The sequence below is a fragment of the Garra rufa genome, chromosome 15 (assembly GCF_049309525.1).
Source record: "Garra rufa chromosome 15, GarRuf1.0, whole genome shotgun sequence".
In the NCBI taxonomy this organism is placed as follows: Eukaryota; Metazoa; Chordata; class Actinopteri; order Cypriniformes; family Cyprinidae; genus Garra; species Garra rufa.
In genome coordinates, this window is record NC_133375.1 from 1,367,965 (window position 1) to 1,440,053 (window position 72,089).

Genomic DNA, 72,089 nt, shown 5'->3' on the forward strand with positions numbered 1-72,089 from the left:
AATAAAATTGACTTATTCCTTGGGGTGTCAAAAATACTGTCATGAGTCTCCAAAATGAGATGCAGAAGCTGACGTGAAAAACCTGTGAAAACCTGGCAACCCTGCTTATCAAGGATGTTTTGTTTAAGAGAAGTAACTGTAATAAAATAGACTTATTCCTTAGGGTGTAAAAAATACTGTCATTTCTTTTTTTTTTTTCTTTTTTTTTTTTGAATTTGCAATTTAAGTTACTTTTTTTAAATGAGTCTCCGAAAATGAGACGCAGAAGCTGACGTGAAAACCTGGCAACCCTGCTTATCAAGGATGTTTTTGTTAAGAGAAGTAACCGTAATAAAATAGACTATTCCTTAGGGTGTAAAAAATACTGTCATTTCTTTTTTTAAATTTGCAATTTAACGGTTACTTTTCTTAAATGAGTCTCTGAAAATGAGACGCAGAAGCTGACGTGAAAACCTGGCAACCCTGCGTATCAAGGATGTTTTGTTTAAGAGAAGTAACTGTAATAAAATTGACTTACTCCTTGGGGTGTAAAAAATAGTGTTTTTTTTTTTTTTTTTTTTTTTTTGCAATTTAACGGTTACTTTCCTTAAATGAGTTTCCAAAATGAGATGCAGAAGCTGATGTGAAAAACCTGTGAAAACCTGGCAACCCTGCTTATCAAGGATGTCTTGTTTAAGAGAAGTAACTGAAATGAAATTTATTTATTTCTTGGGGTTCTTGCAATTTAAAGGTTCCTTTTCTCAAATGAGTCTCCGAAAATGAGACGCAGAAGCTGACGTGAAAACCTGGCAACACTGCTTATCAAGGATGTCTTATTTAAGAGAAGGAACGGTAATAAAATTGACTTATTCCTTGGGGTTCTTGCAATTTAACGGTTACTTTTCTTAAATGTTCAACAAATGAGCATGATATTTTTGTTTACACCAAGCAAATGTGGGCAGCCAAGCCACCGTTTTGAAGTCTCCGCTTTGGTCCGTTTACACTGAAACTAAAACAGGGTCTGAAGGGTCTCCATTTTCGAGTAATGTAAACAAAAGGCGTGACCCTAGCAAAAGTTTTACATTTTAAAACGAAAACACACTAAGGTAAACCCAGCCTTAGTTCATCGTCAGTATATTATGGTTTAAATAAGGAAAGCAACTTCTGCTTGTAAAAACATGCGACATGGAACTCTTGTGAACGCACGTCGAAAGCTGACACGAAAGAGAAGAAATTGTTGAATTAAGTTATTTTTGTTTGCTTCATAACATTATGTTTGAACCACTGATGTCACATGGACTATTTTAAAGATGTCCTTACTACCTTTCTGGGCCTTGAACGTGTCAGTTGCATTGCTGTCTATGGGTCAGACAGCTCTCAGATTTCATCAGAAATATCTTCATTTGTGTTTCGAAGATAAACGAAGGTCTTATTGGTTTGGAACGACATGAGGGTGAGTAATTAATGACAACATTTCCTTTATTGGGTGAACTATCCCTTTAATGTTTAAATGCGTTTATGAGCAGCATTAAATAGTCTGTGTGAAGATGCCTAAATGCCAGTTCAGATCTACTAAATTAATAGTAAAAATAGGCTTTAATTGACATAGCTGAATCCTGTCATTTAGGAAAAAGATTGCAAGCTGTTTAGTGGAATGAAAATGTAAGATGGGTGTTAAACTACCTACTAAAGACTGCTTTTCAGCATAGACAGTTGGGTTTTCTAGTACTTGAACACTAGTACTAAAACATATTTTATTTGTGAAGTGAATGGTCCATCTTCAAAAAGATCAGGGGCTTCTGGAAAAACATCAGGGCCTCCAAAAGCCGCCCCACCCACCCTTCGCAATGCACTGGCACGAGAATTGTGTATAAGTAGCTTTAGTAATCATTTCAACGATTCAACAGTTGGCACAGTACAAAGTGAAATTAAAACGAGAATACAAAGAGATTAGACAAAATAATTCTCTAGAACATAAAATGACAAAGTTATTATGCGGCCTACAACAACATTAATGCAGAAACACAACAAAGTACAATGAGACACAGACCACTTCAAAGGCTAAATGTATAATAAATGCAAAGACAATGTCAAATAATAAATCCTAATCATACAATAAATCGTACAATAAATATTGCGTGATAATAATAATAAAGCCTATTATTTTACGAGAACTATATTCATCCTAGTTCGACAGACTTTGCCCTTTTACTCTAGAAATTTGCCAGTTGGCATTTTGCATCTTTTAGCTGCTTGTTAATCAGACAACGCTTCTATGTTCGTTCTTGGTGACAACTGTGAATTAAATAAAACCGATGCGAGTTTAACTACAAGCGCTGCGTTCAACTGAGTGTGACGCGCGTGCACGCGAAGGGGAGTGCGACTTGTCAGGGAGTCAGATTTCGGTACAACAACTGGTAACTCGTGCAGTGCTGATAGATTTTTTTAGAAACACCAAACGAAGACAAGACTCATCAAACTTATTCGTTGAAATACCCAACAGAGGGCGCTCGACTCAAACGTTTACAGATTTAAAAAGGTGCAGGAAAAGAAAAACAGCGTTTGCGTTTCAATATAAAGCTATTTTTCGCTTTTTACACGCTTTAGAAGCAAAAAAAAATACATAAACACAACTTTATTTAGGACAACCTCGTTATCCATACTTCAAAAATACTTTTAACATAACGTTACGCGTCATGTTTCTCGCTATTTATTTGATCCAGAACACGCTCCGTTTATGTTTCTCTCTGGTTAACCAGTCCTTTAGCTCCTCGGATCAGGGTGGCACACTCCCTGTCCACGAGGGCTGTCGGGTTGCGAGCGGCAGTACAGGTTCTTCTCGCAGTCGCAGCGGTCCAGTCTTCGGCGGAATTTGGCGCGTCCCCGCAACAGACAAACCTCGCCCAGCGCGGGCACGCGCTGACATCTCCTTCCAGTCAAGTAGAGCGCGCAGCACAGACCCTCTTCACAGTCGCGGGAGCGCACGCACGGGGACATCTCGGGCACTAAAGACGAAGAATTGTCATGATGAGGGTCAGTAAGTAAATAATGGATCACTGCAGTCAAACCTAGAAGAGTTTTTCTTAAAGTTACAGCACTGAGGCAGATACCCCTGCTGAAAAAAAAAACACCAATTGAAACCATTTCAGAAATTGTAATGGTTTCCACTATGAATGCCATTACAAACCATCAACTTTCAACCATTAAAAAGTGTTTTTCTGTAGTGTGTTTTGGGACATATTCCATTAGGATTTAGTTGTTTTAAGCCACCAATAGAAGGCGACTTATTACCAGTAGACACCCATAAGGTCCATTAGAATTTCCATTAAAACCAACACAAGTCTCATTATAACCAGTAAAACCATTACACATTTTGTGATGGTGTCTATTACTTTTTTCAGCAGGGACGTCACATACATTTCTGCTATCCCTGCTGAAGAATAGAAAAAAATAGAAACCATCACAAAATTTGTAATGGTTTTACTGGTTATAATGTAAACTGTATTGGTTTTATTGGAAACTGTAATGGACCCTATTGGTCTCTACTGGTAATTGTTAAATCCTAATGGAACATGTCCCAAAACACACTACAGAAGACTTTTTAATGGTTCAATGGTTAAAAGTTGTTAGTTTGTAATGTTTGTAATGGTATTTGTAGTGGAAAAGTTTTGTTTGTTTGTTTTTCAGCAGGGATAGGCTATGTTGGTTCTGGAGTTTAGCTCCAACTCTATTCAAACACACCTGAACAAGCTAGTTATGGTCTTCAGGATTACAAGAAATGTGAGTTTGATCAAGGTTGGAGCTAAACTCTGCCGGAAAGTGGACCTTAAGGGCCAGAGTTGAGAAACCCTGGCTTAGATAAATAATACTTGTCACAGCCCATGACTTTGTAAACAGCATAAATGATTCTGTCCTAGTCTGGCTACTGTGTAGCAGCCAGAAATTGCATCTTTTTTTTTAGGCTTTTAAACATTCTGTTAAGCAAATAATGTTTAACTGTAAACAAATTGAATTTTCCCTTCCAGCAAAGCTACTAACATTTTTAAAAGTCCTCAGAAAAGTAATAGTGTTGACAGTTTTACAGGTAAATTTAACATTAAAAGCCTTGCGCTTGGGTTTAAAGCTCACATTTTCACTTTTCAATTATATGTGGTTTTCTAAAAAAAAACATGGTAGAGGAAACTAAGATATAGGCATTGTCATTTAAGAGTTAACTTTACATAAAGATTGTTGATGTCATTTTAACCATGTTTTTTTTTATTTTTTTTTTATGGAGTAGTTAGTTTATTTAAAAGTGAAACCCTGTAACATATTTTAATTAAAAAAAAATTCTCATGAATTATAACTTTTTTCTTAAAATTACATCACACTCACTATTTAAATTGATTAACAGCCACAACATTGTTTGAATTTTTTTTTAGATGACTTTTAAAGAATTAGTTCACTTCCAGAATAAATATTTCCTGATACACTCTTAAAAATAAAGGTGTTTTAAAAGGTTCTTCACAGCGATGCCATAGAAGAACCATTTTTGGTTCCACAAAGAAGCGTTTAGTCAAAGGTTCTTTAAAGAACCATCTCTTTCTTACCTTTTTATAATCGGAAGATCTTTTGCCACAAAGAACCTTTTTTGAAACAGAGTTCTTCAGATGTTAAAGGTTCTTTATGGAACCATTTAGACTAAAAAGGTTCTTCTATGGCATCGTGAAGCACCTTTATTTTTAAGAGTGTAGTTGACTCAACCCCATGTTATCCAAGATGTTCATGACTTTCTTTCTTCAGTCGAAAAGAAATTAAGATTTTTGAGGAAAACATTCCAGGATTTTTCTCCACTTAGTGGACTTCAGTGGAGATCAGCGGGTTGAAGGTCCAAATTGCAGTTTCAGTGCAGCTTCAAAGGTCTCTATACAATCCCAGCCAAGGAATAAGTGTCTTATCTAATGAAACGATCATCCATTTTCTAAAAAAAAAAATATTTATATACTTTTTGACCACAAATGCTAATCGTGCGCGTTTGACCCATGTGCTTACAAAGCAAATGTGCAAAGAAAGTCAAACATCCTTTACAAAAAAAAGGTAAAACAATGATAATTTTGAAGTTGGAGTTTTTCTCCCTACCCTAAATTTTTGATCCGGAATCCACAGATAAAGAACTAAACATGTGTGACCTTTCCAACATAATTATGTAATGCTTGAAGACACACATGCACATCGCAGATTAAGTGCAAAATCAGCATTTGTGGTTTAAAAGTATATACATTTTAAATTTTTTTAGAAAATGACCTATTGTTTCGCTAGATAAGACCCTTATTCCTTGGCTGGGATTGTGTAGAGCCCTTTGAAACTGCAATTTGAAATCCACTATATGGAGAAAAATCCTGGAATGTTTTCTTCAAAAACCTTCATTTCTTTTCAACTGAAGAAAGAAAGACATGAACATCTTGGATGACATAAGGGGTGGAGGTTGTAAATTAGCAGGAAATTTTTAATCTGAAAGTTAACTTATCCTTTCAGAACTGTTAAATTTGAATTAACAGTTTGCAAATGTTTTTTTTAACCTTTGTTGTCCTTATAATATTCTATTTTTGACAAAGCAAAATTCACCTCTGCAGTTTTTACAGCTGATGCAGACAGAGAATGCACTTTGTAATGTTTTTAATATGCCTATCCTTGAAAGAACAAGGAAAATTACTAATAGTCAAAAATATATGACCAGAGATATGACCCAAAAAACCTCATTTTAAACACTTAAAGTACATAAAACTCTATCCTTACCTTTCTGACTTCCTCGCACATCCAACTGAATCTTTGTCTTGGCAGCATTACGCTGTTTCTTCTTTGATTCAGCTTTGCATTCAGTTGCCTTGTAAAAAGACAGAATGAGAATAAAGAATGATTAAATATTCTGAAAAATTGGTATTGCAAGTTTGATATTATCAATATTGAGATCCATAATAGATGTAATAGTGCTGAACCAAACAAATCTTACTGTGCAGTCTTGCGCAGGAGGTGAAGCTTCTCTGATTCCCTGCTCAACTGAGCTTCTTCTAACAGAATTATGGAAATTTGCAACTGGGTCACTCTGTAGATGCGATACTGACTGGGAGAGATTGACAAACAGACTTTACATTTTGTTTTAAAGTTTGTTTAAAAGTCTGTTTTTAAAGATTAAAACACATGCTGACAGTCATAAATACAAAAAATATATGTAATAAATGTTATAATACTATATAGTACATAAATATGAATGCAAAAACTTCTTAAGCTTTAAGAATAAATATTCTTACCTCTTGAGAGCTTGTCATTTCTCTGGAAGAGCGGATAATGTTGGAATCCAGGCACCGTACAGCCGAAACAACAGACAGCCAAAACATAACACAAACTGTCTGCATGGTTGTATCCAAACTATCCTGACCGCAATGAGGATGTGTGCAAGAGCGAGACGTGGAGCTCTAGTGTGGAAGAGCAACCTGCTCCGTGTTTTAATGGACCTACGGCAATTACCCAAATTAAACTTTGAAAAAAAAGAAGAAAAAGAAAGAATGGGTCTTTCATTAGTGGTTACTTTCTGAGTGTTTCAGTGTTTATAGTCTCAGCTCATGTAGGAAGTGTGTAGTGCATTGCGGTGGTAATTAAGGCAAATTATGGCCCATACGCATAACAAACATGAAAGCTTGGCTGTACCTTTCATGGCACGTAAATCCACATAGACCCTTTACACATGTAGCACCTTTGAATCTTGTTATGATGAAAAATATGACATCCTTTAAATGACAGCCATCAGTTAACCGCATCAGTAGACTCGGATGTAAGTTGCTTCCTGGAGCGGAACAGGTGATTATCTGCACCTTGAACGCTGGCTTAGGGGGGGGAACTCAAAATCCACGTTTCTCACCGGGCTGGGAGGCAGATAATAACAGTGACACTACTTTGTTTGACCAATTGGAATATGTTTAGCCGCTAAATAAAATGTCTTGTTCAGCCTAAACATTCTTGTCGTGTCAGCTACAGATTTAGTGTTTAGCAAATTATCAATTAGCAGCGAGTTGTTTTAATTTGTCATGGCCTAATTCTTAAATACAGCTTTGCATGAACTTGTGATCTTCGAAATCTTGTAGAATGTGGAAAGGCAATGTAATGCAACAGGATCATTGATGCACAGGGCACTCAAATACACTGACAACCACAACAAAAACAGCACACACACAGTAAGCACACAGTAAAACAATAAACCTCATGCATGTTCATCTATCTATCATTTAAGAAAGATTTTAATATACTCAACTAATGGAAAAATTTGTTGCGTTGACATTTTAAAGTATGTATGTGTATAAACAACATAAGTTCATTATTATTGATTGTTTAGTCAAGTTTTTATATTGGCAGAGCTTTCCACCTAAAAAACAAGTTTAATGTTTTGTGTATCAGTTCAAATCCAAAAGCTAAGAACTTTGTGCACCAAAGTGAATACATAGTATTTACATGTTTTGCTTTATTAAACTGAACACTAGTCACCCGAACGGTGACTTGACAAAAATACAAAGTGTCTGACCTCAGGATGAACACGTACCTGTGAGAACTTTTTCAAAAGACACAAAATACCAATAAGTACATATCACTGCAGTTTCCAACAGAAATGAACACTAGAAGCACTTAGAATCATTTTAATACACAGTTATGATTACAGCTCTATATGTTTCGCTTTCCAAACGTAACAAGCTTGCTTGGTAGCTCAGCTGGCACGGAATTGGACTTATTATGTGGAATCCTTGGGTACGAATCCTGTCAAAAACATGACTTACAATGAAAGCTGAAAGATGAGAGATTGAAAAACAAGCTAAAATGGCATGCATGTGACTGCGTTTTTACAATACATTATTTTAAAACGTCACGGAGCTTTAGAGTTATAAAAATGTAAAAAATGTATCATATTTACGTACAGTTATCTCGTCTTTGCAAAAGATTATTTTATTCGCTTACGCCAGAAACTCAGAATCTCTTTAAAAACTGGCTGTTGTTCTCACTACATTGCATTGTTATAATTCATAAAAGTTTTACCCACCAACTGGTGACTGATACTGTTACATATACTCGCCAACACCATCAGTTCCCACAGGTACGCTTTTTCGCCATGAGATCAGGTTGGAAACAAAATATAATTTTTTTTTAACAAAGTGTATTCTAAACATCATTCATTCAGAATAACAAATATGTGACCCTGGACCACAAAACCAGTCTTAAGTAGCATTGGTATATTTGTAGCAATAGCCAAAAATACATTGTATGGGTTAAAATTATCAATTTTTCTTTAATGCCAAAAATCATTAGGATATTAAGTAAAGATTATATGAAGATATTTCGTAAATTTCCTACTGTAAATATTTTCAGCTTTCAGTTGATGTATAAATCTCGATTTCAAAAAAACTAACCCTTATGACTGGTTTTGTGGTCCAGGGTCACAAATATCCTCATAATGCTTTACCAAAAACACACATTATTCAAGGGCAAGGGATTATGGGTAGTCAGTTTATTTGAGTGTCTTGAAGTTTTGTTGTTTAGTATTATAAAACATTGTTCACACTTAGTTCCCTAAAAGGTTGGTTTTATGTAATGTCAACTGTTTTCTAGATAGTTCAACCTTTAAAAAAGAATTTGTCTGACTAAACAAATATTGGATTGTTTTACATCCCAGGTGAAAAACAAGTACACTTCCATAATGAACTTAAAAGTGCTCTATTTTCACACATTAATTTTGTACTTAGTATACTAAAAATTATTCTTTAGTACTTCTGAAGATAATCTTAAGAACATCTAAGTGTACTCAAATGTGCTATTTTGGGACACTTATCAATCAGCAAGATTGCTGGGTCCCAGGTGTCTTTTATACAGGTAACAAGCTGAGATTAGGAGCACTCTCTTAAAGGGAGTGCTCCTAATCTCAGTTTGTTACCTGTATAAAGACACCTGTCCACAGAAACAATCAATCAGATTCTAAACTCTCCACCATGGCCAAGACCAAAGAGCTGTCCAAGGATGTCAGGGACAAGATTGTAGACCTACACAAGACTGGAACTTGCTACAAGACCATCGCCAAGCATCTTGGTAAAAAGGTGACAACAGTTGGTGCAATTATTTGCAAATGGAAGAAACACAAAATAATGGTCAATCTCCCTCGATCTGGGGCTCCACGCAAGATCTCACCTCGTGGAGTTTAAATGATCATGAGAACGGAGAGGAATCAGCCCAGAAGTACTCAGGGTGATCTTGTCAATGGTCTCAAGGCAGCTACGCCATGAAGGACTGAAACCCTGCAGCACCCGCAAGGTCCCCCTGTTAAAAAAACACACAAAAAAAACACATGTTCAGACCTGTCTGAAGTTTGCCAATGAACATCTGAATGATTCAGAGGAGAACTGGGTCAAAGTGTTGTGGTCAGATGAGACCAAAATCTAACTCTTTGGCATCAACTTAACTCGCCGTGTTTGGAGGGGCAGAAATGCTGCCTGTGACCCCGAGAACACCATCCCCACCGTCAGACATGGAGGTGGAAACATTATGCTTTGTGGGTTTTTTTCTGCTAAGGGGACAGGACAACTGCACCGCATCAAAGGGACGATGGACGAGGCCATGTATCGTCAAATTTTGGGTAAAAACCTCCTTCCCTCAGCCAGGTCATTAAAAAACGGTCGTAGATTGGTATTCCAGCACGACAATGACTCAAAACACACAACCAAGGCAACAAAGAAGTGGCTCAAGAAGAAGCACATTAAGGTCCTGGAGTGGCCTATATCCAGTCTCCAAACCTTAATCCCATAGCAAATCTGTGGAGGGAGCTGAAGGTTTCAGTTGGCAAACGTTAGCCTCAAAACCTTAATGACTTGAGGATGTGCAAAGAGGAGTGAGACAAAATCCCTCCTGAGATGTGTGCAAACCAGGTGGCCAACCACAAGAAACGTCTGACCTCTGTGATTAGTACTTGGTTTTGCCACCAAATCATGTTTTTTTTAATCCAAATCAATTTATAACTTTTTTGAAATGCGTTTTTCTAGATTTTTTTGTTGTTATTCTGTCTCTCACTGTTCAAATAGACCTACCATTAAAATTATAGACTGATCATTTCTTTGTCAGTGGGCAAACATACAAAATCAGCAGGGGATCAAATATATTTTTTCTCTCACTGTACAAAATTATTATGTAAAAAGAGAGCACTTTAAGTACATTATGGAAGTTGTTGTTTTTTTGCCTGGGATGGTATCTATCTTTTTATTTTTTCTATAACTTTTTCAGAGATGTCACCTATATTCCTACAGTATTGTTGCTATCTATACGAAGGAAGGGTTCCATTTTAAACCAATAATACAATTTCCTCTAATTAAATGAAATGATTCCTGTCAGAACTGGTTGTGTGTGTTTGTTTCTGCCTGAATGCGTGTGTGTTTGTGCTGAACAGAGAGGGCAGGTGATGGAAGATCACCTACCAGTCTTCAAACCCTCAGGCTGATTTACAAAAGCCAGTCGTGTTCTCCAAACCTTATCATGTTCATATCAGTGTTTTTTGTTTTTTTTTAGAATGTACTATTATATTACTATAATATTTTAAATTAGATTTGCATTTTAATATTAGCAATTTTGTTGTTTTGCCATTTTTATTACACTGTAAAAAGTTTTTACCAGTTTCAACTTCAGCTGCCTTAAAAAGTTAAGTTAAATCAACTTTTCTCTTTTACTATTCATTTCACGACATCTCACAACAATAAAATTAGTTAAAATGAATTGTACTTTTAAGTTGGTTTAACTTAAAAAATTTAATGCAGCTGCTAAACTTAAGTTTTTAAGTTGAAACTGGTGAAAACCTTTTACGGTGTAGTTTTTAAATGTCCATATAGTTTTAGGTTATTTACTTATATTTGTATACTTTATTTTATTTCATTTAATATGCGTTTCATATTTCATCGTATTTAGTGTTTTACCTGAAAGCCTGAGCAATTGGATGAGGTTAGTGTGCGTGTGTGCCGGGATATCTGATTTACCAGAGATGGCAGAGGCCAAAGGTGAAATCTGTTGAGTCATTTAACATTTTCCATAGATGTTCAGTGGCTGAATGGATTAACATTAGACAGGAAATGAAACTGACACAGGCTGAAAAAAGACCCATAGGATCCCACAGGTTATAATGCATCTATAACAGAAATGCATTGTCACTCTAATACTCTCATAGACAGATTTTGATATTATTGTGAAGACACATAATGCATAATCACCACTGGCTTCACAGTGCAGCGATTAGGTCGCTGACTGAGCAGTATTCACAAGTGAAAAGTAGCAGCGGCTCCTGATTGTGTGTGTTGAGTCTGGATGAGAGATCACAGATAAAGGCTCATTGTGATGAAAAGACGCCTGCAGGTCATTCACCTACCCAATAAAGAGCAGCAGATGCACACAATTACTCTTGCTATGACGCAGTGGTTGTGTGTGTGGTTGTGTGTGTGTGTGTGTGTGTGTGCATGTCTGTATATTTTCTTCCAAAGACCCCTCAACAGACCACATGCAGGCGGCAGTGGACACAGACACCTCCCTCCCTCCCTCCAGCAACGCTCACAATCAAACTAGTGACCCCTGCATCACACACCTGCACTGGACATACACTCCTGCACTGAGGAAGAGAATGAATCCTAAGGTAAGATTTTACTTAAAGTATATATATATATATATGCAATAGTTTAATTCATTTACCATAAGTGTTGGGAAGGTTATTTTGAAAATGTAATAGGTTACAGATTACAAGGTACCCTATATAATATGTAATAAGTAGTTACTTTCAGTTACTGTATTAAAGTAATATAACTGATTACATTTGATTACTTTTCTAAATTGACATTTTATCTAAAGTGACTCACAAATAAAGACAAAAGAAGCAATCAAACCAACTTTCAAAACCCTTCATCTCTTGAAATAAGGTATGAAAATTTATTTTTAACGCACAGCTGCCACAAAATCAGACTTTAGCATCTCTTTTTTACTTTGAGATCGTTCTCAGGTTAAATACACATTTAAAATCAGTAATAGTAAATGTTAATACCAGAAGATTTCAAATGTAATTGCGAACGTTTTTGAACATTAATTACCCCCCCCCCCCTTTTTTTTACAGTAAATGTAACAGATTAAACTACCAGTCAAAGGTTTTTGAACAGTAAGATTTTTAATGGTTTTTTTTAAAGAAGGCTCTTCTGCTCACCAAGCCTGCATTTATTTGATCCAAAATACAGCGAAAGCAGTAGAATTTTGAAATATTTGTATTATTTAAAATAGCTGCTTTCTATTTGAATATACTGATTTGAAAAAGAAAATGTAATTTATTCCTGTGATCAAAGCTAAATTTTCAGCATCATTACTCCAGTCTTCAGTGTCTCATATTCCTTCAGAAATTGCTGTACAAGAAACATTTTATTATTATTATCAATATTTAAAACATTTGAGTAATTGTTTCTTTGATGAATAGAAAGATCAAAAAGATCACAATTTATCTAAAATAAAAAGCTTTTGTAACATTATACACTATGCCATTCAAACATTAATTTTTATTTATTTATTTATAGTAAGAAATTATGGAAATTAATACTTTTATTTAGCAAGGATGCTTTAAGTCGATCAAAAGTGAGGATAAAGACATTTATAATGTTACAAGAGATTTCTATTTACTTTTTTTCTATTCATCAAACAAACCTGAAAAAAAAACGACTTGTTGTTTTCAACATAACAATAATAATAAATGTTCTTTGAGCAGCAAATTAGAATATTAAAATGATTTCTGAAGAATCATGTGACTGGAGTAATGATGCTAAAAAATCAGCTTTGAAATCAAAGGAATAAATTACATTTTTAAATATATTCCAATAGAAAGCAGAAATGTTACTGTCTTTGCTGTAGTATGGATCAAATAAATGCAGCCTTGGAAAGCAAAAGAGACTTCTTTAAAAAAAAAAGCATTACAAATCTTACTTCAAAACTTCTGACTGGTTACTAGTTACCAGTTTAGTCCTCAACACTGTTTACCACGTTCATACAATGCCTTAATCAAGAGACTGATTAAGGACTACACTCTTAAAAATAAAGGTGCTTCACGATGACATAGAAGAACCTTTTTTGTCTAAATGGTTCCAAAAAGAACCTTAAACATCTGAAGAACCTTTCTGTTTCACAAAAGGTTCTTTGTGGCGAACAAAGGTTCTTCAGATTATAAAAAGGTAGAGATGGTCCTTAAAGAACCTTTGACTGAATGGTTCTTTTTGGAACCAAAAATGGTTCTTCTATGGCATCGCTGTGAAGAACCTTTTGAAGCACCTTTATTTTTAAGAGTCTACATATTGTTTAATGATGTCAGACAACTGTGTTTTATGATACATTTTCTCATCTCATTGCGAAGCTGTGTTTTAAGCATGATTGGTAGTTTCCAAAATATTAACATTTAAAGGTTAAAAACCACACTGAAAACTCTTTCTTTAAGAAGTGAGAATAAGAGAATAGGGAGTTAACTAATGTTGCCAGCATGTCGCACACATGCAAGTATTGACACGGATGTTGACTTGTGGATCAGTTCTTATTGTATGCGCTTATGACATGATGGGACAGGAACAGAGTGGAAATATAGGCTACTGACACAATTTACATCAGATTGTTGAGGAACTGAAAAGCAGAACACCATTTAACAACTTGAATTCACTCTATCATCAATATTCAGAATCAAAATTGCATTTACTTGATCAAAAATACAGCAAAAGCAGTAATATTTTGAAATATTATTACAGTTTTAAACAACTGTTTTCTGTTTTAATTAAACATGTAATTTATTCCTGTGATGCAAAGCTGAATTTTCAGCATCACTCCAGTCTTCAGTGTCACAAGATTTTAACATTGACATAAGCATACCGCATTATTTTTGTGGTTTAAACACAAGACAGAAATCCGCAACCATTCAAAAACACAAAATGCTGTCTTTTATCACGAAACTAAATTGATAAGACATTGACAGTCAAAGATAAAAGGAGCGTTCTGAAACACTGATATGGTTCCTCACATGCCCCACAGCTGCTGTAATCATATTGTTGAAACTCAATCATGCTGCACGTAATTCCTGCTCTGGAACAAAGAGTTCATCTTTAACAAACCTGTCCTCAAGCACTTTTGCACATCCCAGAGGACTATATAGAGACCTGAGTACTGGTACAATGACTACATTTTGGGCTCTAGGTGGGTATTAGGATGCCAGTTAGATCAATAAGTTCTCAAACTTTATAGGCCACCTCTAAACAAATGTGAACATCCAAATAATTCACCATAATGTAATTTTCAAATGTGTGGATGGACCCTATTTAATATATATATATATATATATATATATATATATATATATATATATATATATATATATATATATTAGGGCTGTCAATCGATTAAATTTTTTTAATCGCAATTAATCGCATGGTTGTCATGAGTTAACTCGCGATTAATCGCACATTTTTATCTGTTCTAAATGTACCTTAAATTAATACTTTTTAAAGTTTTTAATACTCTAATCAACATTGGCATGGACAAACATAGATGCTTTAAGCAAATATGTGTTTATTATCAGTGAAACCATACTCGACATGAAGACTAACTTGTTTCAAATGTCATAGATGTTTTTCAAATAACTTGTTCATGTCTATTAGACACATGAAAAAAAGAACATAGAAACACCAGGTTCCCATTACTTCTCTTTCTTTGCACTGAGCAATTTACTTCCACAAGCTTGTTTATATTATTTGCCGGACAGGGCAGCTCACTTCTTCTGAACAAGCAAAATCTACATTTATTATTACATTTCTTTGCCTCTCGGTGCCCACATACTGTAATCTGATGCAGCCAAGTTCTCAACAAAACTGTTTCCATTGTTTTGATTAAGTATTTTTGTTATCAGACAACCAAAGTAATATGAAATAATAACTGAAAAAAAAATCCTGCATTATGATCATGATTCAGTCACTGAAAAGAATCATTTACCAGCATCTGGACATAAGTCACTCCCTGCATTATTATCGTTGCTTTTAACTTCCTGTCTGAATTCCTTCAGGATCCTTTGACTTTTTAGGAGTTTACCCATTTAAAGTTATGTGATCGCAAAAACCTGCTTCTTTTTTTTAATGTATTGTTTTGGTTATAATGTACTGATTGGAGAGCCTGGTCTCATGAAAATGCGCACTAGTACGACTTTCTGTTTCTATTTGGCGTGCTATTAATAAGCTGAAATTAACTTTGGCGTGCATATGATATGCATGTGTTTGACGTGCATATAATACGCCGTTTTCGCGTGCATACTCGTATGTGGCTTTACGCATCTACTCCACAGCACCAATCCTAACGTACACCGACTCTGCTTGCATTCATTAAATATGCCAGAAGTGCCGGTACGCATGAAAAAGTGCAAGTACGCAAAAGGATAAAATACAGAAGTGCCTGCGTACTGGCCCACTTCAAGCACTGGAATGAACATAACATCTGTTTTAACTGAAAGCGCTGCTCCTCTGCCGCTCACTGAACAGAGCAGACGCAGATATAAAGAGAGGGAGGTGCGCGCGCATTGGGAGACCTCGCGCTCGTTCAGTAAAACCGGAGAGACTATATTAGGTTTGTCCAATTATGTGTTTATGTATTGTTGCTAGACACTTTTCGCTAGGTTGGCAACACTGTGCATCCATTTCTTTAACTATGGGCTACGTAGTGGGTCAAACAGAAAATGCGCGCTGCGTTAATCGCGCGTTAATAAAATTAGTGCCGTTAAAATGAATTTGCGTTAACGCGCTATTAACGCGTTAATTTTGACAGCCCTAATATATATATATATATATATATATATATATATATATATATATATATATATATATATATACAGTCAAGCCCAAAATTCTGACTTAAAGTTACTTTTATTCAACCAGCAAGTTTTTTTTTTTTTTTTTTTGACCGGAAATGACACAGGCTTCTCCCAAAAGATAATAAGACGATGTACAAGAGGCATCATTGTGGAAAAAAATATTTCTCAGATTTTATTTACATTTGAACAAAAAGTGGCATGTCCAAAATTATTCATACCCTTTGCAAACTGTCACAGTCTATGGGAAAATCCAAAGTTCTATACCATTCCAAATAGTCCAAGCTGTTCTAAAGCATCCTAATTACCCTGATTCATTAGGAACAGCTGTTTTAATCAACTCAACAGGTGAAAAACAGAAGCTCTCTGCTGTTGGTTTGTGGACAGTCATAGCTAAGACAAAGGAGCTCACTGAGAACATGCGGCTGCGCATTGTGGCTGCTAACAAGTCAGAAAAGGGCTATAAGACCATATCTAAATGTTTTGAAGTTCCAGTGGCTACAGTGCAAAGTATTATTAAAAAATACAAGACGTTCCGCACTGTGAAAAATCTCAGAGGACGTGGTCAGAAGCCAAAAGCGACCCCTGTGCTAAAGATCAGGGTGATGGCAAGGAGACCCTCCAACCTGAAAGAGTTGGAGCTCATCGCTAAAGATGAATGGACAAAAATACCAGTGGAGACATGCAAAAAGCTGGTCAGCAATTATAGGAATGTTTGATTGCTGTAATAGTCAACAGGCTTTTCTATTGATTATTGAGAAGGGTATGAATAATTTTGGACACGAGCAGAATGTTTCCACCTCCATGTTTGACGGTGGGTAAAATAGTTTTTAAAAATTATTATTCTAAATGTATACAAATCAAATCTTTACATATTTGTGCATTTTCTAAGATTCAGGACCTCAGTCATACTCCATAAGATTCAGAGGAGTTAAAGACCTCCAGTGTTAAAACATCCAGCATTCAAATTCAAAAATCAGAATGATATGTAAAGATGAGAATTGGTCACAGATTTTTCTCCTTTCCTGTCATCTGCTGGAGCTTCTTTCCACTCGCTTTTAGCTTGCTTAGCTGGGGTTTAAAAGACACTTAATATTCAGTGACATTAATTTGACTGCTCTAACACTATTAGATGGGAACAAAACGTTAAATGACTTGCGCTGAATAATCACATTACTGTCTTGTTAGAGCTATTATAGAGAATTTGGAGAAGCATTGCTTCGGTTATTTTCCTGTTAAATACTGTGAAGCTGCTTTAAAACACTGTATTGTATCAAGTGCTATATAAATAAAGGTGACTTTACATGACTTAAATTATTATACAATATATGAGATATGTAACACAGTTTCCGCAAAATATATTAAGCAGCCAAACTGTTTTCAACACTGAAAATAATTAAAAACGTTTCTTAAGCAGTTTCTGAAGGATTGTGTGACACTGGGGTCTTTAGACATGTTGTACCTGTTGTATTCTACAAATATTCCAGTCTCTCAATTAATATGAGATAATCAAAACCAAATGCACTGTGGTAATGTGACCCATGACAGTGTGTCCAGTGACAGAGGTGGATCATGGCTATGCTGAACCCTATGGACTGGATCAGAGAGAGCAGGGGCTCTCCTCGTCTGGTGCTTGTCGTTGTGTGTGTGGCCCTGCTGCTGGATAACATGCTGCTAACAGTTGTGGGTAAGTAAGCCATCCGAAATGCAAGGATTTGCTGCCATTTAGACACAGTAAATGTAGCCTGTATACACTCACTGGCCACTTTATTAGGTACACCTTGCCAGTACCTTTGCCTTCAGAATTTCTTTAATTCTTTGTGAGATGGATTCATCAAGGTGCTTGCAACATTCCTCAGAAATGTTGGTCCATCTAGCATAATGCAGTTGCTGCAGAATTGTGGGCTTGATGTGAATCTCCAGTTTCACCACATCCTGAAGTTGCTTTATTGGATTAAGATCGCAGCTGTGGAGGACATTTTAAGTTTAGTGAAATCATTGTAATGTACAAGAAATCAGTTTGAGATGATTTGAGCGGAGCTGAGTGACGTGGTGCGTTATCCTGCTGGAAGTAGCCATCACAAGGTGTGCGCACTGTGTTGGAAACAATTCTTAGGTAGGCTTTGGCAGTTAAACAATGCTCAGTTGGTACTAAGGGGCCCAAAATGTGCCAAGAAAATATCCCAAACCTTTACAAAACCACCATGAGCAGCCTGAACCGTTAATACAGTGCTGGATGGATCTATGCTTTCATGTCATTTACACCAAACTCTGACCCTACCATCCCAATGTGACAGGAGAAATCAAGACTCATAAGACCAGGCAACCTTTTTTCAGTTTTCTATTTGACTGAGCCTGTGTAAAAGCCTCATTTTCCTGTTCTCAGCTGACAGGAGTGGCACACAGTGTGTCTGTTAAGTGTTAAAAGATGTTCTTCTGCAAACCCCGGTGGTAACAAGTGGTTATTTGAGTTACCAGCTGGGTTTCCATCCAAAGTTGCAAATTTAACTTATGCGCAAACTTGGAATATTGCATAAAACATTTGCGAGTAAGCTCCTTTTCCATCCAACAAGTCAAAGAGAACAAAAAACTGACACTATATATCACTAATAAAGTAGGAGAAGCCACTAAATATTACTTGAAACACAATAAATGCGATCGTTGCTTTCGGAGGTGGATGCCTGCTGTTTGGGAACACAGTCATGTAAGAGCAATTCTACATTTTATGCTCAGGCATTTTAGTATGACCATAACATTTCAGATGCTGTGGAACGAGATCGATCTGCTGCACTCTTAAAAATAAAGGTACTTTAAAAGGTTCTTCACAGTGATGCCACAGAACAACCATTTTTGGTTCCACAAAGAAATCTCTTTCTTACCTTTTTATAATCTGAAGAACCTTCATTTGCAACAAAGAACCTTTTGTGAAACAGAAAGGTTCTTCAGATGTTAAAGCAGAGGTCTCAAACTCAATTCCTGGAGGGCCGCAACTGATTTTAGGTCATCGTTTAGCCCCAGTGTTCACATATTTTTGGCCATGTGCATCATTGGTTTCCTGTTTAGTCCATTCTGTACAGCCAAAACCATAAGAAAATCAAAACATAAGAGGGAAGGTAAGGCAACTCTGCTCTAATCCTGCCCATGACATTTAGCTGCTTGCGTCTGCCCTGACCTCTGTCGCATACAGACCGAAGCAGGCAGACGGGAAGGGTTATTTGCAAACACACACAGAGGTACCGACTCTTCCTCTTCTCATCCTCACGTCATCTCTCATTCTCTGCAGTTCCCATCATCCCAACCTTCCTGTATGCCATAGAGCACCAGACACAAGAGCTCCCGTCCACTGCCCCCTCTGAGGCTCAGCTCGCCTCTGTCTTCTCTCTGTACGACAACACCACCTTCACCATCAGCGCTGCCAATCTCACCATCTCCTCTGGAGCTAATGGAAGTTCAGGGCTCAACGGCAGTTCTGCTGAGCAGCACAGGTGTAAAGAGGACAGTAAGTTTTTGGAAGAGGAGAATGTGAGGGTTGGTCTGCTGTTTGCCTCCAAAGCCTTGGTGCAGCTCATGGTCAACCCGTTTGTGGGCCCGCTGACAAACAGGTACATATACACTTTGAGCAAATAATCTAAAACAGACAACTTCGGTCCTGGAGGGCCAGTTTAGTTTAGTTCCAATCCTAATCAAACACACCTGCCTGTAGCTTTCTATTTATCTTGAAGACATTGATTAGTTCAGGTGTGTATGATTAGGATTGAAGCTAAACTTTGCAGGACAGTGGCCCTCCAGGACAGAAGATGCCCATCCCTGATCTAAAATGACTGTTATTTAGCTGAATTTAGTACGTAAAGAAAATACAGAGCTGAATGATCTAATTCAGCTGACACATGTCTTTTTTATAGGATTGGATATCACATACCGATGTTTGCTGGGTTTGCCATCATGTTTGTCTCCACAATAAGTAAGTCATGTTATATGATGTACAGGATGTCACAAAAGTGAATACACCCCTCACATTTCAGCAACCATTTTAGTATATCTTCTCAAGGCACAATACTATAGAAATTAAACTTGGATATATTTTAGAGTAGTCAATGTGCAGCTTCTATAGCAGTATAGATTTATTTTCTCCTGAAAATTACTCAACATACAGCCATTATTGTCAGAATAGCTGGCAACAAAAGTAAACTTGTCCAAAGTGTCAATATTTTCTGTTAGCACCATTGGTATCTGGCACTGCCTTAATCATCCTGGGCATGCTGTACAGCTGTACAGGTTGTTGCTGGGATCCTCTTCCACTCCTCTATAATGACCTTACGGAGCTGCTGGACATTAGACACATGATGCTTCTCCACCTTACGCTTGAGGATGCCCCACAGGTGCTTAATAGGGTTCAGGTCTGGAGACATACTTGGTTACCCCATCACCTGAAAGTGAAAGTCGTGACGTATTGTCAAGTATGGTGTCCCAACTCGAAAATTACTCGAAATTGGCCCTCTGCATTTAACCCATCCAAGTGCACACACACAGCAGTGAGAAGTGAACAAACACACACACACACACACACACACACACACACACACACACACACACATGTTGGGTTTACATGTTTTATGGGGACATTCCATAGGCGTAATGGTTTTCATACTGTACAAACCTTATTTTCTATCGCCCTACACCTAAACCTAGCCCTTACAGGAGATTGTGCACACTTTTACTTCCTCAAAAAAACTCATTGTTTATGATTTATAAGCCTGTTTCCTCATGGGGACCTAAGAAATGTCCCCACAAGGTCAAAATCTACTGGTATTACTATCCTTGTGGGGACATTTGGTCCCCACAATGTGATGAATACCAGGTACACACACACACACACACACACACACACACTGTGAACACACACACACACACACTGTGAACACACACTGGAGCAGTGGGCAGCCATTGCTCCAGCGCCCGGGAAGCAACTGGGGGCACTTCGGTATTGAAGGTGGAAAGAGCGCTGTTCATTCACAATCCCCACCTTCAATTCCTGCCGCTGTGGGAATCGAACCGGCAACCTTTGGGTTACAAGCCCAACCTCACCATTAGGCCACGGCTGCCCCTTCACCTTCACCAGCTTCCTCAGCAAGGCAGTTGTAATCTTGGTGGTGTGTTTAGGATCGTTATCATGTTGGAAAACTGTCGTTCGGCCTAGTTTCTGGAGGGAAGGCATCATGTTCTGCTTCAGAATGTACAGTACATAATGGAATCCATGTTTCCCTCAGTGAACTGCAGCTCCCCAGTACCTTGACTGTTGGCAAGACATAATTTTCTTGGTACTCCTCACCAGGGCATCGCCACACATGCTGGACACCATCTGAGCCAAACAAGTTTATCTTATAGTCTCATCAGACCACAGGACATGGTTCCAGTAATTTATGCTCTTGGACAGGTTGTCTTCAGCAAACTGTTTGTTGGCTTTCCTGTGAGCCAGTTTCAGATGAGGCTTCCTTCTGGAATGATGCCTATGAAAACTGACTTGTTGCAGTGTGCGGCGTATGGTCTGAGCACTGACAAGCTCACCTTCTACTTCTGCAACCTTTAAAGTAATGCTGGCAGCACTCATGCATCTGTTTTCCGAAGCCAGGTCCTGCACCTGACGCACAGAACGACTTTGTTCCGACATTAAATCTATACTGCTATACAAGCTGCACATTGACTACTCTAAAACATTTCCAAGTTTAATTTATATAGTATTGTTCCTTGAGAAGATACACTAAAATGGTTGCTGAATTGTGAGGGGTGTACTCACTTTTGTGAGATACTGTAAGTCATAGGCAGTGGTTCTCAGGGCCTAGCAAATGAACGGTTTAATTTGCTCTTTGAATCTAGCCAGTGTGGTTCCACTTGCTAAAATAAGAACTCTTTTTCTTTTTTTACTCATTTTCTAAATGCATGTTATTGATTTTATTGTGATCAGGGGCTATAATGGGCTAGTTCAACCAAAAATGAAAGTTCTGTCATCATTTATTCACCCTGAAGTTACTGCAAACCTGTAAATTTCACTCTGCTTCTAACATAAAATAAGATATTTTGAAGGATACCCAAACAGTTTCTGGTCCTCAATGACTTTTTTCCCCATACTGTGAAAGTCAAAGGGGAACAACAACTGTTTGGTGGTTACTAACATTTTTCAAAATATCATCTTCTGTGCTCAACAGAAGAAAGAAAAATGTAAAGGTTTGGAACATTTTGAGGGTATTTTTTGGTGAACTATCCCTTTAATCATGATAATGTATATTAAACTACATATTATATATGTGACCTTAAGTAGGTCTTAAGTAGAATGGATATATTTGTAGCAATAGCTAAAATACATTGAATGGGTCAAAATGAATGATTTTTCTTTTATGCCAAAAATCATTAGGATTTAAAGAAAAGATCATGTTCCATGAATACATTTTGGAAATTTTCTACCGTAAATATATCAAAACTTAATTTTTGATTGGTAATATGTATTGCTAGGAACATCATTTTGACAACTTTAAAGGCGATTTTCTCAATATTTAGATTTTTTTCCACCCTCAGATTCCAGATTTTCAAATACTTGTATCTCGGCCAAATATTGTCCCATCCTAACAAACCATATATCAATGTATTTATTTCACAAAATTGACACTTATGACTGGTTTGTGGTTCAAGGTCACATATTATATTACCAAAGATAAAAATTGTCAAATTTGTTTTCAGCTACTCTTTGATTAGTGTCCTAGTGCTAGCTGGTTAAAATATGATGATCATGTATATGAATATACTGTTTTTTTGGAAGAAATTGTGAAGGACATGATTCCGAATAAGGACAGAATAGCGGTTCTCAGCAGTTTTTGCTTGAGGGCCCAGATTTTATGTTAAAAAATCAAGTGGTGACTCAGTATTTATCATGCTAAATGTAAAAAAAAAACATAATCCCTAGTGAAAAAAATACTGAAATGTATTTGAAATACATTTATTTTGTGATAAGTATACTACAAATACACTTACATATTTATATGCTTAATAAAAATTGCAACTGTACTTTTGGTACACTAAAATGTTATACTTAAAATCTGCTAAATTGGAACAACTAATTTTGTAATTAATGCACTTTAATTGTGCAGAAGTAGTATTGAAGGCCAACTAAAAATACACTTAAGTATATTTGATTTTGCTAAAGTGGAACGATTGCAAGTATACTTCAGGTACACTTTAAATATCTTGCATTTAAAGATATAGATCATACAATCCTTATTAATAGTGATATTGATATTTAATCACATAGTATTAAGAAATGTGCATTGTGCAATAGAGAAATAATTCAAATAGTAAGTTAAATAGTAAATTTTATATCAATAAGTCTTAAGTGATATGTCAGTAAACATGTTAATGGATTTGAAGTATAAAATAAATGTATTTGGTAAATATGGTATAGTTTTTTTTTACTAGGGAACAAACATTGACTTTTGAATATGAACATTATTGTGTAGGAATAACTATAATGATTGCTCGTAAAGTTGTTTGAGGACACTACTGTGAGCACTGAGTGAGATTTTCAATATATTTTTGTTTGTTGATGTGTTCTGCATGGTTTCACTTTATATTGGTAGTGCAAACTACAAATGAAATGAGGTGGACTCTGACTTTGAATGCTTTCTCTGCAGTGTTTGCCTTCTCAGGGACATATGCGCTGCTGTTTTTTGCCCGATCATTGCAGGGAATTGGATCATCCTTTTCCTCTGTGGCAGGTATGTGTGATTTAGCAAATATTGGATGTGTAAGTTTATAATTATGTGTATACAGTTGAGGTTTACATGCACCTTGCAGAATCTGCAAAATGGTAATTATTTTACCAAAATAAGAGGGATCATACAAATGCATGTTGTTTTTAGTTTTTATAAAAAACATTTATGTATAGTCCACTATACATAATAGTTGAATTTATAAAACTTAGCCTGTTCAAAAGTTTACATACACTTAAGTCTTAATACTGTCTTCATACCTGAATGATCTGAATCATTTTTTTATTTTTTTGTTTGTTTAGTGATGTTTAGTCCCTTGTTCATCCTGAACAGTTAAACTGCCCCCTGTTCTTCAGAAAAATCCTTCAGGTCCCACAAATTCTTTGGTTTTTCAACATTTTTGTGTGTTTGAACCCTTTCCAACAATGACTGTATGATTTTGAGATCCAACTTTTCACACTGAGGACAACTGAGGGACTCATATGCAACTATTACAGAAGGTTCAAACGCTCACTGATGCTCCAGAAGGAAAAATGATGCATTAAGAGCCAGGGGTTAAAACTTTTGAACAGAATGAAGATGTATACATTTTTCTTATTTTGCCTAAATAGCATTTTTTTTGTTTAGAACTTCAAAATTTTCAGAAAATATTTACATGTTTCCAAGAAGACAAAATACGTTTTTTTTTTTTTTACCCTGATCTTAAAATTCAGTTTGAAAAAGTTTTTACCCACTAGCATCGTGTTTCCTTCTGGAGCATCAGTGAGCCTTCTGTAATAGTTGCATATGAGTCCCTCAGTTGTCCTCAGTGTGAAAAGATGGATCTCAAAATCATACAGTCATTGTTGGAAAGGGTTCAAATACAAAAATGCTGAAAAACCAAAGAATTTGTTGGACCTCAAAGATTTTTTCTGAGAACAGCAGGCAGTTTAACTGTTCAGGACAAACAATGGACTCATGAACAACTATCGCTGAAAAAAATAATTCAGGTAACAACACAGTATTAAGTATTTGAACAGGGTCATTTTTATCAATTTAACTATTTTCTCTTGAGGACTATATGTAAACTTCTTTTATGTGAAATCTTATTCAGGTCAGTACTACAGTAAATAAAAAATAACATGCATTTTGTATGATCCCTTTTATTTGGCTAAAACAATTAACATTTAGCATATTCTGCAAGGTGCATATAAACTTTTGACCTCAACTGAATATACACTATACCTTTGGAATCAGTAAGATTTTTATTACGCTTTTGAAGGAAGTCTCTTACTTGATCAAACAGGTAAAAACAGAATTAATGTGAAACATTATTGCAATTTAAACTGTTTTCAGTGATTTTCAGCACCATTACTCCAATTTTCAGTGTCAAATGATTCTTCAGAAATCATTCTAATATTCTGATTTGCTGCTCAGGAAACATTTCTGATTATTATTCAGAATTCTTTGACCAATAAAAGTACAGCAAATAATACTATAAAAAGTCACTTTTAGTCAATTTAATGCATCCTTTATAAATAAAAGCATTCATTTCTCTCAAGAAGAAAATCTTACTGACTCCAAACTTTTGAACAGCAGGGTGTAAAACTAACTGTATAATTCTGTAGGTCTGGGAATGTTAGCAAGTGTGTACACAGATGACAATGAGCGAGGAATTGCCATGGGAATCGCACTTGGAGGACTTGCCATGGGAGTGCTCAGTAAGTTAAAATAGCACTATAATTTGACCTCTAACCTCCGAACCCTAACCCTAACAATGTAAAATAACATCAACGACTAAAAATGGCCAGCAATACCTAAATGAAATTAACCAAATGTGTCACAAATAACATTTTTAACACTGCAAATTGTACTCTTTTCAGTTGGAGCGCCATTCGGCAGCGTCATGTATGAATTTGTTGGTAAAAGTTCTCCCTTCCTCATTCTGGCATTCTTGGCTGTGTTTGATGGAGGTAAGAAATTAGTAATATTGATAAATTTGGTCTTTTAACCCTTGTGCATTCAAAAAAAGTTACACATAGGTGCAATATGGACAAAAACTGTCCATATGATTTATTAATATTTTTTCTACTTTCACTGATGCCAATTTTTTAACCTGCATCTGTTCTATCCATAGATACCAAACAATCATTAATTTTCAGAATTGTAACCCTTTAAATGCTGGTTTGTTTGCATAATGCCACAGGTGTTTTTTTATGAAAAAATGAAAAATAGTAGTAATTTCCATATACTAAATGCTGAGCAGATTTTTTCTTTGCTTATTAGATCATTGGGTGTGTCAGTGAAGAACAACATCAATTTTGAGGCATTTATATTTTTATGTAGTGTCAGATTTATTTTTAATGTATAGCCTATGCCAAATTTGAAAAAATGGCACAATTTAGTAAAAAATGGTAAAGATGTAAAATCTGAAGCCTTGCTGATTGAATGAATGTCTATTAGCAAATATTGCATCATTTTAAAGTCAAATGGCCCTGGGTTAAAAAAAAATGTTGTAATGGTTTTCAAAGTTTTTTTTGTACGGAGGGTAAAATAGATTTTTTGATGGAAATGATGGTGAAATATTAAAATGTAATAAAAAATAAACACCTGAGCCAAAATTTATGCAGTTGGGATTAACACAGGCCCACTTATAACAAAAAACAAAACTGAAATGGACAAAAATGTCCATAAGGTCGCACAAGGGTTAAATTCATTTAATTACAATGATTTATCAAATTGTTTTCAATATCCGATTTCAACATCAGCTCTCCAGCTCTGCATCCTGCAGCCCTCAAAAATATCTCCTGGGGTGAGTAGTGTTTATTTAATAAAACTCAAGTTATTAAAGTTGATAAAAGATTAGAAATGTTTGCGTTAGTGTTACTAGCAGCCGGAGTGATTGTTATGTGTCTTCTGTTCAGAGCGTGGAAGGAGCACCATTACTCACCCTGATGAAGGATCCCTACATACTCATTAGTGCAGGTGTGTGTGTAAATAAAACAAAAACAAATACATCCTCAAATACTGCCCACCAGTTTAAGAAGTTGTCGTGGAGGTGTAGTAGCTGTTTCTGTAATTACACGTGAGCCTCCATATAATCACGGCCGAACGTTTTGATGTGAACAGCTAAAACGATTTGTAAATGAAGCGGATGAGGAGCAGTGCTGAGTGAGTGATGAGTAAGATTATGGTTCCTGTATATAATTACAGGGTCGCTGTGCTTTGCAAACATGGGGGTGGCTATTTTAGAGCCCACTCTTCCCATCTGGATGATGCAAACAATGTGCTCGCCAAAATGGCAGCTTGGTAAGAAACTCTATTATTCCAAGTCATTAAAATGTTATTGAAACAAATTCGCTTCCTGCTTATTTAGGTAATTTCATTTAATTCCTATGTGTGTTTCCTCTCTCTCACACACATGTAATGTTAAAGTAGTTCACTTAAAAGAATTCAGAACCATTTTGTCATTAGATACCTCCTCAGGGAGGACTATGTGAAACATGTGCCTTCTTGAGAAGATCTGTGGTTTTCCTGTACAGTTCAATTAACTGATATGAGTTGGAAGAAGCCAGCTAAGAGGTTCCTGATGGTTCTGATGACCTTGTTTATTTGCTTATCTTTTCTGTGGTTCTGTTGACTGAGTCAATCTTGGCTACTGATGTTGCAGGTATGGCTTTCCTACCAGCCAGTGTTTCTTACCTCATTGGGACCAATCTGTTTGGTATACTGGCCAATAAAATGGGAAGGTAATGCATTTTCTTGCATTTTGGTGGGAAAAGCTGCGTTTGCAGAGACTAGAGCTGCATCATTTAGAAATGTTTCTCTGATTTAGGTGGTTGTGTTCCATGATCGGCATGCTTATAGTCGGCATCAGTCTGCTCTGTGTGAGTAACACACATTCTCATCAAATCATGTTGCACTGCAAATTATAGCTTGCTTCATGCATGCATGCACTATGTTCAAAACAAATACACTATGATTCAAAAGCCAGAAATTAATGATTTTATTCATCAAGGACTTTCTATTCATCAAAGTATCCTGACCATGAATCATGGTTTCCACAAACATATTATACAAATTTTTTGATAATGATAATGATAATGTGACATCATGTGACACTAAAGACCAAATTCTGAAGAAAAAATTTCAGCTTTGCATCAGAGGAATAAATTACATTTCAAGATATATTCAAATAGACATCAGTTATTTTAAATTGTAATAATATTTCACAATATTGCTGTTTTTACTGTATTTTTTATCAAATAACTGCAGCCTTGGCGAGCATAAGAGACTTATTTCGAAAACCTTACAGACCCCAAACTTTTGAAAAGCAGATAAATGGGCCATTCTACATAATTGGTCTAAAGTCAGAGTTGGAAACAAATATATACAAATTGTATAACATTCAAAGTACACATTTTAGTAATTGTGCAGTTAATTCTCATAATGGATTTTCAGAAAGTTTTAGAATATTTGTCCTCTCCCCAAATTTGTCACTACAGAAATACTGTAATAATAATTTAATTAGAAGGTTAATATTGACCTATTAAAATTTTGCTTACATCTACATTGTAAATATATTTTTTGCTATTTATTAAAATTTTTTCAGAGGTAAATAAATAACAGTTAAATATTTCAAGTGTTATTTATGAGATTTGTTGTATTTTAAATTAAATTTTTACTTTGTAAAGGGCAAAAAGTTGAAGATACTGATTTCAAACTTAAGGATTCATTAGTTTGAATATACATTAAACCAAAAACTGTCATAACATCTTAGCTGATAATTCAGTATACTTTATTTTTGACAAAACATCCCACATTTTTAGTAGTGACAGTAATGCTTTGGTATCGACCACATCACATTACAAAATTTTAACTTGCATAAAACACTACTAAAACATACTAAAATACAAAAACAATTGCATAACTGTACTAAAATTGTGTTTATTTCCCTCAAATATGGAATTATGCGTTCCCTTTTGTCACTACCGAAACAATGATGACATGTTTCGGTCGTGACTGTTACAGTAATGAGAGTTTTATGGGATAACACCCAAAAAAACAAAGACGTCACTACTGAAACTCCACCAAATATTTTGGTCATGCCTGTTTCGGTAGTAAAAATTTTAGATACTTTTGAAGCTAGCTCAAAGATGCTAATCAGCAGATGATTAGCTTGCACAGTTGTGAACAGTTGTACACATATAAAAACTAAATGTTATGAAAGAACACCTAAAAAAGTGTGCTTAATTGCAGAAAAAAAGGTGTTCTGAAGTGACGTCCTTAAAGTCACACACAGATTATAAGACTTTTGAACACATTTACCTTAAAATGATGGAGCCTATCTATTCATCATGTAGCTATGAGAGAGAGAGGGATATATAGTAAATATTTTCTGATCATAAATGTAGGGGTGTAGCTGAAATCAGTCTCGGTCAATAGACTAAAACATACACAGTTTCGGTAGTGACATGAAAATGCAGGACACTTTTTTTTTTTTTTTTACATGTTTACAAAGAAAATGTAAAATAAATATTTTTTGAACTTCACTTTGTAAAAGAATCAAAGATATTTTTAAAAACAAAATGTAAAAATTCAAAAATTATTTCAATAAGGTGAAATTTAGGGATTAGGGTTCGGGACAGCCACCTCCCAATTGAAAGTACACAATTAATTATGATTTTATATAAATTAAGCTTACTTATATTTTTAATATTATTGTGGGTTTCAATAGATAATAGAGGTTTTTTGGTTGTGCGACAGCAGTTTGCACCAACTCAAGAATGGCCCATATATAAAAAAGAACTATGATGATTGTAACATTATGTGAATTTGTTTTAGGTTCCCCTTGCCAAAGATATCTATGGTCTTATTGGTCCCAATGGAGGGCTGGGATTTGCTATTGGTGAGTATTTTTCAATTATTTATCATGCAATATTTAAAATATGTTAGCAAAATGAAACATTTTCATCATTTACTCACCCTCATGCTGTTTTTTTAAATGTCTCTCAGTTAAAAAAATTTTTTAGACCTCCACTGCCTTTTGTTGTTTGAGCAAAATCTAAATTAAACTAAAAATTATGTTCTGCAGAAGAGCAAAAGAATGAACAGACAGAATTTTCATTTTGGAGTAAATCATTCCTTTAAGATACATAACTCTAGTACACTGTATGACATATGCAACTCTCCTTTAATCATTTGTGCTTGTAGGAATGGTTGATTCATCTATGATGGCTATAATGGGTTACCTAGTGGATATCCGACATGTGTCCGTCTATGGAAGTGTGTACGCGATTGCTGATGTTGCACTCTGCATGGGATTTGCTGTTGGTAATTGCACCTTGCAGTTGCATTAAAATATATGTTACTATTAGACATGTTTTGTACAATTTATTGTTAAAATGTTACAATTTAGATGTATTTTCTGATCAAAACTTAGTGTTTGCCCACCTTCAGAGCTCTAGGAGCCAAACTGACACTTCTTTCTTGGTGCCTTCCTGCTGCAGGTCCATCCACTGGAGGGGCTATAGTAAGAGCCATAGGCTTCCCCAATCTGATGGTGATCATTGGCATTATCAACATCCTGTATGCACCCCTTTGCTTCTTCCTCAAAAACCCTGCTGTTCGGGAAGAGAAGATGGTGAGAAACACAAATGTGACTATATGCATGTCTTTATAAGTATATTTACAAATGCTTAATTGTAATGACACCTGACACTTGTTTCTCAAGGCTATAATAAATCAGGAGTGTCCGATGCATGTGAAGAGCTACAATACACAGCGCGGATACAGGGAATTCCCTCTGAGCGATGAAAGTGAGGAGGACACTGAAGAGTGATGCAAACATACAGCTGAAGTCAATAGTTTACATACACTTTGCAGAATCTGCAAAATGTTAATTATTTTACCAAAATAAGAGGAATCATAGCAAATGCTTGTTATTTTTTATTTAGTACTGACCTGAATAAGATACTTCACATAAAAGATGATTACATATAATCCAAGAGAAAATAATAGTTGAATTTATAAAAATGACCATTTGTCAAAAGTTTACATACACTTGATTCTTAATACTTTGTTGTTACCTGAATGATCCACAGCTGTGTTTTTTTGTTTAGTGATAGTTGTTCATGAGTCCCTTGTTTGTCCGGAACAGTTAAACGGCCTGCTGTTCTTCAGAAAAATTCTTCAGATCATGCAAATTCTTTGGTTTTCAGCATTTTTGTGTAATTGAACCCATTCCAACAATGACTGTGTGATTTTGAGATCCATCTTTTCACACTGAAGACAACTGAGGGACTCATATGTAACAGTTACAGAAGGTTCAAACACTCACTGATGCTTCAGAAGGAAATTCAATGCATTAGGAGCCGGGGGGTGAAAACTTTGTAGACTTGAAACTTGAAGATCAGGACAAATTTAACTTATTTTGTCTTTCGGGAAAATATGTTGGTATCTTCTGTAGCTTCTGAAGGGCAGTACTAAATGAAAAAAAAAAATGATATTTAGGCAAAATAAGGAAAATGTACACAACTTCATTCTGTTCAAAAGTTTTCACTCCCCGGCTTTTAATGCATGTTTTTTCCTTCTGGAGTGTTTGAACCTTCTGTAATATTTGCATATGAAAATCATACAGTCATTGTTGGAAAGGGTTCAAATACACAAAAATGCTGAAAAACCAAAGAATTTATGGCAGCAGGCAGAACTGTTCGGGGCAAACAAGGAACTCATGAACAACTATCACTAAACAAACAAAACACAGCTGTGGATCATTGAGGTAACACAACAGTATTAAGAATCTAGTGTATGTAAACTTTTGAACAGGGTCATTTTGATAAATTCAACTATTATTTTCTCTTGTGGACCATATGTAAACATCTTTTGTGTGAAATATCTTTTTCAAGTCAGTACTAAATAAAAAATAACATGTATTTTGTATGATCCCTTGTATTTTGGTAAAATAATTAACATTTTGCACATTCTGCAAGGTGTATGTAAACTTTTGACTTCAACTGTACTCATAAAGGAACTTGTCAACAAATCATCAGCACCCACAAGCAGCCAGGTTTAAAATGATTAATATTGCAACTTTCCCCACTGTGATCACGTTTTTGTGTACAAATGGTTAGTGACACATTTTTTGTACGCTTGTAAAGTGTTGTTTAACCTGTCTCTTGTCATGTCAGTAGGTTTGAATGAAATAAACAGGCCTAATTCGTCAACTTGATTTGATTGTTTTCATCGTGATGTGTCATACCTGCATCAGTAAGGAAGAGAAAATCCATTGTGAGTGGGATACACAACTTCCTTTGTGCCTCCTGTGACACACCATTAATTTCCTTTTGATATGCATCAGTGTTATTGAATTTAATGATTGTGATTTCCAGGGTAAAAGAGTAGGAAGTTACAGACAAAGGGAACTGATATAGCTTCAAGTTCGACAACTAATTTGAAACCATAGATGACATAAAAACCGGACCTTCTTGGTCATTATACAAAACAGGTGCATTTTGTGTTCCTCGTTAACATATAAATGCTGATATAAACAATAGCTACCAACTATATGCTATTCCATGAATTTCACAAAACACAAAATATCCAGTTATATGCTTTAAAAGAGCATAACTAAATGTAATGTTTTTGGACGCGTAGTAGCATGTTATTTACAAATAAATTGAAATGTATGTAAATGTATTTTAAGTCTTTTTGACCCACTTAAGTAGGACTGAAGTGCATTTTTATATGTAATTTCATAATTATTAATAATAATAGTTAATAACGTTGTCTTTAAAATATGGTTAGTGTACTGAATTTACTGACAAGCATTTATGGAAAATTAAATATACTTTAATGTCATTTCTGTTGAAACTTAATTTTTAAAGAAGTCTCTTCTGCTCACCAAGCCTGCATTTATTTGATCCAAAATACAACAAAAGCAGTAATATTGTGAAAAATTGTTACTATTTTAAATAACTGCTTTCTTTTTGAATATATTTTAAAATATAATTTATTCCTGTGATTTCAAAGCTGCATTTAAGCATCATTACTCCATTCACATAATCCTTTAGAAATCATTCTCATATTCTGATTTGCTGCTCAAAAACATTTATTTTTATTATGTTGAAAACAAAAGTAGATTTTTTTCAGGTTTCTTTGATGAATAGAGAGTTCAGAAGAACAGCATATTTTTTTAAATAGAAATGTTTTATAACATTATAAATGTCTTCTCATCACTTTTGATCAATTTAAAGCATCCTTGCTAAATAAAAACATTTAATTTCTATAATTTCTGATGGTTTTTCTCATTAAAAAGACATTTATAATGTTACAAAAGATTTCTATCTCAGATAAATGCTGTTCTTCTGAACTTTCTATTCGTCAAAGAAACATGAAAAAATTCTACTCAGCTGTTTTCAACATAATAATAAAAAATGTTTTTTGAGTAGCAAATCAGAATATTTCAATGATTTCTAAAGAATCATGTGACTGGAGTAATGATGCTAAAAAATCAGCTTTCCAATCACAAGATTAAATTGCATTTTAAAATATATTTAAAGCTGTTTTCAACATAATAATAATAATAATAATAATAATAATAATAATAATAATAATAATAAAATGTTTTTTTGAGTGGCAAATCAGAATATTACAATAATTTCTAAAGGGTCACATGACTAGAGTAATGATGCTAAAAAACTGCTTTCAAATCACAGAAATAACTTAAGTTTTTAATATATATATATATATATATATATATATATATATATATATATATATATATATATAAACTGTTATTTTAGATACTCAGAAATATTTCAAAATGCTAGTTTTTGCTGTACTTTGTGTCAAATAAAGGCAGACTTGGTGAGCAGAAGAGACTTCTTTAAAAACAAAAAATCTTACTGTTCAAAGACTTTTGACTGATAGTGTATGTATTAAAACTTACTTAAAATATAATATCAAATAATACACTACAGTTAATATAATAACCAACTACTTTACGTATGCTTTAGTATGTTGGTCAATGCCAATACAAATATCAAAACAAGTGTACTTCTTTAAAAGCAAGGCATTATAGATTATTAAAACATAATGATTTAAATATAAAAGTGCATTTTTGTGTGATAAATGCCTAAAACGGTCATGAAAGTGTATTCTATAAGTATGTGGCTTTTCATTTGATTAATATTATAGTAGTTTTTTATACATATGCATACTTTCGACGGCACAACATTACAGTAAATACATAAATGTACTAGTCTATCATAAAATAAGAGGATACAATTTATTAACAATGTATTTGTCTAACATAAAATGAGCTTTACCTAAAGAAAAATGCAAAAGTATCTATTCACTCGAGAATAAAGTCGCAATATTTCGTGAATAAAGTCAAATTATTAGAAGAATAAAGTTGAAATATTACGAGAATAAAGTCCAAATTATGAAAATAAAGTTGCAGTGTTTCGAGAATAAAGTGCGCCACCTATTGGTTGTATCACTATGAATGAAAAATTAAAACCAAATATCGTCTCTGAAATGTCGGATAATTTGTATTTAACTGTAAACGATACTAATATCACTTCACAGTTGCTTGGTGAATAACACTTTTCTTACTTCAAGTAACGTTACTTCGCTTGGAGGTGTCTCTTCAACATGGGAACATTTTTAAACAGTCAAGTTTCTGGGGAAACATGTTAAGGTTGCACTTTTAAACAACCCGCTGCATTTTATCAACATAAGAAACATTTGATGTAGTTATATGTTTGAATGATTTCCATATAAGCTGTTTTAGTACATAGAGTAAGACTGAATGATTGAAATGTTTCCTAAAATATAAAATAGAGCTGTTATGAGTTTGCGGTCTGCCACCGTTATTAATTCGTTTGTCATGTGATCTTATTTCTCTGCGGTCACGGATAGTTAAATGTACTAAAACATCGCAATGGATGTGGCACACATTCTCCAGCAGATGAAAATCGGAGAAACACCGGCTTCTTGTTCCGTATTCGCTGCTTTGAGCCGCATTCATGGGCGGTTCGAGGTGGAAGAAGACCCTGAGCGAAGTGCGCTCATCCTGGAGGAGACCGCAGAGCTGCTCTCGCTCGCTCCGCTCGACTGGCTCTTTCCTGAAGTAAACACCGATTTACGAGGCCAGTATTTGGCCTTAGTGAACTCATTCACCCGTTACGCTGCCCTGCCACTTTGTGACACAGACAGCGGCACTTTACCTGCCAGAAGTTACGAAGACATACCCGCCAAAGCTCAGGCTGTAAGTGCAGTGTTACTTGCTCTGTCTGTGCAGATTCAGAAAGCCCTGGAAGATCAAAACCGTCCAGCTGTCAGGTCTCTAGTTCGCACACTAGTCCCTACCTTCTGTATATTCTCTATTACACATCTGCAGAAGCAGCCTTGGACCAATTCAGCCTCTAGAAAAAGCGCTTTCGAGCTCTTAACATCAGTTGTGGGACTCACAGACAGCAGGTCAGTGCAGGAGCTGCTCTCTGGAAAAGCTGATGAGGACCAGAAAGGAGTTTTGGGGCCAGTTCTTGACACATTGCAGCCAGAGTTAACCAAGTAAGTTTGAGAAAGTCACAGCACTGGCCTCACTCAGCTTTGTAAAGGCTCTGCTAAGCTGTTTTACAAGTAAATTAGAGAAGTAAATTAACACTGTGCTCACAATTTAAGTTTTGTGAGCGTAATATCTACAATCAGTTTTCTATTATAATCAGTATGATGAGGTTGAACTTGGAAGTGTAAGGGCTACTTCTGTCATTAATTACTCATTTTCATGTCGTTCCAAACCCATAAGACCTTTGTTAATCTTCAAAACACAAATTAAGATATTTTTGATGAAATCTGAGAGCTTTCTGACTCTGACAACACAACTGACGTTTTCAAGGCCCAGAAAGGTAGTAAGGACGTTGTTTAAATAGTCATCAGTGGTTCAACTGTAATGTTATAAAGCTATGACAATACTTTCTGTGTGCTGGGCCTTGAACGAGTCAGTTGCGTTGCTGTCTATGCAGAGTCAGAAAGCTCTTAGATTTCATCTAAAATATCTTAATTTGTGTTTTGAAGATGAACGAAGGTCTTATGGGTTTGGAACAAAATGAGGGTGAGTAATGACGGAGTTTCCATTTTGGGGGGAACTCTCCTTTTCAATAAAATTGTTTTACAATTGTATGGACATTTCTACAGTGAATATACATTTTTTGTCGTGTTTTAGTTAAAAAATATTTTATAAGTAATGTAGCTATTATTAAAGTATCTTGTGTAGAATAAAAAAAACTGAATTGTTTTTGCATAGTCTTTGGTCATTGAGCAACCAATGAGATGGTTCTCTTTAACAAATCACTCAAAAAGATTTGGCATTAGTGAAATTGTCTGAATCAAAATAATTTTAAATCCTCATCCAGTAATCACAAAAATACACTGTAAAAATGAACGTGAATTTAACGGTAAAAAACTGTAAAAATGCTAGAGTAAAGACCTGTGAAATGGTTAACACGAAGTTTTTGGAAGTGAAAAAGAATGTCGAATTTACATTGAATAACCGTTGACATTCCCAGATATCCCTGTTTCTCATTGTTTTATTTGATGTTTTTTGTTGAAAAAACTTTTTCTTCTTAGTTTTTTCTTGGCAGTTTTGTACAGTAGGATTGTATGTTACATCTAATGTTGTTAAATTAATGTTGTTTTTTTTTTGCATTATTTCAGTTTTATGTGTGTTACCATGATAGTGTTTAGTGTTTGTGTGAATGACACTGTGCACCGCCTATATATATTGTTATTTAAAACCTCCTTGTGATGGGCTTTGGTTTATCATGTGATGTTGTTGTCACCACCTGCTTTTGGTGGTTATCAGTGTATTGCAAAGATACAAAACAGATTTCAGTACTTCAGAAGGTTGGTACATTATTATTATCTGTTAATGAAATGGTATTTACCTGTAAATTTAAGTGAAAACCATAAAACATTGCTACCATATTTTTTTATGGTAAACCTCTGGCAACTCCAGCTGCCAGTATTTTGCTGTAAGTTTTAAGGTTTTTTTTTTTTTTTTTTTTTTTTACAGTGTAGGACTAGCCTAGAATCTAGACGCGCCCCTTAGCGGCAGCAAATTACATGTGGGTCTGGCTTGTCAGGCTAGTGTAGGACAGCATTTTAGTGCCATGTTAAAAAAGGAAAAAAAAAAAGATTATGAGAACAAAGTTGTAACATTTTGAGAATAAAGTCGTAATATTTAAAAAAAAAAAAGCCGTAGTGTTTTGAAAATAATGTCAAATTATTAGTAGAATAAAGTTGAAATATCACAAGAATAAATTATGAGAATAAAGTCAATATTATGAGAATAAAGTCGCAGTGTTTCAAGAATAAAGTCGAAATGTTTATTTTGAGAGTAAAGTCAAAATTACAAGAATTAATTCATAGCAAGTATGAGATTAAAGTTATATTTTGAGAGTATATTCTAGCCTATTGCGTAGTCATCTTTCCGATTAAAATTAGACATTTGTTTTATTAAATTAGGTTTTTTCATTTCTTCTGTGTTCTGTTAGATGTTAAATGTTATTTCCAATCACTTAATGTATTATACCGTAAATAAAACAGCTTGTGGATAATCACTTATATACCTGAGCAAAGACAACAATATTGATTTTTTTTTTTAACGTGGCACTAAAAGGCAGTCGTACTGAAAATCTTGTGGAAAAATTATAGAAATTCACTGGTCTTAAAATGTGTGAAGCCTTTGTTTGAAATCCTGTTAATTTTCTTGCAATTGCGCAAATGATCAAATTAAAGAACATATTTCTGAAGGTCTGCTGTTCTTCTTTAAATTACATCAAGGGAGCTCATAATAATACGGTATTAAATGCACTCAAGCTGGTCCTTTTTGGTGTTCAGGGAGAGCTGGAAGCGTAACCAGGCAGTGAAGCATGTGTTCTCCTGGGTGCTGGTGCAGGTCGGACGACCCTGTTTAACTGCGTATTTGGAGAAGGTGTTTCCTCCATCTCTGCTGATATCTGATGATTATCGCACGGAAAACAAAGTACTGGGTGTGCACTGCCTGCATCATATTGTTCTCAATGTGGTAAGTCATTCTTGTAAATATTTTGTCCATCACAACTGTCTACAAAAACTTGTCCATGCAAAAAAAAGTTCCATCTAAGGCATCATAAATGCACTGCTGATATCAATGCAAAATGCAATCCCAGAATGCATTAAAGTGCCATGAAATGAGTTGATGGCAGGTGAGAACAATGTCAGTGATGTTTATCCTCAAAGATTGTTGTGTCTCTGAATTAAACTCACTTTTATTGTGCTTCTGACATTCATAAGCAAGACATCAAATACTGATAAGCCCGTGTTTTTTAAAATATGTGACCCTGGACCACAAAACCAGTCTTAAGTCGCTGGGGTATATTTGTAGCAATAGCCAAAAATACATTATATGGGTCAAAATTATTGATTTTTCTTTTAGGCCAAAAATCATTAGGAAATTAAGTAAAGATCATGTTCCGTGAAGATTTTTTTGTAAAATTCCTACTATAAATATATCAAAATGTAATTTTTGATTAGTAATAGGCATTGTTAAGAACTTAATTTCCTAACAAACCATACATCAATAGAAAGCTTATTTATTGAGCTTTCATGTGATGTATACATCTCAGTTTAGTAAAATTTAACCTTATGACTGGTTTTGTGGTCCAGGGTCACATATATGTATTTGAAATGTGTTCATTTGATCTCCTTTCTTAGCCGGCTGCTGATCTGAGGCAGTTCAACCGAGCTGAGGTGCTCTATCATGCTCTCTTCAATCACTTACACACATCTGAAGCTGCACTCATACAGGTGACACTTTCACTCAGTCCATGTGTGTACTGGAATGCAGAAATTTGATCATGTATCTCACCTATTGTCTTTCTTCTTCAGGTGGTGCTTCCCTGCCTTCTAGACTTGCTGTCAGTCCTTGAGAAACCTCCAGTCCACTCAAGTGTACCGCGTAAACCAAATCGATTTGACGATGTGCTCCGGCACATCTTAACATACATGGAAATGGAGCACAAGCTTGACCTTCGTCGTGTATATGCCAAAACTCTTGTCTTATTTATTGAGAGGTGAGGCCTAAATAACTTAAGTAGCCTTCTCAGTATTAGTGATTTCTGATATAATGTTTACTCTGAAGGTGAAGTATGTAAATTCTGTGACCCTAGCAAATATTTGTTATCAAACACACACCTTAGGATAGCTTTCATTTTCAGCTGGCATACCAACAACGAAAGATTGTAATCGTTTACTCATGACGATCCAAACCAGGGTCAGAAATCAACTTTTCCATTAAGTTTTTTTTTACATTTTTAAAGGCTTATTTAATGTCAAATACTTACTTAATTTACCCAATTACTTTAATCAATATTTAAAACTGTTGTCAACAATAAAAGACTGCTTAAAATTGTATCTAAGTTATAAAAAAAAACAGTTCATAGGGCTGCAATATTAGGACAAAAATCATTATTGTACATTATTGTTCTGTATAATGATTATTAATATTGATATAGAAAACTATATAAAACATTTTTGTTCTGTTTTGGGCATGTCAAATTCTGGCTTTATAGACTTTATAGACTAGCACAAGTTAGGCAAAAACTGCTGTTATAATCTCTGAAGCTATGAAATTAATCTTTTATTTACATCATATCTCCTCTGTGTTATTTAAAATGAATGGAATTCGAGAGCATGCGCACTCAACAACATCTCCAGCATTTTCAGCACTGACTAATCTAAGCAGAACTGATTGGCCAATGCGTTCCTAAGTTTTAACAGAAATGCTTTTGATTGGTTGTAAGGCTCAACTTTGCACAGAACACATAAAATCAATCTGATGCAGTGTGAGCAAATCTAAATGTAATTCTGTGAATTGACACTTTTTAGTCATTTTCACATTTCATTTTAATTGCAACAGTTGTAATACGTTGTTTAATTGTGCATGAGTTCATTGTTTTGCCCTTTTGCCTTGAATTTATAGGGCATTTTTGCTCATTTTGGTGGCATAAGCCCCCGTTAATTTCCGCCCTAATCCAAACCCTTAAAACTTTTGTTCATCTGCAATACAAGGTATTTTTAAAATTCACATATAATTTTTGTTCATTGAAAAGTCCTAATATTGCAAGCTTCAAAAAGTTAATAAAGACATTGTAAAAGTAATCCATATGAATTGAGCATTTTAATACAAGTCTTCTGAATTCTGATTTAATGTAGGTTTGTAGATTTTTATTCACATATGTGACCCTGGACCACAAGTTATAAGGGTATTTTTTTATTGAGATTGTCTGAAAGCTGAATAAATAAGATTTCCATTTATGTTTGTATGTTGTTAGGATAGGACAATATTTGGCTAAGATACAACTATTTGGAATCTGATGTTGCAAAAAATCAAAATACTGAGAAAATTGTCCAAATGATGTTCTTAGCAATGCATATTACTAATCAAAAATTAAGTTTAATATATTTACGGTAGGAAATTTACAAAATATCTTCATGGAACATGATCTTAATATCCTAATGATTTTTGGCATAAAAGAAAAATCAATAATTTTGACTCATACAATGTATTTTTGGCTATTGCTATAAATATACCTGTGTTACTTAAGACTGGTCCAGGGTCATATATAAACTTTGATCAATGCACATTTATTGAGCTCATCAAATAATAACAAATGTTTGAACATTTTTAGGTGAACTGCTTCTTTATTGTTAATTAATAGTCAAGCAGCCATTTTGGCATCATCTTAGGCTACTGTTGTGGGTAGCAAAGCCTTCTAAAATCTAAAATCTCACCAGTAGCCTGGGACTGTTTTTTTTTTTACAAGTTCTTTTTCATGTTCTTGACTAACTTGATTAGCATAATTGTTGTAATATTGCTAATTTTTAGCTACTTTTATGTTTTAATTTATCATGTTGTTATCTCAAAGGATGGGTATAGTAATTGTTCGCCACCTGAAGCGGCTGGAGAGGGTGATTGTGGGATACTTGGAGGTCTCAGATGCTCCAGAGGAGAAAACCAGACTGAGTATCCTAGATGCTCTGCAAAAGACCCTACAGATTGCTTGGCCACGGTGACCATTCATCGCACTTTATATGATTCCACTTTCTTGCTTATATCAGATGTATTTCACATGGATACATTGTGTGTTTTTATGTGTATTTCTAGTATGGAGAGAAGGATGGATGCACTAGCTAAGAGTCTTCTGCGGTTTCTGGTTGATGTCTCATCAGAGTCATTACCCACTCAGCTGAAAGAACAGCTCATGACCCAAGCGTCCCACTGTTTACTGCTGCTCGACCACTGCTCAAAGGGAAAACTACAGGTGAGAATGACCATTATTATTATGATTATTATTATTATTATTATTATTATCTTGTGGTTATAGGAGACACGAGTTTAGACAGATAAGTAATTTTTTAATATATGTGACCCTGGACCACAAAACCAGTCTTAAGTAGCACAGATATACAGAATTTGTAGCAATAGAGAACAATACATTTTATGGGTCTAAGTTATTGATTTTTCTTTTATGCAAAAAAATTGTTAGGATATTAAGTAAAGATCATGTTCCATTAAGATATTTAGCAAATTTCCTACCATAAATATATCAAATCTTAATTTTTGATTAGTAATATGCACTGCTAAGCACTTTATTTGGACAAAAGGCAGTTTTCTCAATATTTAGATTTTTTTTGGACCCTCAGATTCCAGATTTTCAAACTGTTGTACACTATATTGCCAAAAGTATTGGGACACCCCCTTCTAATGAACAGGTTTAACTACTTTAGTCATTTCAATGAGTACAAATCTTAATGTTTAAGCATAACATGAAATTCTGGGGAATTGTTTGATTCCAATTTTATAGCAGCAGTTTGGACACAACCCTTTTCTATTCTAACATGACAATGCCTCTGTGTATAAAGCAAGGTTCAGATAGAAATTATTGATTCAGTCAGTGTGGAAGTACTTGATTGGCCTGCATAAAGTCAAATCATAAACCCAGCTGAACTACCCTGGAAATCCCGAGGTCACAATTTGAATTGTCTCTGCAAGACACTCTGGCATCGAGCAATGATGCAGGTTACTGCATTACGTAAGCAGTTCTGGGAACCAATCAAATCGGTGTATCTGATGTAGGCGGGCCAGAGGCGAGCTAAGCTGATGACGACGATGTCTGGAATCATTTAGTAGACATTGAAAGATGGCTACAGATGAACACCAGTTGTTTGAAACGTCTTTGGCCGCTACAATAACTCTTAACGAGTTAGACTTGGCTTTTCATATAAAAGAGGAACAGAAAACCGCGCTCGAATCGTTCCTTTGCAAGAAGGACGTTTTTGCTGTTTTGCCGACTGGATACGGCAAGAGTTTAATCTATCAGTTAGCTCCGCTGTTGTGATTGGTCGTGGCGTTATCCAATTGCGTGCAGTGAGAGTTTCAAATGCATGCTTGGTGCCGCCCCTCGAGTTAGGTCCTTTTCATTGCTCGATGCCAGACCCTTAATCTTAATAGATTAGGGTCTGGATTTTTTCCAGGCTACAGCTGAACACCTCTGGTCTGACTTTAAATGCAGACTTTGAGCTAAAAACTCATCACCAAATACCGATGACTTCTACATAAAGGTCAATTTAGGCACTTCCAAAACTGGTGCAACAAAGATGTAAATAAAAATTTTAAAAACATCAATCATGTTTCCATCTTTTGTCCATATAGTGTATGTACAAGTCATTGGTGTTTGGTGATGAGTTTTTGGCTCAAGGTCTACATTTAAAGTCACACCAGAGGTGTTCAGCTGGGATTAGGACTTGACTTTTTTGCACAACAGTCAAGTTCTACCACACTCACTGAATTAATCATTTCTTTATGAACCTTGCCTTATACACAAAGGAATTGTTGTACAGAGTCAATTTTTTTATTTTATTTAAAGAGATAGCTTTATTTATCGTGCTCTTTGAGCTTTATAATTTTGCAGATTGTTTACATTACACACTGCATGAATGGCAATATTGGAAATGGCATAATAGGGGCACCTTAAAAGTGACTACCTAGAATTTCATCATGTTTATGAAGCTTTACGAAACAGTAGAAGCATCTTGCTACTCTGATACATATTGTATGCAGTTTGAAGCCACCCTATTTTTTTTTCTTCTTTTTCTACAGACACTTCTGAGAGAGCTAGACAGCAGTTGTGTTTCTGAACCTGTGTTGAAGTGTATCCAGAAAGTCACTGCAGCACCACTGTGTCAATAAACTCTTAGAAGATTTGCCACTTTTGGAGGTGATCAGTTGTGTGTGTGTAGGCTATCCAGGGGAATTATTTTTTTGTTTTGTTCTATTTTCACAAAAATAAAAATATTACAATCTCATAGAGACTTTGATTTGAAAGCTGTTTTAAACATGACACTTCTGTGGATGCCTAAAACAGCGACTGTCTTTCATCCTTCTTTTAAAATTAACTAATTCATGAACTAAAACATCAAATTAGATTGCTGACAGATTGTTCATCTTCAGAGCACAAATTAAGATATTTTTGCTGAAATACTATGATCAATGCACAGAATTTTTTTTTTCAGCCCGTGTTGTCGCTTCATCAGAATATGTCTGCTAACAAATCGATTTTTTAAAAACGGTAACACGTACCAACTAGGAACACATCAATTTTACTTTATATTAATTCACATTAATATTAGTGCTTCTTATAAAACTAAAATTGATCCAAATGACAGCTAATCATGATTAATTTAATGTTTTTTTTTTTTTACGGAATGAATACATGTTTTAAGAGTTTAAACAAGGTTTAAGAATATCTGATGACACCTGTAGGCAAACATGTTCGGAGATGTGACAGTGTGTTATGTACAATAATTATTTTAGTGCCCCTCATTACACTGGATATTTAGTGAGTTAAAAGAAATATTTCTTATATATATTTGAGATGTTTAACATCTCTTTAGACAAAAAAAAAACATGCTTATACATTTTCTTTGAAGTATGTGCATTTAAACAGTAAAACTGTTTGCACTACATAATTAAGGTAATACATTAAAATAATATACTAAGACACACCAATTTGCAATAAGCAGCAAAACTAACTGTTTTGTACAGCTAAATATTCTGGATGCGGATGAGACCGGAAACACCAGTTTACAAATGCGTCACCAGCTCTTATGGGAGAAATAAGTAAAAAAAAAAAACTTTTCTAGTTTTAGTTTTAATCTTTAGAGCAGCAGACAGTCAAACTAACACTACATAATATGCATGCTTGCCATTTCAAATAAAGTTTATTATATGAACATGGGTTAAAGTTGACCCAAAGGTACACAAAAACACTTATGCTTGCAACAGCATAAGTACAGATGAGATAGGTCAATGTACAAACAATCCCACATTGGAGATTTGGACCGGAGTGTACAGACACACACCAGTCTACATTGTTACTGAATAAACGTGTTTGGAAACTCTGATGTGGTCAACAGTTCAGTCTCTATGTGGCCTTGCTTTTCTGAGCTGGTTCTGTCTCTTGTTCATATTCTATCTCCACATAGGCCCGTTTTTTCCTGATTGGGCCTTTGAGTGGAGCCTTTCCTTTCGATTTGACCTTGGTCTTTTCTTCCTCTATCTCTTCTTCAGACTCCTCTTCCTCACTGGATTCCTCTTCAGCATCCTCTTCTTCATCACTGCTGCCCTTCACATTGTTCATTTCCTGCAAAACACGGTCAGGGTTAAAATAATGTCACTCTTTGAGATATAGTTTTTTTTCAGCAAGACATTTCTCAAAAATAAAGTGACTTTTTTCAAAACTCAAAACTCCTCACACAGTTATTCTGTCCATCTTTTAATATGACACAGCAGTTCATTTCAAATTCAAAATGCACTGAAACTACCAAAACACTTAATGTGTCAGATCAACTCATTCTTACGTACCTCTAGTAAAGGTTTTGACCAAACAAACTCACTTTATCACTCAGAAAAAAACAACCTAAAAACAGGTAGATTTATACAGTTTCTTTTGTAAAATGTCTTTACAAAACAGGAATGACACTTTCTACTGTTTTAAATCACTCCAGTGTTACATGGTCCATGTTTACATTAGAGTACAAAATTATTCCTAAGTTTTCCCCTTTTGTATAGTAGTTATGAAAGTGAAAAACTTGATGTTCAGCTACATGCAACTGTTTTGATAGTAGTTGATTTTTTACATTCAGAATATTTTTCTATATAATATTACTGTAGAAATGTTATATGTTAAATGTCTTATTCAATTTTGTACTGTGCTAGGTTTTGAACTTAAAGGAGTTCACTTCCAGAACAAAAATGTACAGATAATGTACTCACCCCCTTGTCATTCAAGGTGTTCATGTCTTTCTTTCTTCAGTCGTAAAGGAGTTCTGTTTTTGAGGAAAACATTAAGATTTTTCTCCATATAGTGGACTTCTATGGTGCCCCGAGTTTGAACTTCCAAAATGCAGTTTTTAATGCAAAATGCATGTTGTTTGTAAACGATCCCAGCCGAGGAAGAAGGGTCTTATCTAGCGAAACCATTGGTTTAAAAAAAAAATAAACTAAAATAAAAAATTATATACTTTTTAACCTCAAATGCTCGTCTTGTCTTGCTCTGCCTGAACTCTGTTTTTCCCGGTTCAAGACAGGGTATGTTGGCAAACTCCCATCTTATTTTCTCCCTCAACTTCAAAAATTATTTCAAAATCATCCTACATCTCTGCAGGAGTAACAACCCAGGCATTTGCAAAGTGAACATGCAAAGAAGATCAAGCACCCTTAAAATCATAAAACAGATGTAGGAAGTTTTGAAATGAGATTAGAGTTTTTTGACATCAACTGTCTTAAACCAGAAAAACAGTGTTCAGGCAGAGCAAGACAAGCATTTTCCGCTAGATGAGGCTTTTCTTCCTCGACTGGGATTGTTTACAACAGCATTTGGCATTGTTTGAAGTCACATTTAAACTGCATTTTATTAGTTCAAATTCGGGGCACCATAGAAGTCCACTATATGGAGAAAAATCCTGAAATGTTTTCCTCAAAAAACTATTTCTTTAGGACTGAAGAAAGAAAGACATGAACATCTTGGATGACAAGGGGGTGAGTACATTATCTGTACATTTTTGTTCTGGAAGTAAACTAGCTTTGAAAAGTAAAAAAGCTTTGAAAACAATATGTTATGTTGTATGTACACAGTTTTTTTGGTGTGTGTCAAAGTGATAAAAGAATTCATGTAATTTGACAGATGTCATCAATGAATCCATTTAGTGCCAAAGCAATGATAACTGATCCACAGTTTAGCCCACATAGACTGCTGTTGAGCTCGCTGTGTGAAGAGTTTTGAAAAAGTGACCTAAGTATTGAAATATATTCTAACGATTGTATGGAAATTAAAAAAACTAATCTTGTTTTTTAAATGGAATTTAATTTTTAAACTTATTGTAAAACATTACCTCAAAATCACTGAGATCACTCTCTTCAAACTCATCATCAGCAATAAATTCTCTTGTCCCAGACTCCTGAAAGACAGAAACAAGATTTTAAACAAGCTTTTAAATAATATTAACCCCATCTAAGAGTGTACACAAATCATTTAGGATATTACAACACAAACAATATTGTTCAAAAGTACTTTGATATTTTTACTCGGCAAGGACGAATTAGATAAAGTAACAGCAAAGACATTTATAGTATTACAAAAGATGATTTAAAATAAATACTGTTCTTCTAAAATTACTAATCATCACAAAATCACAAAAAAAAGAGTTAGGCAGCAGAAGGATCATGACGCCGGTTTCACACTGCACGCGTAAGCAGAGCGTAAGCAGGGCGTAAGCAGGGCGTAAGCAGGGCGTGCGCAGCACGTAAGCAGAGCAGAAGCGGCGCGCATCCATTTTCCTTTCACACTGGAAGCGTTTGTCGCGCGCAGCTGAACAGCAGCTTGTGTACTTCCAATATAGACAAGTATTGTTCATTCAGTCACGCATTTCAGGTGTTCTCCAAGAACTGTCTGTCATGTGCTTTGATTTATGGTATGTTGTATGTTGTAGATTTAAGTAGCAAATTAGAAACGCTAAAATATTGAATATATTTTTAGACAAAGATCGTCTTAATGATTACCAGTTAGGTTTATGATAATTATAGCAACAGTTTTTCAATAACGAAAAGAATATGTAAAATTATGGTATTTTGGTATTTGTTTTACATTTGTTGCCATGACATGGTTAGATTCATATGATATTTTCATATTTTTTTTATGGTGGTTGTCCAACTTTGAGATAATCACCACGTTTATAATGAAACCATTATATTTAAAAACATGTTAGCCTAAAACATATCATATAAAAATATAATTTTTTGGTACTACTGTAAATCTATATTAAATAATTATAGGATCTCCTTCAGTACTTTCAGAATCTTCTCTTTTAAAAATTATTTTATTTCTGTATTTTAAAATGTTTTATAATAACATTTTAATGGCAGTAGTATGTTTATTTATTCTTGTATATATCAAAACAAGCAGAAAATAGTACAAACTTTGCTAAAGTGATTGTTTTGAACAAGTAGGCTAACTAGACATTATTTACAAAAAAAAAACATTATTTTTACTGGTGAGCCATTTAAACCGTGATTGTGTTACATGTGATACATGATTTTATGGTGAAATTGTTATTTTTCTTGTTAATCAGGCCAGTTTTGATCAAGATCGATGCACTGTGGCTTTAACCCAGCGTAAGCGGCGCAGCAAAAATAGACTCGGCGCCAAAACGATCGCAGCACTGACGCTTCTGCTCTGCTCCTGCTACGCGCTGCCGCGCCGTCCCTGCGTGCAGTGTGAATGCTCTAATCTGTTAACATGGGCGCCGAAAAAATTACGCGCTGCTTACGCCCTGCTTACGCGTGCAGTGTGAAACCGGCGTGACTCTGAAGACTGGAGCAATGAGTAAAAATTCAGCTTTGCATTAAAGTAGCAAATTATATCTTAAAATATATAAAAGTAGAAAACATAAAATGTTAAATTGCATTAAAGTTGCATTTTATATTATCTATATTTAGATGTACTCACCCCCTTGTCATCCAAGATGTTCACGTCTTTCTTTCTTCAGTCGTAAAGAAATTATGTTTTTTGAGGGAAACATTTATGATTTTTCTCCATATAGTGGAGGTCTATAGTGCCCCGAGTTTAAACTTCCAAAATGTTGTTTAAATGTGGCTTCAAATTAATAAAAAAAATTTATTACAATTTATAAACTTAACCTCAAACGTTCATCTTGTCCTAATCTCCTCTGTTCTTTCTGGTTCAAGACAAGTTAGGGTACATCGAAAAATTCCCATCTTATTTTCTCTCTCAACTTCAAAATCGTCCTACATCACTGTTTTACCTTTTTTCTTTGCATGTTCACAAACACTGGGACGGTACTTCTGCATTTTTGAAGTTGAGGGAGAAAATAAGATAATTTCTTTATGACTGAAGAAAGAAAGACATGAACATCTTGGATGACAAGGGGGTGAGTACTTCTCCTTTAACATTTTACAATATTACTGAATTAAAAAACAATATGCAGCATCCATAAGCATGAAAAAAAAAAAATCTTACCAACCCCAAACTTTTGAATAGTAGTGAATACGGTTCTGTAATAGAAATACAAATAATGAAAACACTAAGCTGACAGAAAAATAAAGTTAATACCTCTTCGTCTTCCTCTTCTTCTTCTTCTGATTCCATCTCCTCCTCCTGATCTTCCATAGCTTTATCAAAGGCGTGGATGGGGAAGTTGTATATGTCTCCATACTAAAAGGGAAAAGAGAAAACTTTAAATGCAATCACTGATCTGACACAAAGGCAGGAAGGAGATATGCCAAAGATGTACTTACAGTTCCTTGTTTTAGACGGTCTAGCAGTTCTTTTTCTATGGCATTTTCCAGCTGAGCAGCAATAAGAGCTTTTTCCTGTTGGTGAGATGGAAAATTAGCAAATACCACACAAATTTAACTCCACATTTGATCCAAAGAGATTAGTTAGGTTCAAAAAAAGGCAGTAAAAAACTGAGACAGGCCTGTTTAAATATTCAAACAAAATAGAAATACAAAGGTATATATAGAGTGTTTTCATGACACGTCATCAATCAGCCATATTGGTGGCACTGAACCGAACAAGATTAGGGCTGTACTAATTGATTGGACCAGGAAAAACATTGGGAAAACACTTGGAGTACAATAGACTGCCAAAAGTTTTAACAAATCAAGGAGAAGAGTGCGAAAACTGTCTGAGGAACAAAAGGTGTTTGTGGTTGGCCAAACTGAACCAGGATTTCCAGGGCAAGAATCTTCTGGTCAGGTAGGTGAAATATTAGGTTAATATCCTAATACAACTCGTACATATCTTTACCACATATTTATTTAGTTTGTCAAATTATTGCACCCTTTCCTGCATCAGAGTATCTCCAATATGGTTGTGCATCCAGGTAACTGACCAAAGTGACATATTCAGACATTAATGTATGATCAGTACAAAACCCACCTCTCTTCTCTTTTCTCGTCTCTCTACTTTTCTACTGAGTGGAACCAATTTTCTCCTGGAAATGAAAAAAAAAACAGACACCACATAAGCAATTATATAGAGTAAGCCAAATTGTGTAAATGCCGTTCTGACAATAAAAATGGATCATAGTTTCTACAAAAACATTGTGGAACTGTTCTCAACACTGATATTAATATTTCTCAAACAGGATATTAGAATGATTTCTGAATGATCATGTGACACTGAACACTGGAGTAATGATGCTGAAAATTCTTGATTGCTTTGCATCACAGGCATAAATTAAACAAAAAAAATATTCAAATAGAAAAGAGTTAATTAAATTGTAATAATAATAAAATTAATAATAATAACTAGATAAAGTTTTTCAAGACAAACTTTAGGTTGGGAGTTGGCTTATTTGAACATTCTGTCAACGCAAGATTTTTATGATTTTTAATCTTCAATTCAATTTTAAGTCAGATCAGTCTGAAGAGCTGGGCTGAGTTTGGTGGTTATAGCTTGAAAGCTCCATGTTCAGAAATTTAGTCTAAAAAGAATAACAGTGTTTCCCCTTGGTTTACAGCTTTGGGGAAGCTTTATTAATCCAAAAATTGACGAATTCCGTGGCATTCCGCACAATAGTAAATTCCCTTTTTATGATCCCTTCTGTGTTTTTGCAGAGGAGAAATTGTAAACACGCAACATTGTAGAGACAGAACTGACATGCCGTCATGTAAATAAGATAAATAACAATTTAGTTATTTAGGCTATTTAGTTTGTTTAGTAAAATAACAAGGTATAGACCTGTTCTATATGACAGATAGCCTTAAATGACTTCTATTGTAAACTGGTGCTATATCGAAAATAAAATGAACTTGACGTTCAAGGGGGGCGGGCCACCCCCCTAAAGTAATGGCGGGGAGACACTGTAATAATAAAAAGCTTAAAGGAACACTCCACTTTTTTTGGAAATAGGCTCATTCTCCAAATCCCCCCCGAGTTAATAAGTTGTGTGTTACCATTTTGAAATCCATTCAGCCGTTTTTCTGTTCTGGCGATATCACTTTTAGCATAGCTTAGCATAGATCATTGAATCCTATTAGACCAATAGCATCGCGTTCAAAAATGACCAATGAGTTTCCACATTTGTCCTATTTAAAACTTGACTCTTCTGTAGTTATATCGTGTACTAATACCGGCGGAAAATGTAAAGCTGAGATTTTCTAGGACGATAAGATTAGGAACTACACTTCCATTCCGGCGTAATAGTCAAGGAAACTCAATTTATTAACTCCTCAATTTATTAACTCCTCAATTTATTAACTCCTCAATTTATTAACTCCTCAATTTATTAACTCCTCAATTTATTAACTCCTCAATTTATTAACTCCTCAATTTATTAACTCCTCAATTTATTAACTCGGGGGAGTTGGAGAATGAGTCCATTTCCAAAAAAGTGGAGTGTGCTCTTCAGTCACTTTTGACCGAAAATTTTTCTGTTTTGAATTTTTAAAAATCACAGCTTAATCGGAATGATATGAAACTCTGTGACTTTTATGCCATTTGGAATGTCAACATAAAAAAAAAATTGAGGGCATGATTCAAGCAGGCTAAGTGGTCGTAAAAAAAAAAAAAAAAAGTCACACTTGTGCTCTTCAGTCTAAAATGACCGACCATAGGAAATGAATGGGAAATCGACAAAAATACAAATATTCAGAGAATTTGTGTGTACAATCTACAAATCCTCCACAATGCTGAAAAAAAGTACACAGCAGTGAAGGGGTGACACTCTAAAACACACAACCATTCATAAACACACACACACACACACACACACACACACACACACACACAATACACACCTCTCTTCGGTCACTTTTGACCAAAACATTTTCGGTTTTGAATTTTTCAAAAAAAAAAAAAAATCACAGCTTCATCAGAACGGTACCAAATTCAGTGACTTTTATGGCATTTGGAATGTGAACACACATAAAAAATGAGGGCACGATTCCAAAAAAAAAAAAACAACTTGTGCTCTTTGGTCCAAAATGACCGACCACAGGAAATGAATGGGAAATCAACAAAAATACAAAAATTTAGAGAATTTTTCTGTCTCTTTCTCACACATCCACACACAAATGAACTGTAACACAGCAAATTGAGAATATGTAAAATAAAAAAATATATATAAAAAATTACATATCCAGAGTGCAAAAGACACACTCTCTTGCATTTACAAAAAATTAACACTTCAAATCATATTTATAACAAAAAACTATCCCAAACTGGATAAGAAATAGTCTTTGAGATTGTTTAAATGTATGTTCAACTATTCCACCTAATAAAAATGCTGAATCGATTGTCTAAAAACAACTAGGCAATTCACAAGCTGCTCTGTAGAGAACTATACAGGCATCAAGGTACACCTGCCATTACAGATGTTTTTCTCGTTTTTTACAACCAGATGGCGCTAATCTGCCTTCAAAAATTAGTGTTGAATGGCTGAGTCTCTATTTTAACCTGAAATACTGCATTAATTAAAAAATAATAATTAAAAAAAATATATATATTATTCTCAATGGCAAAAAAATGGATATTACAGCATAAATATTTATTACCAGAAAACCCTCTCAAAATGCAAAAAAAAAAAAAAAAAATATTAAACAAAAATGAATTTGAATGGTTTTACTGAAAAAATTACAAGATGCGTTACAGGTGTCCGGTCACTTCTGACCGCGAAGAGCACAAGTGTGACTCCGAAACGAAGAGCACCAGAACAAAAATGTACAGGTAATGTATTCACCCCCTTATCATCCAAGATGTTCATGTATTTCTTTGTTCAGTTGTAAAGAAATGGTGTTTTTTGAGGAAAACATTTCAGGATTTCTCACCATATAATGGACTTCTATGCTGCCCCCGAGTTTGAACTTTCAAAATGCAGCTTCAAAGGGCTCTAAATGATCCCAGCTATGGAAGACAGGTCTTATCTAGCAAAACAATTGGTCTTGTATATAATTTGTAATTTTTTTTTGTTGAAAATAACCCATCGTTTCGCTAGATAAGACCCTTCTTTCCTCGGCTGTGATCCTTTAGAGCCATAGGGCACCATAGAAGTCCATTATATGGAGAGAAATCCTGAAATGTTTTACTCAAAAAACAATTTCCTTACAACTGAAGAAAGAAAGACATGAACCTCTTAGATGACAAGGGGGTGAGGACATTATCTGTACATTTTTGTTCTGAAAGTGAACTACTCCTTTAAGTAGCTTTCTCAAGCCAACCTAATAATAATAATAATTCACAATATTACTTTATATCAAATAAATGCAGCCTTGATGCACTTTTACAAAGCTACTTACAAACAAAAGTAATGTAAACTAAATATTTAAAGTTGAGTTGAAGTTTTGATGAGATGAAAGACCTCACTGAACCATACATGGAACCAGTGCAATGCGTTGTGACAGTTGTGTTCAACTGTTCATTGAATGCCAAAAATAATTAGAAACACAAGCAAACAAGAAAGAGACTCACTGTCGCTTCAGTGTGAGTTTGCGGATTCGAATGAGATACTGCGTGATCTTCGTCAAGCGCTGTTTGCACTTGTGTCGGATGAACCGCGGCCAGTAGATGAGGTTCTCATCGATCTGCTCCAAAGCCTTTTCATAGTTTCTATCAAGTTTCACCTGAGAGAGAGTAGTACAGATTTATTAAACATTTAAATGCGAAAGACATCAAGTAATCACCATGTGTTGTTTATTTTGGTTTTCAAACCTTCTCCCACATGCGAGCAGGGAATGCTGCTCTCTCAATGACTTTCATGTAGAGATAACACCGGCCTGAGGAAACACAACAGTTGTGATGATCGAGAAATAATATTCAGAAACCTTTTGTTGGTGACCACATGTTTGCAACTGCTTTTGTAAAGTGCGTTTTTTACCTTTCTCTTCTCTTACAGTAGCATACTGGCTGTTGGCGAGAGGACATGAACTGCGATTGCAAACGCCTGTGATGTTGTATTCATTCCGACAGAACTGCTGAGTTTTTGTTCTTCAACAATGACAAGAAAAACAGTTAGATGTCATGTTCGTCATCATACATACACTACAGGTCAAAAAGTTTTTGAACAGTACGATTTTTTTGTTTTTCTGCTCACCACCCCTGCATTTATTTGATCCAAAGTACAGCAGAAACAGTAAAATTGTGAAATACTTTTACTATTTAAAATAACTGCTTTCTATTTGAATATATTTTAAAATTTTATTTATTCCTGTGATTTCAAAGCCGAATTTTTAGCATCATTACTGCAGTCACATGATTCTTCAGAAATCATTCTAATATTCTGACTTGCTGCTCAAAAACATTTATTATTATTATGTTGAAAAACAGCCAAGTAGATGTTTTAGAAAATATAAATAGAAAGTTCAGAAGAACAGCATTTACCTGAAACCGAAATCTTTTGTAACATTATAAATGTCTTTATAATCACTTTAGATCAATTTAAAGCATCCTTGCTAAATAAAAGTAATAATTTCTATTAATAAAAATACTGACTCCAAGCTTTTGAATGGTATAGTGTATAATGTTACAAAAGCTTTTTATTTCAGATAAATGCTGATCTTTTGATCTCTGTATTTATTAAAGAATCCTGATGTACTCAACTGTTTTAAATATTAATAATATATTTTTTTTAAGTTTCTTGAATCAGCACATTAGAATGATTTTTAAATGATCATTTGACACTGAAGACTGGAGTAATGATGCAGAAAATATACCTTTGATCACAGGAATTACATTTTAAAATACATTCAAATAGAAAGCAGTTATTTTAAATACTAACACTATTTCACAATATTACTGCTTTTGTGGTACTTTGGATTAAATAAAGGTTTAGTGAACAGAAGAGAATTCTTTAAAAAAAATCTTGTTCAAAAACAAGATACTGTTCAAAAACTTTTGACTGGAAGTACAAATCTGAGTCTAAACAGCGTAGTATTTAATAGTGTAGTACTACATACTTACTTTACTTTGTAGGAACAAAAACTGTTATTGCCGATGAGGTCCCATATAACCTTTAAAAGACAGATGATTCAGTGTCAACGTTGTTGAAAATATGAAAAATATAAAATAATCTGAACTTTCACCGCTGCCAGTGTTCACTGCTAAAACAGAAACACTACAACCATGAAATACTGTCTTTTTTTAAGAGTTGTTATTTGGTTTAATCGCGTCCTGTTCGTTTATAAATCACATTTAATTCATCCGTGTTGTTTGTCGATAAAGACAGATACGTTGTTTTCATGAGCTTTACTTACATCGTCGTGTTGCATTGTGGCAGCTTCTTGGGGCGGTCGTCACTAAACCAAAAAAAATTCCAGCGCTAAACCGCTTAAATTAAAACCACTACCAAATATCTATGATAGCTAAATTAAGTTTTTGTGATCAAATAAATACCACATGGACATTTCAGGCGGCAGCCATGTTAAATCCACGAGCTAAACCTACTGCGTCTCGCGAGACTAGCATTGCAATCTCGCGATACCTGCAATATGAACGAATCATCTTAGCTCGGTTCACAACAGTCTCGTGTTTTATTAAACAGTACAAAAATCAAACGATTAAGACAAAAAAATAAAAATAAAAATACAGACTTGGATAAACCAGACCAGGATAAAAAACAAAATACACTTACATACAGTTAGACACAAAGGACGCATATAAAGATACAGTTTTCAATGCTTTTAGATTAACAGAATTTTGGATAGTTTCTATTTTCTTGTCTAAGTCCACTTTGAATAAGGAAAAAAGAGGTTTAGGGCCAGTAAAAGGTCCGTTTGTTTTTTGAATGTGAAATGTAGCCAACAGTAAACGCAAATTAATGATGTAATATTTCCATAGCGTCTCTTTTGAGTATTCAAATGATCCAAAGAAAGCATCTTTAAAACAAAAAGAAAAGTCACTTACAAAATAAGATTGAATAGCCATTAAAAAATCTGACCAAAATTTTTCTGTATAGATGCATTGCCAAAACAAAGAATGAAGTTTTCTTCAGAGGAATGACAGAAACAGCAGTTCACTTCAATATCTGACTTATATTTTCTAAGAAAGGCTTTAGTAGGGTAACATTTGTGAATTGATTTAAATGTTATTTCTTTTACTTCATTGGTAAGCAGATACTTATGAGGCAAGGACCATACTTTCTCCCAAGGTATATTCTCCACAATACTATTCTAATGTGGTATTACATAAGGAGTTGTTGATACCTCTCTCTGGAAGAGAGTCCTGATTTTAGAGTTATTTTTCTGTTGGTCTACAGAAAAGCACACATTTCCAATAATTGTGTAAGTCAAGCTCAGAGAGTAAATACATGGCCATGGAAAAAAGTACAGAAAGGACACACCAGAGGGAATGTATTAAAGTAGAAATGGATTATAGATATGCCTTTCGTATGCAATTAAACAGCAAGCACTTTCGGTGTCTTGTTCATCATATTTATTTTCATATAAAAAAACAGCAGAGCTAAAAGTGTATCATGTTTATTAGCGCGAGTGAGAATAACGCGATATCCACCTTTGATCCTGATCTCGCAGGGATCCGTTCCACAGAGAGATCAGTTCTGTCCATCTTGACTGAACTACTATGGCAAGCCGTTTTAGCCTAAAATATACTATGCGTTACTCGTCGTAATTGCATTTTAACTAGTAACAATTAAATTAGAGAGCTCTATAATTCAGTTTCTACTAGTAACAATGCCAAATTAGACAAATTACAAATAACAAATTAGAGAGCTCTCTAAATCAATTTTTACTAGTTACAATTACAATTAGAGAGCTCTCTAATTCAATTCCTACTAGTAACAATTTCAATTAGAGAGCTCTACAAATTTATTTTACTAGTTATATCTCCATTGACTTACATTAATTTTTAATTACAGAGCTCTACAACAGAATTTTTACTAGTAACAATTACAATTAGAAAGCTCTCTAAATCAATTTTTACTAGTAATAATTCCAGTTACAGAGCTCTCTAATTCAGTTTTTACCAGTCAGAATTCTGATTAGAGAGCTCTCTAATTCAATTGTTACTAGTAAGAACTAAATTAGAGAGCTCTTTTTTTCTTTCTTTTACTAGTAAAAAATTTATTATAGAGCTCTGTAATTGCATTTTTTACCATTAAATTAGAGAGCTCTCTAATCGGAATTGTTACTAGTAAAAACTGAATTAGAGAGCTCTGTAACTGGTACTAGTAAAAAATTATTTAGAGAGCTTTCTAATTGTAATTGTTACTAGTAATTCAATTGTAGAGCTCTGTAATTGAAGATCAATGTAAGTCAATGGAGACATATGACTAGTAAAAAATAATTTTGTAGAGCTCTCTAATTGCAATCGTTACTAGTAATAAATTATAGAGATTTCTAGTTCAATTCTTACTAGTAAAAATTCTATTACGACAAGAAACACTTATTTGTTTTGCCTGTCTTGTCTGTTTGTTTGTTTATTTGTTTTCCCTGTTTGTGATCCCAATTTATGTACACCTTGCATATAATAATAAAAAAAAAAAAAAAAAAAAAAAGAAACACTTATTTAAGCCTAAAACGGCTTGCCATAGCCTACTCTGGTCTACAGTCGTTTCCAAAAGTTTTGAGAATTACATAAATATTGGAAATTGGAAAAGTTGCTGCTTAAGTTTTTATAATAGAAATTTGCAAATACTCCAGAATGTTATGAAGAGTGATCAGATGAATTGCATAGTCCTTCTTTGCCATGAAAATTAACTTAATCCCGAAAAAAAACTTTCCACTGCATTTCATTGCTGTCATTAAAGGAGCTGCTGATATCATTTCAGTATCGTCTTGTTAACTCAGGTGAGAATGTTGACCAGCACAAGGCTGGAGATCATTATGTCAGGCTGATTGGGTTAGAATGGCAGACTTGACATGTTAAAAGGAGGGTGATGCTTGAAATCATTGTTCTTCCATTGTTAACCATGGTGACCTGCAAAGAAACGCGTGCAGCCATCATTGCGTTGCATAAAAATGGCTTCACAGGCAAGGATATTGTGGCTACTAAGATTGCAGCTAAATCAACAATTTATAGGATCATCAAGAACTTCAAGGAAAGAGGTTCAATTATTGTTAAGAAGGCTTCAGGGCGTCCAAGAAAGCCCAGAAAGCGCCAGGATCGTCTCCTAAAGAGGATTCAGCTGCGGGATCGGAGTGCCACCAGTGCAGAGCTTGCTCAGGAATGGCAGCAGGCAGGTGTGAGCGCATCTGCACACACAGTGAGGCCAAGACTTTTGGAAGATGGCCTGGTGTCAAGAAGGGCAGCAAAGAAGCCACTTCTCTCCAAAAAAAACATCATGGACAGATGGATCTTCTGCAAAAAGTATGGCGAATGGACTGCTGAGGACTGGGGCAAAGTCATATTCTCCGATGAAGCCTCTTTCCGATTGTTTGGGGCATCTGGAAAAAGGCTTGTCCGGAGAAGAAAAGGTGAGCGCTACCATCAGTCCTGTGTCATGCCAACAGTAAAGCATCCTGAGACCATTCATGTGTGGAGTTGCTTCTCATCCAAGAGAGTGGGCTCACTCACAATTTTGCCCAAAAACACAGCCATGAATAAAGAATGGTACCAAAACACCCTCCAACAGCAACTTCTTCCAACAATCCAACAACAGTTTGGTGAAGAACAATGCATTTTCCAGCACGATGGAGCACCGTGCCATAAGGCAAAAGTGATAACTAAGTGGCTCGGGGACCAAAACGTTGAAATTTTGGGTCCATGGCCTGGAAACTCCCCAGATCTTAAATCCCATTGAGAACTTGTGGTCAATCCTCAAGAGGCGGGTGGACAAACAAAAACCCACTAATTCTGACAAACTCCAAGAAGTGATTATGAAAGAATGGGTTGCTATCAGTCAGGATTTGGCCCAGAAGTTGATTGAGAGCATGCCCAGTCGATTTGCAGAGTTCATGAAAAAGAAGGGCCAACACTGCAAATACTGACTCTTTGCATAAATGTCATGTAATTGTCGATAAAAGCCTTTGAAACGTATGAAGTGCTTGTAATTATATTTCAGTACATCACAGAAACAACTGAAACAAAGATCTAAAAGCAGTTTAGCAGCAAGCTTTGTGAAAACTAATATTTGTGTCATTCTCAGAACTTTTGGCCACGACTGTATATTTCAGGCGAGATGACTATGTGTTCAACGTTATCACGCACTGACACAACGGCTGACTACAAGTTCCAGAGCAAGTATGCCAAGCTTTACCATTACACCCAACACTAATTTTATTACATAAATGGGAAATTTACTAGAAAACTCAGTAATTTCTTCAACTATATTAACATAATGTGAATCAGATGGTAAATGTGCTATGTCGTAACGAGGGTTGCACATTTCACGAATAATCGTGATTAAACCAGTCATCATATTTATAAACTCTGAGAAGAATCATAAACTAAAACTGGTTGCACAGATCTGTTCCTATTCAAGCTACAGCTTTCTAAATGGTGGTGACAAACTTGAGTCGTTTTTCCTTTTAGTACTCAAAACATATTGGCATATATAAGTGATGTAAGTAAGTTTTTTTCATATCTAATGAAAGGAGTATGTATATATGAAGGATTATAACGCAATGTTAGCGAGTTTTTAATCACATTCATGAGCGGGGCATGCTGGGAACTTTTCATTGGTCGGCTGCTTAACCCTTTACTCGCCAAAAGGGAGCTCGTAGTAAATGTCATACCTTTATTTGTATAGCGCTTTATACAGATTGTGTCAACGCAGTTTCACAGTGTTAATTAGCAAAATGTTTCAATAATGCAAACTAAATTCAATTCCGCTGTAAAGCAGATCTAAACAGAGGACAAAGTAAAACGGAACGTATTGTGTAAGACTGAAAGTATAACGAAAGACTGAAAGCTTCGACTGATCTTTTGAAACAGTTTTAAACTAAGTTCAGACAAAGAGTGCTATATGTAATTAAATTCTATACAAGAATCCAATATAAGTAAACTCATTTAGTTATATAACCTGTCATTGGTTTAGCAATAAATCTATTTTTACTGATAGCAAATGTAAACAATTGTACAAAAGCAAAACATAGACGATGTAACTTTGAAACTTACAGTTCAAGAGACAAACCACAAAAGAACTAAAAACATATATCAACAGATCTTGAAAGCAAGCCTTCCAAAAAAAAAAAAAAAAGCTTTTTAACTTAAGCATTTAACTCAGACGGCTTGTCTAAACAACGCACTTCATGAACTACATGATCAGATCAACAATTGTTTTAACTAAACTTCAACCAATATAATACAATTACGGTGACGCATTGCTGCCGCACACTTATTTTTTTTCCCACTCAGCTATGTCGTTATAACGACATCTTTTCTCGTAAAAACGACATCTTTTCTCGTAAAAACGACATCTTTTCTCGTAAAAACGACATAATTTTCTCGTTAAAACGACATCTTTTCTCGTAATAACGAGATCTTTTCTCGTAAAAACGACATAATTTTCTCGTTAAAACGACATCTTTTTCTCGTAATAACGACATATTATGTCATACGATCTGATATGATTAATAATAACAATCATTGATTATGTTATGAGATGTTATGTTATAAGCGTTTGTCCGCGCTGCCTTTACCACAGTCCTGACATAAAGGAGGATGCACGCTGCTGGAGTTAGAATACACTAGCAGCTATATATAGAAATATACGGAGACGCATTGCTGCCACACACTTATTTTTTTTCCCACTCAGCTATGTCGTTATAACGAGATCTTTTCTCGTAAAAACGACATCTTTTCTCGTTAAAACGACATCTTTTCTCGTAAAAACGACATAATTTTCTCGTTAAAACGACATCTTTTCTCGTAATAACGAGATCTTTTCTCGTTAAAACGACATAATTTTCTCGTTAAAACGACATCTTTTTCTCGTAATAACGACATAATATGTCATACGATCTGACGTTCCTGTTATAGATGATATGATTATGTTATTGTGTATTATGCAAAGCGTTTGTCCGCGCTGCCTTTTCCACAGTCCTGACATAAAGGAGGATGCACGCTGCTGGAGTTAGAATACACTAGCTATAGAAATAAACTGTTTTAATAATTTTAATGTATTGGTTTCAATTGTAGCTGCATGTTTATTAGGATTAATCTCCAATCTGCCCTCAGACCCAGAGGATTTAAGATGATCAGATCAAAACTCTGAGCTTGGAATATTATTTGGATGAAAGTTTGATTTTACAGAAAATTGAAATACGATCATAAAGAAATAAAATAGAAATGACAAACGGTTTGGCTGCATTATGATAATAATAATTTCGTTCCTTTTCAAAAATGGACAAAATCAATGAAAAAAAAATCAGTTTAGTATTTTTGTCTGTGGGTAAAAAGAGAGCTTATGCTTTAATAATTATATGTGGGCGGCAATGAAAAGTCACTTTTTTAACTCAACCTGTTTTCATGTCTATCGCATCATGCAGAATAAATACAAATACAAAAATACAAACAAATCTAGCTTAATTTCGTTTTTCTGTTTCTCAAACAAAACGAAATAATAATAATAATAATAATAATAATAATAATAATAATAAGCTATTATTATTATTATTATTATTATTATTATTAGGCCTATTATTATATTTTCCTTATTATGAATTCTATTTATTTATTTCTGCTCATATTTCGATTTGCTGTTAAATCAAAAAGATTTTATAATAAAAATAATAATACGCCTAATAATAATAATAATCATGGCTGGGTTCTCCGAAACCACCTTAACGCTACGTCGTTCTTAAGTTGTACCTTAAGAAGTACCTTATCGTTAATATGTGTTTTCAAAAACCTTCTTTGTTAAGTATACCTTCTGTAAGTCATACGTTCGTAAGGTTGGTCTGGAGCGCTCTTAGCTATACCTTACCGCTGCTGACGGTTCATACCGCTAGTGGGCACCACGCAAAAAGCTTTTTTACATCGCAGTTTAATTACAAATAGAAAATTTTATATGAACATTTAATATAAAATCTGATTTAGTATTAAAATGGCATTTTTTACTTAAAACTTTAAAATTTTACACATAAAATACTTAAGTTGTTATAGCCTACACCCAGTGTCAAGTCAAGTCACCTTTATTTATATAGCGCTTTTAATACAGATTGGGTCAAAGCAACTGCACAGTATTTAAACAGAACAATAGTGTGTAAGTAACGCATTATTGTAAACAATCAATTTTCAGTAAAAGGCAGTTCATCAATGAATTCAGTGTTATCATCATCCAGTTCAGTTCAAATAGTATACGATATGGCTGGAAAGTGTCCCCCAACTAAGCAAGCCAGAGGCGACAGCGGCAAGGAACCAAAACTCCACAGGTGACAGAAATGGAGAAAAAACCTTGAGAGAAACCAGGCTCAGTCGGGGGACCAGTTCTCCTCTGGCCAGTGTATGGAAGTGTTTTCATTAATAAAGTTTCCATGGTTGTTAGCTTTTTTTAATTACTATTTCGAGGCACATCAGCGGGCGAACCATTTGACAGAAAAGGCTATGAGTCTATATAAAGAAAGATGAGTTTACACAAACTTTATAGCTATGGCAGCGAGACAGTGAGTACTTGTTTTAAATCAAAGACGGCGCCGTGCGCGGAGAGTAATAGTGTGTAATGCATACGCCAAAGTCCAATTTTGCGTGCATATGATATGCCAATCCTTCCCATTAACTTAAATGGAGAGAGGATGCATACAAATACCACGCATCATCTTTTATATCATCTATATAAAAGATGATGCGTGGTATTTATACGCATCCTCTCTCCATTGAAGTTAATTGGAAGGATTGGCGTATCATATGCACGCAAAAATGGACTTTGGCTTATGCATTACACACTATTGCAAAGTCGTGTTATTCGTACGCAAAATGATGAGAATAAGTTGAAACACATACACATGTATTTCTGCATGTACATATTTCAATGAGCCCCGATAAATGCAGTTTGTACTATTTCTAAAACGCTTCTTTATGAAAAAAAAATACTCAATACTCAATACTTTACCTATACCGCTGTGAAGGAAAGAGCGCACAATCGATCACCGAGGCATCGATATCAACCTATTCAGCACCTCCACCATGGACAGCACCTGCTAAGGTCGCACTTAAGAAGGTTTACCTTAAGCAATATCCTAAGGTATAGTTTGGAGAACACACGTAGGAAAGGTATACCTGTAGTTAAGGTGTACCTTTTGAGTCTTCGTAGCACGCTAAGAGACAACGTTATCGGAGAACGCAGCCCAGAATAATAATAATAATAATAATGATAATAATAATAATAATAATAAGCATAATAACAATTTGAGTAGCCTATTATTATTATTATTTCATTTTGTTTGAGAAACGGAAAAACGAAAAGCTTGATTCTTCATATTTTTGTTCGTGGGTAAAACACATGAGCTTATTGCTTGAATATTAATTTAACATGCCTGGGCGGCCTTGATACTTATGATTATATACAAATTATACATTATTTATTATGTATTATTAAATTTTATCTTTAGCTAAATCAAGCCACGAATCGGGTTTTTCATCTGGATTATAGGCTACTGTGGAAATATGCTGCGCAGTCTCTGAGTGTAAGCACAATGGTAGGTTACAGATAATGAACTCACACGGGAAAGACTGTACACTACCTCTTGTTGGATTTATACGAATTAAGTAAACACAATTTTGTTTTCGATTCTTTTATTGAAGTAGACCTTTCAAGCTGCATAGAGAGACATAAATTGCGAGAGCGCACCCTGTATTTTTACAAAGGCAATTTGTAACGTTTTGTTGTTATTGTGGAAGTACATAAAATAAAACAGACATTTATATTTCATTCCTCTGTAATCACAAAGTAAGGGATCGCGCTGGTACCGCCGACCCGAAAAGTGCAGTGAGCTTTATATGAGACTTGCAAAGAAACGTTATTGTGACTAATTTGCAGAGCGGTAGGCTACATCAGACGAACATTTATTCTGCATGATGGGACAGACCGTAAAGACAAGCTGAGTCGAAAAGTGGCTTTTCCGGACCGCTCACGCACAAATATTAAAGCATAAGCTCTCTTTTCATGAAAAAAAAATCTGGCTTTATTTATTTTCATTTTTTAAACAGAACGAAATCATCATAATCATAACACGATCAAACCGTGTGTCATTTTTCTTTTATTTATTTCTGATACTATTTACATTTTCTGTAAAATCAAACTTTCATCCAAATAATATTCCAAGCTCAGAGTCAGAAATAACAGTTTTGATCTGATCATCTTAAATCCTCTGGGCCTGAGGGCAGATTAGTAGGCCCTATGGAGATTAATCCTAATAAACATGCTGCTACAATTGAAACAATTACATTCAAATTATTAAAACAGTGTATTTCTATGGGCTATATAGCTAGTGTATTCTAACTCCAGCAGCGTGCATCCTCCTTTAGGTCAGGACTGTGGTGAAGGCAGCGCGGACAAACGTTTAGCTCCCTCACATAATGTCTATAACAGGAACATCAGATCGTATGACATGATATGTCGTTATAACGAGAAAAAGATGTCGTTTTAACGAGAAAATTATGTCGTTTTTACGAGAAAAGATCTCGTTATTACGAGAAAAGATGTCGTTTTAACGAGAAAAGATGTCGTTTTTACGAGAAAAGATGTCGTTTTTACGAGAAAATATGTCGTTTTTATGAGAAAAGATCTCGTTATAACGACATAGCTGAGTGGGGAAAAAAATAAGTGTGTTGCAGCAATGCGTCACCGTAGTAATGCGTCACCGTACGTCACCGTATACAATAAAGGTGAAAAGAAAAAAAGAAAATTATATTGAAACAAAGTTCCAAGTGCACAACCAAGGGGAACAATCACTATAATGATAAGTTTATTTTAATTTTTTTTAAATCAACATCAATTTATGAAGTCAGCTTATGTGATGTTCTCTCAAATTTTTCAGTTGTACTGAAAGTTCAACATTCAAGATGACTTTGGGAAACTAGTGAAAGAAAGATAACTGCAGAAAGAAAGATAACTTCTCTTGTTATTTTGCACATTACCAACTTATTAGTGCACTGCTGTGTTAAAAATAGTTGATTTGTCAATGTTAATGGCATTAAATTAATATTACTTTTCTACCCACAATTAATGTTTAAATTTTAACAAATCACCATTATTGTGATCAGTGATTGCTTTAGTTGGGCTCCTGACTTTTGCCTTTCATTAAGTTCTGTTTCTAGCGTTTGAATGTAAACTTATGCTTAAATAAAAAAGAAAGTGTTAAAGTTAAGTTGGAGTAGACCAACATTTTGTGACAGTATAAAACTGCAATTAAGATGATAAAAAAAAAGTTTATATATAATGGAAGCATGTTCTTAACTGATGTATAATCTATGTATTTGTGCATATTGCTCCATGTGACAATGAAAATTAACATTAAAAAGAAAGAGTCAAGAGCCCAACTAAAGCAAATACTGATCACAACAATGGTGGTTTGCTGAAATGTCAACATTTTTTTCAACATTAACAGTGGGTGCAAAAGTGATATTAAATCAATGTCATTAACACTGACAAATCAACTATTTTTAACATTGATTTAATAGTTTCTTGCTATCAGTGACATAAAGTTAGCAAACATTTAATCAGAGAGGGCTGGCTCATTATTTATCCCTTTACTGGACAGAAAGTCTGTGAAAGCTAGTGTTTGCTGTAAATACATTTTAAATAAGCTCACACGTTATGTTACAATGACACATGATCAAAACTTATTACAATAATTATAGTATATTTCAAATAAATTCCCCTTTACTTAGTACATTACTAAACAATATCTCCAATTGTTACAGATACAATATCCAGAAGGCCGCATGTATAAAATGCCACACTTACTTTTCCAAAAAACTAGGACCACAGAGAAAAAGAGAGATATAATTTTTTTATTATTAGAAACAAACTTTATTTAACAACAATTCAATTCTACTGAATTATATCTACAAAGGTTCTTTATTGTTTATTGAAATTTGTCCTCAGGACCAGGAGTGTAAAAAAAAAAACTATTAATAATCATCCTAAAAAAATCTCAAACCTATAATACCAAAATACTAATGCTAAACATAACTTAATAATTAGAAAAAAAGATAATTCATTAATTTATAGTACCTACACATTCAACAACATTTCTAGCTTTAAAAAGCCTTAAAATAAATACTGCATCAACTTACCATGCCTATTGAGAAGAGGATTTTTTTTCCTTAATGTGTATTTTGTTAATTTGTTAATATAACAATTTGGCACATCTGGCATTTTCTCAGCACACTTGTGTCGGTAAGAAAATAGAGGTATTTGCTGATTTGCATAGCCCAAAAATTCTGCAAGGATGTTTTCAGTGAGCTTAAGGAAATATACAGGGAAAACCAAATATGCTTTATCAAATCTGACTGACAGATCAGACAACTGACTGTATAAATACTGATCAAATAACCTTCCTGCAGAGTTCAGTTCCAACCCTGACCAAACACACCTGTCTGTAATTATCAAGTGCTCCTTCAGATCCCAATTAGTTGGTTCAGTTGTGTTTGATCAGGGTTGGAGCTGAACTCTGCAGGAAGGTAGATCTCCAGGAACAGGGTTGGGCACCCCTGATGTAAAGGGTTCACAGGTAATCACTGTGGTCAAAACAGACAGGCAGGAAGGAAACTCATAGGTTGGCACAAACACAGAACTGAACTCTGGGGCTTGAGCGGACTCAGGATTAAACTCATGCACTGGAGTGGATTCATGGACTGGAATGGCGGCCATGACAGGACGAGAATCAGGATTAGAGTCAATGTCGTGATCAGAGGTGGGTAATCCAAGTGCCATGAGTAAAAGTCCTCCCCAGTATTTTGTTCCAATCACCTGGATTTGCTAATTAGCACAGTTTTTCAACCAGGAGGTCCAAGATTGGACCAAGTCTTTAGGTGCGTTCGAGATGCACTACACTAGCCTGCCGCCGGCTGGCGAGAGCAGCCGCTTGCAGTCGGGGGAGGAGTAAAGAGGCGGCCGTCAGGTCGGACACTTACAGAGGATGAAACTGTATTCCAAACATACAAAAAAAAAAAAAAGGAATAAAGAAAAAGAATAAATGAAACTACATTAGATAAAAAAAGAAAAGAAAAAAGTTTCCCTATCCTTTATTCTATACAATCGTTTTGCTTTTTTATTGATCATATCAATGTGAGTTACTTTTATGTAATGCAATATGACGTTTATTATTTGTATCTTGGTTTTGTAGTTAGCTATAGGACATTTTTCAAATATAAGCAGTTTATTCAGTGTAGTGAAGCCTCTCACAACATCCATTAAAAAAGCGGCCTCTGGTTGACCAGTTTTTTTTCCAAACGTTAACTCTTATACAATCCATGGGGACCATGTGACGTCACTGTGCTTTATCGCCGCCATTTTTGTGACCGCGCTACCTATTTCAGTCTATGGTCACAGCAGCCACAACTACCAGAGGAAAATCAACAAAACTCCCAGAATGTTCACAACAAGGATACAATATGCCCGGGATCTGTTATTCTGTTAGCTGTAACAACAATCATCAGAAAAAAAACTAACTACAGTTTTATTCGATTTCAGCAGTGCTTGAAATGGGTCGGTATGCATACAGTATAGCCTTTAGTGTACCGGTGTCATTCACGCAGGTGCTTTTCACAGCAAGGGTGTTTTTTTCGGCACAACAAGAGTAGTAGAATAATAATTAATTATTGAATAAGATTGTGAATCAGTACATTATAACCAAAATAATGCCTTAAAATGAAAATAAGCATTTTTTTGCGATTACATCATTTTGAACCGATCAACTCCTGAGTCCAAAGATTTAGTAAACAAGAAAGCAATCGAACAGCAAGTTCAAAACAGTGCTAATGCAGAGAATAGTGACTTACAGTACATCCAGATGCAGTAAATTATTTGTTTCAGTGTGCATTTGGCTTAAGAGCAAGATTATGTTTTAGATTATGCAGTGTTTAGTGAATTATGAAAATTAAATAATAAACGCTAAACTATTGTACTACATAGCGTTCGTCATTGCAACACCTGCAGTAAAGTATATACATGTAAAAAGGTTCTCAAAAATAATCATATTTGTTTTGCTAAAACTATTTGTACAATTACTCTAAAAATTATTTGTCATACAAAAATGGCACACAAGTTACACACAAACCATCGTCCCGAGTACCATTGTGAATTGTGACTGGCTGCACAAGTGGTGTAATAAACTAAACTAAACTGTTATTGTAGCCATATAGCTTGAATGCAGTGGCGGCTCCTGACAAATATCTCTGGGGGGGCAACTGTTCGGAAGATGGTAAAGATAACCGCTTTAATGGGTAAAATTATGATAAAATTCAGATAGCCAACTTTACAGCATTACATTACATTGTTTGATTTGGTTTCCCTGTTCCTAGATGGAAACATCAGGCATGAATTGTACAAACTGTACAGTATTTTGAATAGCTATATTAAATTTATCGCAATGGTCTCAAATAAAACATGAAACACTTCCACCATGGCCATCAAGAAACACATTGTCATCAACTAGCTTGCCCTCTAAGAGTAAAAAAAAGCAAAAAAACAAAAAAAAAAACAAAGCAATACTGCTTTACAATTAAAGACTTTTTATTTCTCATATCATTAAAACTGTAATTAATCAAATCTTTTCAGAACATATTCAGTATAAATTTGGCTGCCAATATGCAATCAATACAACTATTTAAAATTCAACATTTGAAGAATACAACATATAACATACAAGGCCGTAACCAGGGTTTGAAAATTAGTGAGGTCCGAAGTAAGGTGTTAAGAATTGTGCTTTAATAACACACCCACAAATGCACTACATTTAGCCTAAACTTCAAAATAGACAGACATGTAGATGATTGTGAAAGATTTTTTATTCAGTATGTTTTACATGGAAAGTTTTTTTTTTTTTAGCTGAGGGAATTTTTATTTTATAACAAGTTATAAAAAATAACGTTAGAATAATGACACTGGCTTAAAACTAACGTTCAACTTTCCACTTTATAAACGTCCCAAAGTGTCACACTAAATTGGACAAACGAGTAAAAAAAACACGTATAATAGGTGGATCTGGCAACAAACGGAGGCTGCTGCACCCGCGCTCTCACTCAACGCGTTCTCAAGCCCCGTTCACTGCGCTAGCTTCTCGCAGCAACATGAATTGCAAACACTTATGTGATATGAGGTGGTTTAAACGGCTAAATAATCATTCAAAGAGCTTGACATTTTATTTTTGAATATAAAAAATGACCGAGGTCCGGACCTCGGTGACCTCATAGCTGTCTACGACCGTGATAACATAAACAATTCACCATTTAATAACACACATCACTTGTATTGAAATTTTGCTCGCCTCTCTTTTTAGCAGGCAAAGTGATCAATTACCCTCTCATTAAAATCAGGCATGTTCCTGACAAGTTCCCTCTCCATTGAAAGCATGGCCAATGCATTCATACGTCTCGCCATGCGTGCGTGCTGTACATCTTCGAGCACGCATCAGTGCGTATTACGAAATCACGTTGGGGCGAGCCCTCCCGGTGCCCATTGAAATGCATTGTAGGGTTCAAAATGTGAAAAAAAAAATCTCACAATATAACTCAGTAGGTGCGTTCGAGATGAGTGATGCAATCGTTTTGTATCACCATAGAGTGATGCACTACACTAGCCTGCCGCCGGCTGGCGAGAGCAGCCGCTTGCAGTCGGGGGAGGAGTAAAGAGACGGTAGTCAAGTCGGACACTTATAGAGGATGAAACTGTATTCCAAACATACAAAAAAAAAAAGGAATAAAGAAAAAGAAGAAATGAAACTACATAAGATAAATAAATAAAAGAAAAACGTTTCCCTATCATTTATTCCATACAATCGTTTTGCTTTTTTTGTTGATCATATCAAGTATGTGAGTTACTTTAATGTAATGCAATATGACGTTTATTATTCGCATTTTGGTTTGTAGTTAGCTATAGGACATTTTTCAAATATAAGCAGTTTATTCAGTGTAGTGAAGCCTCTCACAGCATCCATTAAAAAAAACGGCCTCTGGTTGACCAGTTTTTTTCCCCCAAACTTTACTCTTATACAATAAGAATATATTTACCATATCGCCTAATCTTCATTTTTATCATTAATGTTTTGTTTGAATATTACATATTCGATAAAAGATTGATTCCATACAGGAACTTTTTTTAAGAAAAAACCCGGAGCACACGTCGTGCTAGTCATCAGATAATCTGACCAATGACAATAAAGTGTGTCGTCATCAAGGCTTTCTCAGCCGAATTTAAGCAGCTGCAGCGCCTGACCTCTGCGACTGCTCTCGTTTTGCTCTCACGGTACTTTGATGGCACACGTGATCGAAAGGCGGCTGCAGCGCCGATCAAAGTCGGACAAATGATCTTACCAGAATGCATTGTTTTGTAAGGCGGCAGCCGATTTCTTTCGGCGCCGCATGAAGTCGAACGCACCTAATGAGACCGGCTGGGGCGATTTTCAATCTGACTGAGATCGCCCCAAGGGGGCGGGGTTTTTGGTTGGAAAGTGACGTTCAGGCTGTTGATTGTACAGTAATATGCAGACTAGGACCAGCAAAATAAGACTCTTTTTCACCTCTCTTTTTTCGTGTGGCTCAAGGAGGGCGATGCACTATCGCCCACCATGGGCCAGCCGCCCCTGCTTGAATGAATACAAATGCATATGTTAAATAAAGAAATCTCTTGCTTTTGGTGCTTGAATTTGTGCTTCAATAAAGAGATCCAGGTTTAGGAATACACAAGACGTGAAAGACGTCTTCCCTCAGGTATATTTTATGTTTTCTTGGCTTGCTGGATGTTGGGCTTATGCTCAATAATCACTTTTTTTTTTTTGCATTCGCCAAAACTAATTTGCCGAAATCTAAGCGCGGACTGTAAGGGAATTAGTGCCGTCAGCGCGAGTCCCGTTCGCTGTGAAGTAGTGACCAGGATTCTTCAAGGTCTTAAAGCCTTCATCGAGCGACTACGTTCACAATAATTTACACTTTTTGTCCTAAACATACAATCAAGTCAAATACACAGTGTGGGAAGTAGTAGTAAAAAGTAATTTCTTATTCCAATTTATTATTAAATCTCATTCAGATGCGCTGTGTCTGTTGTCATATCAGACACAAATATGGCGGCGAGCATAGCGGAAGTGACGTCTTTGGTACCCATGAATAAGAATATATATTTACCATATCGTCTAATCTTCATTTTCATCATTATTGTTTTGTTTGAATATCAGATATTCGATATAAAGATTGATTACATACAGGAAGTTTTTTAAGAAAAAACACGCAGCACACGTCGTGCTTGTCGTCACATAATCTGACCAATGAGAATAAAGTGTGTCGTCATCAAGGCTTTTGAAGCCGAATTCGAGCAACTGCAGCGCCTGACCTCTGCGGCTGGTCTCGTTTTGCTCTCATGGTACTTTGATGGAACACGTGATTGAAAGGCGGCTGTAGCGCCGATCAAAGTCGGACAAATCATAGATATATATACGTAGATGCCTCATTAGCGACTGTTTCTATGGGCCTTTATACATAAGCCGTCCGCCATTTTGCTGCGGTCCACTCGACGTCATTCACCCATAGATCTAAGTAAATCACCATAGTAATCACTGAATATTAGAAATGCCACAGTCCTGCACAGCCGTTGGTCTGCGAACCTACAGTATGGTGAATGACGTCAAGTGGACCGTTCCAAAATGGCGGACGCATCTACGTGCTTGGAGCAGTCCAATGGGGAATCTACGTATATACATCTATGGGACAAATGATCTTACCAGAATGCATTGTTTTGTCAGGCGGCAGCCGATCCTCCGATTTCTGGCGGCGCCGCATGAAGTCGAACGCACCTATTCCCTTTGAGTTTCAAGTAAAATCCCAAGCCCCTAAGCCTAAGGAGTTAAAGTTAATAGGTGCGTTCGACTTCATGTGGCGCCGACAGAAATCGGCTGCCGCCTTTCAAAACAATGCATTCTGGTAAGATCATTTGTCCGACTTTGATCGGCGCTGCAGCCGCCTTTCGATCACGTGTTCCATCAAAGTACCGTGAGAGCAAAACGAGAGCAGTCGCAGAGGTCAGGCGCTGCAGCTGCTTAAAATCGGCTGCGAAAGCCTTGATGACGACACACTTTATTCTCATTGGTCAGATTATGTGACAACAAGAACGACGTGTGCTGCGTGTTTTTTCTTTAAAAAGTTCCTGTATATGGAATCAATCTTTATATCGCATATCTAATATTCAAACAAAACATTAATGATGAAAATGAAGATTAGGCGATATGGTATATATTCTTATTGTATAAGTGTAAAGTTTGGAAGAAAAAAAAAGGTAAACCAGAGGCCGTTTTTTTTAATGGATGCTGTGAGAGGCTTCACTACACTGAATAAACTGCTTATATTTGAAAAATGTCCTATAGCTAACTACAAAACCAAGATGCAAATAATAAACGTCATATTGCATTACAGTAAAGTAACTCACATACTTGATATGATTAACAAAAAAAAAAGCAAAACGATTGTATAGAATAAACGATAGGGTAACTTTTTTTATTTATCTTATGTAGTTTCATTTCTTCTTTTTCTTTATTCCTTTTTTGTGTATGTTTGGAATACAGTTTCATCCTCTATAACTGTGCGTTCACACCGCCGGCGGCGAGAGCGTCAAAATTCGCTCTGGCCGCCCTGCAAGCAACGCTGTAGAAAGATTCCTTGACGCTCTGACGATCGAACGCTTGATCTTGTATTTAAAGCGGCCGCAAAGCAAACAAGCATGTCGATCTTGTGCAG

General features: G+C 35.1%; 3 protein-coding genes and 1 non-coding gene across 4 annotated transcripts; 2 read left to right on the forward strand and 2 right to left on the reverse strand.

Moving 5' to 3' along the window:
* The first annotated feature begins 11,529 nt into the window (after positions 1 to 11,529).
* Positions 11,530 to 31,820, forward strand: LOC141287275 (chromaffin granule amine transporter). Its single transcript, XM_073819409.1, has 16 exons — positions 11,530 to 11,656; positions 17,432 to 17,570; positions 19,167 to 19,485; positions 19,786 to 19,844; positions 23,563 to 23,646; positions 25,248 to 25,340; positions 25,503 to 25,592; positions 26,388 to 26,431; positions 26,544 to 26,604; positions 26,833 to 26,928; positions 27,290 to 27,368; positions 27,455 to 27,506; positions 29,464 to 29,527; positions 29,833 to 29,952; positions 30,129 to 30,262; positions 30,353 to 31,820. The coding sequence occupies exons 2-16, from the start codon at positions 17,456 to 17,458 to the stop codon at positions 30,458 to 30,460; spliced, it is 1,518 nt and encodes a 505-aa protein (XP_073675510.1). The 5' UTR covers positions 11,530 to 11,656; positions 17,432 to 17,455; the 3' UTR covers positions 30,461 to 31,820.
* Positions 31,821 to 34,334: 2,514 nt separating this feature from the next.
* Positions 34,335 to 43,805, forward strand: tti2 (TELO2 interacting protein 2). The gene is made up of 7 exons (XM_073818893.1): positions 34,335 to 35,196; positions 37,525 to 37,711; positions 38,380 to 38,472; positions 38,554 to 38,738; positions 40,593 to 40,736; positions 40,832 to 40,988; positions 42,827 to 43,805. Exons 1-7 carry the CDS (start codon positions 34,565 to 34,567, stop codon positions 42,914 to 42,916), a joined length of 1,488 nt encoding a protein of 495 aa, XP_073674994.1. The 5' UTR covers positions 34,335 to 34,564; the 3' UTR covers positions 42,917 to 43,805.
* Positions 43,806 to 43,928: 123 nt separating this feature from the next.
* On the reverse strand, positions 43,929 to 54,689 carry mak16 (MAK16 homolog (S. cerevisiae)). Its single transcript, XM_073818894.1, has 10 exons — positions 54,500 to 54,689; positions 54,207 to 54,256; positions 53,125 to 53,234; positions 52,959 to 53,023; positions 52,719 to 52,870; positions 49,188 to 49,242; positions 48,542 to 48,616; positions 48,357 to 48,458; positions 46,120 to 46,185; positions 43,929 to 44,369 (listed from the first exon to the last, which is right to left on the reverse strand). The coding sequence occupies exons 1-10, from the start codon at positions 54,512 to 54,514 to the stop codon at positions 44,151 to 44,153; spliced, it is 909 nt and encodes a 302-aa protein (XP_073674995.1). The 5' UTR covers positions 54,515 to 54,689; the 3' UTR covers positions 43,929 to 44,150.
* Positions 54,690 to 58,544: 3,855 nt separating this feature from the next.
* LOC141287820 (small nucleolar RNA U13) lies at positions 58,545 to 58,642 on the reverse strand. Its single transcript, XR_012339545.1, has one exon. It is a non-coding gene; the product is annotated as a small nucleolar RNA U13 (small nucleolar RNA).
* Between the last annotated feature and the right edge of the window lie 13,447 nt (positions 58,643 to 72,089).

Coding starts and splice junctions, on each gene's coding strand:
- LOC141287275 (XM_073819409.1), top strand. CDS start 17,456: ATGGCTATGCTGAACCCTATGGACTGGATCAGAGAGAGCAGGGGCTCT. Junction 23,647..25,247: donor ATCCTTTTCCTCTGTGGCAG/GTATGTGTGATT, acceptor ATAATTCTGTAG/GTCTGGGAATGTTAGCAAGT. Junction 30,263..30,352: donor CTGTTCGGGAAGAGAAGATG/GTGAGAAACACA, acceptor TTGTTTCTCAAG/GCTATAATAAATCAGGAGTG.
- tti2 (XM_073818893.1), top strand. CDS start 34,565: ATGGATGTGGCACACATTCTCCAGCAGATGAAAATCGGAGAAACACCG. Junction 38,473..38,553: donor CTGAAGCTGCACTCATACAG/GTGACACTTTCA, acceptor TTTCTTCTTCAG/GTGGTGCTTCCCTGCCTTCT. Junction 38,739..40,592: donor CTTGTCTTATTTATTGAGAG/GTGAGGCCTAAA, acceptor GTTATCTCAAAG/GATGGGTATAGTAATTGTTC.
- mak16 (XM_073818894.1), bottom strand. Junction 53,235..54,206: donor TTTTGTTCCTACAAAGTAAA/GTAAGTATGTAG, acceptor TCATTGTTGAAG/AACAAAAACTCAGCAGTTCT. Junction 52,871..52,958: donor CTGCTCGCATGTGGGAGAAG/GTTTGAAAACCA, acceptor ACTCTCTCTCAG/GTGAAACTTGATAGAAACTA.